This window comes from Anopheles nili, chromosome 2, assembly GCF_943737925.1.
Source record: "Anopheles nili chromosome 2, idAnoNiliSN_F5_01, whole genome shotgun sequence".
Taxonomy (NCBI): Eukaryota; Metazoa; Arthropoda; class Insecta; order Diptera; family Culicidae; genus Anopheles; species Anopheles nili.
The window spans coordinates 9,025,726-9,086,673 of NC_071291.1; the positions used below are offsets into that span (position 1 = coordinate 9,025,726).

Genomic DNA, 60,948 nt, shown 5'->3' on the forward strand with positions numbered 1-60,948 from the left:
ACGTGGTCAAAACCGTGATGATGGATCGTGTTTATACTGTCGGATCGGGCTTTTCTGTCGCGCTTCTTGTGTTTGTGGTTGCGCACAAAACGATCGCGTCCCCGAGGCGTCGCGAAATCCCTTAATGCTTATTTACGGTTGGTTTTCACGCGCCACTCCACACCCTATCAGTCTACTTCTGCGGTAGAGTAGTTCGTGAAAATTTATGGGAAACAACTCAAATCACGGAGGAACGAGAGAGGGACGTTTAGCTGCGGCCGTGTGGCAGGCGGCTTATCCTGCGGATCACCTATTAAGCCCCTGCCACGGTGGCGTGCGCTTTCCGTTTCGACGAACGCTCAAAGGATTCCCGTGCGCCGGGGGCCCTACGGGTGTTCCGCTCGTCAATGCCGTAAGGCTATCGATAAATCATCCCCTAGTGGCGCGAGGATGCGGTTGTGGCCGCGTGTCCGCGCCAGGCAGAAGCCGATGCTTCTGATTCGATTAATTTTGAATGGATTTAATGAGTATCATTCTACCGGAACGTGAATTCATTAGGAATTAATGTGTTTTCCATTAACGTTTGTAGAAGGGCCAAAAGCTCAGTCCGGGTGGTTCCGGTGGGACTATGGTTCGTAGGATTTCGGCTTCCTGTTGCCAGCGCGAAAGCTCCCATTCCAAGGGACAAAAAATAGAGGTATCGATGAAACTAAACACCCGGACGCGGACGTCCTCCCGTTGAGATCGTGCGCCATATAGCGAACATTAATTAATCAAGTGTTTGTGTCCTTTTTTTTTGTTTTCCATTCCTCGTGTGCCGCCCACGGAGCAGGGGCACCCGGAAAATAGAAATACTGCTGATGGTATTGCTTTTATGCACGAAACGTGCCCGCATCATAATCATTGCCGAGGCGACCGTGTGCCGGTAGGTTGTCTGGGATGCGCGTCCGTTGCCAGGCGAACTAGCTACTAACAGCACTTGCTCTCGCATCGCACCATAATGGTGGGGCGTGCATTTGAATTCATTAGTATTTGGTGAATTAATTGGTATCGGAGATTGAGCCATAGAAACGCGGAAGGGAAATCGATTGCGCGCCTACACGGTTATTAGTGACGCACGGGATGCTTATCGATTGAGTTGATCTAATTACTTGATTCCTTGTCCCATTCGAGGGTTTCGATCAAGTAAAAAAACATGGCGCCCTCTAGCGGACGCTAGCACGAGGTACAGATCACTTGACAGATGCTCCAAGGATGCTTGTCAAGTGTAAGGCGTTTTTTGCCCATCGTCAGTATAACAATGGTGACGTTGGTAAGCAAATAAACTTGAATTCAATGTGAAAATGAAGATCTTTCTTTTGCTTTTCGTATGATTGACGAAACAAATGAGGTTCAAGGTGTGGTTTGGTTGAACTCCACATCATCTTCGTCATTATCTCGACGATGGAAACCCGAGGACTTTTATCTATCACACGGCGAACCAATGAATGCCGGAACCCCCGCTAGCTGTTGCTGTCGAATTTCGTCCCAAAATAAAAGTTTCGACCTAAAGATGCCACAGAGAGCTGAGATCTTGGGTGGCCAGTCACGCCGCATCGATTATGTCATTAATGCCATATCAAAGAAAAGATAGCAACCCACCCTGCTGCGCCATGTTGCTTCTCTGGCTCCTTGGGCTCAAGTGCGCTTTCTTCTCTGGTAATCTCGCAAAGCTGCTTTCGCTGCTTAAATAGTAGTCAAATTAGAAAAGCGGTCGGACGAGAAAATCTGCTTCATCCGAAGATGAAGAGGCTCCACGTTGGGTTCTCCATCAGACGCCCCACAATCTCTGGGTGCTAGCATCGTCCCGGCGTAGAGGAAGAAGGTGTCAGTGTTCTATCATCCAATCTCGGCATCTCTCGCAGCGGCGATTTCCCTTTCACGCGGTTGGCCAACGAGCGTTGGGGAGCCGTTGGTGGCTTAAATTGCTCCGCTATGATGTGGATTGCTGCAGTGTGCTACTGCCTGGTCTATACTGATACCCTGGTAGCGTGGGTAGCGCTTCTACTCCCCATTCGGAAGCCCTTTCGGGCAAGCTCTCAAATCTCAAGTGCTAGGAAACACCCTAACGAGCTGCTATTGTTTCACGTGAAAAAAGAGAATCCTTTCCAGCAGGGCTTGGTTTCAGATCCGGATCCTCAGTCCTCAGATCTCCCCGCGAACCGTCCGTAGTGCGCCCACCGTGTCCAATATAATCGCTATGCTCCATCTCCGCTTTTCCGCCATCGTGTTCACCCGCTTCCCATAGATGAAACGCCAAAGCCCCGAGCTCTCTAATGGGTGGATGAGGGAAATTTTCCCATCATTATCGTCATCGACTTTCGTCATGGCCTTCCTTCGAGTGGTTCTCTGGTGGTAGCCCGAGAGTTTCCATCATCCTCGGGGGTTGTGCGGGGCCTGGCTCCCGGCACCACCACATTCTCTTTGCCGCTTGCACGCAGTTCGGGAACATCGTGGTGGTGGGTTGTCGCAAGAAAAATACCACCGCCGGGCGTGAGTTTCCACCCGGCCAAGCATTGGGCGATGCTTAATCCTTGTCCTCCGCTGCCGCCGGTGCCACAACGATACCTTCCAGCGCCCGCCGTGGTCGTCGGAGGATGGGTGGATTATGTATAAATATTGATGCATGCCGCACGCTCGCCGTGCTTCTTCGCGCCAGCCCTCAAAAGGACACCACCCAGGGAGGGTGGGTGTTGTGTGCTCCCAAGTACAGGAGCATTCCTTTTTTTCCCGACGCGTCTATCGTCGTCGCTGTTGGCGGCATCCTTCGAGCTGTGCGCATGTGCCTTTCGCGCGTCGTGCCGGCTCGCAGTGCGCAGCCGTGTGTCAACATGACGGAAGCCCAGCTCTTTCGGAGGGGGTATTTCGAGACCATGAATCGGAAATGCTCTCGACTGTTGTTTCGCGGTGCGGCCAGGTTCTTTTATTCAAACCCCTGGCAGTGCCCGCGTGTGGAAGAATGTCACTGGCGTAATTCCGCTGCTCAGTGTGTGTCCTGGCGTTTTCGAGGCATGGATTCATAATTTTTCCGCATGCAAGGGCTCGACGAAACAGGCTCTCAGGCAGGCGACACTCGTGCTTGGGACCGGAACAATACGCCCATTTTCTTTTCCATCAGCGCCGCAGTAGTTGCATTGAACACAAGGTTTCGTGCGGGCAAAAAAAAAACATCTCATCTTTCGCCATTCATCTGTGAATCTGTTCACCGGGATGAGAATACATTAATGTTTCACTACAACACCCCCCGCGTGGTGACCGGAACAGAGAGAACAAGCTCGTAATGTGCTGACGGTTTGTCAACCGCCGTTTCTCGGGATCTGCAACCGCTCGTAATGTAAACAAATGGGCATTTTCTCTCTCGCTTTTTCTTTATTTGTGGAAGAAGAAAAATCGGAAACATCATCATATATCCGATTGTGCATTGCCAAAGGATCGTTTCAGGGTGGAGTTGGTTTGGTATTTCTGTACAGAGGAAAACACTCACCGGGAGTTTGTTCCCTCTGTAGAGCGGTCCATAAATGAGTCAATGGCTTATTGTGCTGCCGGTACCTTACGTTTCAATGCGTAAAATTGAAAGACATATTTTTCGAAGCAACGGCCCAATGGAGCAACGTAAACCGACCAAGACTCGCTCTGTATTGTGTGCTGGGCGGCTGTTTATTTACGCCCTTCTTGTGTTGATAAACATTTCCGCAAGCGGGGGTGAGGCTTGCTTTAAGAACCTGGGAGTGTTTCCACGTTTCCAACGCCCGTACGGCATTCACGCACGCACGAATGTCTCCTATCGCGTGCTGCTATCTCTTAGTGTGTTTCTGTACTACGCTACGCTGCTGTACACCTTTTTTAGTCTTGCGTGTGCGTGCGCGATGGAAGGTAAATATCGCATCCAATCGATTCAGGAAACCGGCAACGATAAGGATAACTATCGGTCTTTGGATAAAGAAGGCAAAAGCTCTCTCCTTTTTTCCTTGGTTAAGTGTTTCGTTCCCCCACGTCACGCGTACACTCTCAGAAACGGCCGTTGTGTGAACTGGGAAAAATGGGGTTGCTGGAAAAGTGTAGCTTTCAGAGTGTTACTGGTATGAAGGAAAAGTGTAAGGAAAACCATGCTCCAGAGAGAAGAAGGCCGTGTCATGTTGTGCCATGGGGAGATCCCCATGTGCCTGTCAGTTGCCTCCGTCCACCGATCTGTGCGGTCTGCACAGATCCTCTCGGGTTTCTCCCGTGGGCCGATGGCTCGCTCTCGCGCCCAGCCATGCCTGGGACAGCCTTACATCTCTACCGTGCTCTTGCGTAACACTAGCGGCGCATTTTCTAGGGCGACCCGCCCGGTCTGTTTAGACGCGCATTCCACGTGAAATCGAAAGTCGCGGCGGCATCGGTTGCGCGCGAACTCCTGTACACAACGGAAAGCAAACAATAAGCTCTAGTAACACACACACACAATCTCTCACGCTTGATGTACACAAGCACACACACACACGCCCGGTTTCTCTCTCTCTCTCTTTGGAAAACCTTTTCGACTTTCAAAGCACAGGCTGGCAACGATGGTTGCCAGTCTAGTGAAAGCACACGGCTACGAAACACACCTCTCGAGGGAAGGACCTGAGAAAGAACGAACCCCCGTGCCCGTGGTGTGTTGGAGGGCGTGATGACGGGATTTAGTTGGCTTCTGCGCCATCGGGGACTGCCGTGGTACAGTTTGCTGTTTTTTTTTTCTATTTCGCCGGTGCGGTGTGGCATACGTGATTTACTGTTTTACTATGATTAAAATTTCTGCTTTCTTATGCTCCCTATTTTTCTTTCTTCCATGCGACGCGCGGCCCCGCGGATGATTTATGGTACATATCAACCCAATTTCCCATCGGAAAACAGCAGAAAGACGACGCGTGAGAAGAAGTGAGAGCAGCAATCGCCACCGGGTGAAGCTTTCGGAGTGTGTGTGGGCGTTCTCGCACGGGCTGGTTCGTGGAAAGCGTATCCTTTCCGAACTTTAATCAGTTTGCCGTTGTGTGCATGTGCGGCGTTGTGTATCCTCTCGCGCTCGCGGTTCTCCACCAGTGCTGGTGGTAGTAGTGATAGTGTCGATTGTTTACACAGCAAAGGCATACGCACAGTGGCACGGCGTTGACCCAGACACCACCGTGCAGCATTCGTACACCGGTGGTTTGAATGGGGAACCATCTGGTTGTACCACAATCCTTTAGGGTTTGGTCTCATCGCGATCCTCAAACGTGTTTTGTTTTGTTTTTGACAGGAGTTGATGTTTTTTTTTCTTCTTCTGCGGAAGCCAATTAGCACAAAGCATTAGACAGTGTACGTAATTTCGTCCCTGGTATGTGAAAAAGTAGAGTGTTGAACGATATTAAGTGTGTGAACGCGAGCTTCTTGCGTTCCGTGTGAAGTGTGCATTCGTAAAAACAATACATCTGTCAAAAAGAAAATAAACGTAAATGCGTGCGATATAGTAAACGTCAAACGTTTAGCAGAGAGGGGTATGGTGGTGATAAGCAAACGGCAACCAGTTCCGGTGAAATTCCGGCAAGTGTAAACGCAAGAAGTTGGGCGCCGCGTTTTCCCATCAACCGAAAGTCCGGTGTTGAACAAAATGGTGTAAAACGTGCGATGTTGCTAGCTTCTGCTCTCCTGGTGGCACGACACATTCCAAGCGAGCTCTGAATATCGAGCGTAGTAGGCGACGGTGACGGTAGGCACAAGCAAACGACGTTCGTATTCACATCTTGGTGTGTGCTGGGCGACAGAAGCTAAGGCGGAACAGTAGCACCTCTCTGGCTCCGGAAGCAGATTGAGGAAGAAACAAAAGAGTGTGGGGATCCGGTAATTCATCACAACAAAACCATATACCAGAAGAAGAACCGGCAGAATACAACGACACCGTCGACGGCAGCGATGATGAATCCAAACCATTCCGGTGCGTCCCGGCGGCCGTATTCACGGGGTGCCGTGCCGCGTAACCGCTCCCGGATGCCGTTTTCGCCCCATCCGCACCATTCCAACCGGAACCATGGCGGCCACAACCAGTCCTGGTACAATAAGGACATGGAGAACAGCTTTAACTACGGGTAAGTTGGTTCGTCGTCCAGTTTTGCTTCGATTCCGCTTGCCTCAATAGTTTACAAGGAAAGTTTGAGAGCGGTTTTGGTCGGGGTCATCCTTCACGCCCCGGGCGTTGTGATGCACCCTTGGGAGCAAGAAACTCTTAGCTAGTGGTAGGCGCAAACTAAAACGAAAAAAAGAATAATGCATCGTATAGCAATGCAACGCACTCTCATCACCGATAAGGCTTCATATCGCCATGGATTAGGCTACCGGTAGGGCGGTAAATACGAAAAGGAAACGGTACCAAACGCGCTCGAGTTGACTCGGGAAGTTGTATATGTCCTATGAATCCTGAAGCAATTTTCCTCTCGTTTCTATCACATCCTGCATGGAACACACCCCATAGTGCATTTCAATGTGCTGAATCCTGATTAGTTTCTTTCGAATCGTAGTCATTGATTGTACTAATTCCTAACGCTTTCTACTCAAGATTCGAGCAGCCTAGCCTGTTCGAATGGATTCTAGCAGATGAATAGGAACCCCCATATGCTCCCTTTTTTTCAGCCAGACAAACTCTGTTTTTAAAAGTCCTGTTTAATTGCGAATTTCTGGAATATTTAATTTGGTAATTGTGTACAATTATTGCTAGCAGGTTCCTTTGGTTTTGGTATTTTTTTTGTCACTTGTAACTTGCATGATCCTTTTCTATATGAATGTATTCTATTATATATGCGTACTTCCATTGGCTAGATGATGTATCCGCAATGGATTCAAGCCTTTAGCTTCCCTTTAGCAACGTTTCTAAAAGATTCTTCTGCTGTGGCTGGCACAGCTACTCACGCGTAGGTACCGCTTCCTTTTCGGTGTGGTGGAATTTGAAATCGACTCAAACGAAAATGAAACGGCTTTGACGTGTTTCATTACGCGCTTTGAATCGATTGCACATGCATCCAAAGATCGCATCCGGTTCAGGTTTTTGCTAGGGTTGAAGCAACACACAGGAGCGAGGGATTTGTAGTGTGGTAAATGTGTTTAATCAAAAAAAAACTCTTCATACCTGCAACTGTCCTCCCTCATATTGAATTGCATCGTACACAGACCGCTGTCTCGTCTGTCCCTCTTACTACTCGTAAAGATACTTTGTACAATGACGAAAGTTGCTGCCCACTATATTACTACTACCACCATTACTGCAACGCATATTTTTTCGTTTCTTTTTACTTATTGTAATCGCTGCTAGCTGTTAAAGTGATGGTTATTTGGTATATTTGTTTGGTTAGATTTTATTCTCACAACTCCTTTAACTAATGCTGCTGCCGCATTGTCCGGTGAATGAATAAAATGTCTGAATTTGCTGCAACTTTATCGGTTAGTTCCATGGGTTCATGATTTTTTCCGTCTCTTATATGCGCTTCACTGTATGGAAACATCAATCAAAAAGCAAATATTTGTCGTTCTTGTCTTGTTACTCATCCACGTCCCCACCCTAGCCGTTGGTGCTGTAGAGCGCCCTAGTTCCTTCCGTTTATGTTGATTGCAAAGTGACAATATGTTGAATGCCATTTAGCTTTGGAATGTTTCCAACACACCGCAGAATGATTAAATCTTGATTGAATCTTTCGCTAAATAAACCCATTTTATGTTGTTTAAGATTTCTGTTGGATTGATGTTACTGAACGAATCAAGAGGAAAGTGTAACAAATTGAGTAAAATATAAGGTCAAACTATCCAGCAGAAACCTTGTTTCCTAACAATCGACAATAAGTGCCGATGTCCTACTTTTTTTTTTTATTTCTCCACCGATTAATACCCAATACACACACCGTATCCGCATCCTTCATGTACCATGTGCAGCACGTGCAATTTCCGTTTAGTGATTGCCTTAGAGAATGAATTATGGTATATTTCTATCAAGTGCCAGAATTACACTAACTGTTGTTTGTAAGACCGGTGTATGATACCCTTAGAGTTCTTTTCGGATTCTTTTTTTATGTTGGGGATTTACATGTTTTGGTGATTAGTTCCGGTGAGCATAAAGATGCGTTGCTTGAGTTGCGTAGGAATTAACTTGTATCATCAACAATTTATTATTGATCTCTAGCTCGAATGTTCCCGTGCTTTGGACATATTTAGTGGCCATTCTATGTTGCCACACACTAACCTTTGCCGCCTAGAGCTGGAACAAAATATAGCCAGCTGTGGCCCATGTTTTCATTTATTAGTTTACTCTATTTTACACCCACTCACTCACACGTAAACACACACTTTTACGAATATTTTTATTGTTGCAAAACTAAACCAAACAATATGATGGATATTGAGGTTGAAGAGTGCCATTTGTGATATAAACTCCTTGTCTGTTGCACATTCCATTAGAGGCTTTAGCTAACGTAACGTTATGTTTCGAAACAAGTGTGTTACGTTTCCTATACATTTTTATTTTTAGAACACTTCTCTACCTCTAATAATAAATCGTAATTGGTATTTGTTGTGCTCGTTCGTTTCGTTTAGTATACTGTTCTGGTTTAATGTTTTATGCTCTCATTAAATGACCCGAGTTTCTGTTTCGAAGTGCGCTTGTTCGGCTACCTTTCTTTCTTTTCTCTGTGAGTTTGGTTCTGCAAATGAATAGTTTCTATTTATTGTTTGTTTTTTTTTTTGTTTTGTGTTTTCGTTTTGTGTCAAAATGTGAACATAAAAACAATAAAAAAAATCACTTCACGGTATTACTAAAATATTGTTAATCATTGATGCTGTAATATAGTTGAATCCTAAGGAAAGCTTGATTTTGAACAAATTATTTTACTATATTGAACTAGCTGCCGTTATCCTGGCTATTGCAGTAGCAATACATTCTTTTTTTCCAAGTTCCATGAATACCCAGTGAATGTCGATAAAAACCATGTATATGTTTGCAGCTTAACCGTTTCACAGCTCACATCGTATGGAAACATCGAGTAAAAGAATTTAAATGTGACACTGAAACGCTAAACCGAACAGCAAATACTGTAACGCTCTACCATATGGCCGTATATTTCTTCTATTTTCATTCCTATATCTTGCTCTATATAACTTTTCTTTCTTTATCTTTAACATTCTCTCTACCTCTCTGTACGTTACACACATGCTCATGTGCAAGCGATTCCATGTATTTTTATATCACAAATAGCTTTTTGATTAATACTTTACCGCGATCGTATTCCAGAGTTTCCGTTGTGGTTTCCTGTACGACATAACAGTTTCTTCTCCATGTAGAGCAGTAAAAGGTGTATCGTGTTACGTTTATATAAATGCAATGAGAAAAAAAAAACAATACATAAGCTTACCGTAATTGTAATTGTAAATTATTTCATTTTAATTAATACATAATTGTTTTTGATTTTTTCTTCCGCATGCTTTTTGTCCTTTGTGGTAAATTTATTGCAATATGAAACTGAACTGAAACTGAACCAAACCAAATGATGTATACAACCCCCACCATCTCCACCACCATCACCATCCCGTAAACTGCTGCAAACTGCCGTACTACTTCTTCTAATACTGTGATTACTAACTCTGCTGCTTCACCCACGAAATCCACACTCTCACCTGTGTGCCACCAAAACGACATACAACCGAACCCAACGCATTGTTGAACGGCAAATCCGACTGTTACTGCTGCTTCCGAATCCTTTCCCACAAATCCCTCGGTATCCTGCTCCCGCTACTGTGCATTTACTCTTCTTTGTATGTGTGTGTATGTTACGTATCACCTATGCTATCATTCTCTTACCTACCCGTATATTGGGCGTACCTGTATAATCTAAATGACTTATATCCTGTACAATATCACTGGCATTTTATTCGTGATTGTTTTTTTTTTATCGTATTATGCAAACCCACATGTACCATTTTCGGTGAAAACCGTAATGCCAAACCGAACACTGTGTGGTTCCCACCTAACCATATTCCGACCCTGCTTCATATGGTGCGCGATAACACACGTCATATCACTCACACATTCGTTCCATCACCTGGTCCTGTTCCGGTTCCTTCTTCCCCAACTGGCTGCCTGCCCTTTCCGCTAATGCAGTGACAATAACAACGGAACTAGCCCCAAAGAAACGTCCTTCACCTACTCGTCCAAGTCCCCACCGGTGCAGTTGCATTCCCCTCCCGTAGCGGGTCGCCCAGCGGCGGCGGCCATTCTCATGCCTTACGGTGCCGCTGATGATGGTAGTATTAATAATAGATCTCAACAAATTCTTAGAGCCGGCCCGAGCCACATTGACCGGCACAGGATCAATATGGGCAATAGTACCATGCAGGATCGCAACCGGCACACGATGAGCGCGTCCTCGATCGATCGCCATTCGGTGAGTGTGGAAAATTCTGACTTTGCCTGGCCATCATATGACATTTCTAAATGTGTTTCTCCTTCGTTGCAGAATCACTACGAAGGACCGTCGAATTCGTCGCGCGGCTCGGATCTGCACGGTGGAGACGCCCGGTCGTTACTGTCGATAGACTCGATTCGGAACAGCCGCGACAATGGTGGCCGGGATCGCTTCAGCCCGCACTACCATCTAGGTGGAAACGGCGGCAACAACGGACACCTGGCGGGCAACGGTGGCATTGGTGGTAACGGAAATGGTGGTAGCTCCGCCAGCGGTGCCAGCGGAAATGCCAATCAGACGCCCTCGCCGCCCTACTGCCCTGTGGATGGGGTTGGTGGCAACGGAGGCATCAAGTCGGATAGTCCTTCGCGTAAGCGGCGCCGCGTATCGTCCCGACTACCGAGTCAGTCACCGCCCGCAGCAATTTGGGAGCATCGTCGATCGCCACGGAACGGCGCTCCGATGATGTCGTTGATGGGTGCCAACGGAAATGGGGGTGTGAATGGTGGTGGAAACGGTGGCAACGGTGGCGGTGGTGCTTCCTTGGGCAGCGGTCTTAACTCACATCACGCGATGAACGGACATCACAATCTGTCGCTGCAGCAACAGCAACCACAGTCATCGCAAAGCTCGCCTCAGCAGCAACAGCAGCAGCAGCAGCAGCAGCAGCAACAGCAGCAGCAATTGCCACAACAGCTGTTGCATCGAGAGCATGCTCAGCATCATCATCACCATCAGTTGCATCATCATCACCACGCGCAACAGCAGCAGCCATACCCGAACGGTGGTGGGTCTCATCTGCATCCGAGCACAAGCGGTGGACTGGCGGCGGCCGTCATTTCCCAGCTGCAATCACACGCACACCATCCGCAGGGAAGTCCACCCATTCGTCGACCACGCTTCCATCGTGACCAGCAGCAACAGCCACCCCAGCAGCAACAGCAGCAACCTCAGCAGCAACAACGCCCCTGGGAATCCCTCACGCAGGTGTTCCAACAGGCACCGACCGCTCAGGCTCAGCACCAGCACGCGGCCTCTTCACTGATGGTCGATATCAATCAGGTGCCGGTTAGCCTGCCCATTGGTCCGCACCACGAGCAGTTGTGGACGTATTCACCTGGACCGCACATTTCGATCTGTTCCGGACATCCAGCAGCACCTCATTTACCGCCTTGTCAGGTACAGTTGCTGTGGTCTCAGAAGCCCTATAAGACCCGAACTCCTAGACAGTGGTAGAACAACATTGACTAACAACCATCGTTCACTCTCTTGCCATTCCAGGTGCATGGGGTGTATTCTCAGCCGTTTGCGCAAACGTGTGGTATTGGTGGACATTTTGGTGGGTTTGCATCCACCGCTGGACCGGCATTGGCCGTGCCGCATCCCCCACCACATCAAGCTCACTACCAGCACCCACATCTGGCGCAACAGGTGAGCATCCTCTGTTTGATGCTTGTTTTGCACTTACCCTATCAAGTGATCTTAATAGGCTGTTGGTTGGAGGTTTTGTGTGAAGCAGTATTGCTGACTTGTGATCATCTATAACTAATGTATTGAATTGTTTCACCACACTTTCAGCGTACCGATGGTCTATCGCTGGATGGTCTGGAGCACGCGGGAGCGTCGCCCCTGCATCTGTCACCGCTGACAACGCACGCACATCATCTGCACGGTGCATCGCCACAGATGACGCAGCTGACCGCGGCGGCTCAACCGATCTATATCTCCACCGAGGTAAGTGCCGTGGGGAGTGAGGTGTCCCGTACGGGTGTCACACCCGCTGCAACACTGATCCCACTGATCGCGAACGTCCCGCAGGGTCGCAATTACGAGATACTGCACCGGACAGTTCGCCGTGCGATCACGGCACCGCGGCGCAACTTTGCCCGCTTCCATTGGCCAGGTCCGCCACCGCCACCACCACCTCCGCCTCCGCCGGCACACCATCAGCATCATCATCCGGGGCATCATCCGGCACACCATCATCGGGCGCACGCGGCTCCACCACCGGCCCCGTTGCAAGCCCATCCGCAACCACTAGGACACCCGCAGCCGGCTCACGTGACTTTGTCGGCCACGACGTCTGCCTACTCGGGCATCCTGCTGAACTTCCTGTAAGTGTGCAACTGGCGAGCAGTTGCTCAGCCAATCACCACCGCACCCTGATAGCATTCGCGAACACTAACCAAAACCAGACCCGTGCGGTGTCCTTTCAGAGCAATGTTCCCGCTATCCACGTACGGGCCGCCGGACCTCAACTCGCCGGACTCGAACGAGACGGAGAACTACGAGGCACTGCTTAGTCTGGCTGAAAGGCTCGGCGAGGCGAAACCACGTGGCCTGGCCCGGCCAGAAATCGATCAGTTGCCGAGTTATAAGTTCAACGCAGAAACGCATACCGGTAAGCACGATGAACGAAGCGCCTCTCTTGTTCCCAGCTCATCCTTATGTACGTGTCCTTTTTTAGGCGATCAAACCTCGTGCGTGGTCTGCATGTGCGACTTTGAGGCACGCCAAATTCTCCGTGTGCTGCCGTGTTCACACGAATTCCACGCCAAATGCGTTGACAAATGGCTACGGGTAAGTACGGTCTTTTGGGTATAATTTTAAGCTCCCGGGGTTAGAGTGGCTCTGTGCAGGGTGTGTGTGTGTGTGCTTCACCACAGGTGAATTGTGATTGAAGAGTTTCTTAACCTCCTTTTGCAGTCGAATCGCACATGCCCAATTTGTCGTGGTAACGCCTCCGAGTACTTCGAAAGCAGTGAGGAGCAGTAATCGTAGCGTTATGTGTGTGTTTGTGGTGTTCCCGCAGCCTGCCACAGGAGAGGCGTTGTCATCCAGAAGGTTTGTTGGCGACTGCGGTCGAGGTTTGGGTCTGTTTATGGATGTTTTAGCTGCCTGCTTCCTGGTACAGCAAATCAACAAAACATATAAATATATATAGTCATCGCAGTAGAAGACATATATAGTCATCGTCCTCAGAGCGATACTGCAAGGTGTTTACATTTGTTTCATAGCATTATTCATTGAATCCAAAGCTTGTTGGTTATGGAAAAAAGTACAGCAAGTAATGCCGTTCCATACTAACTACTATGCGCTAAGGTTGTGTACTGTGTCACGCTTTTACTGTATACGTTTTTGTTGTTCCAAATTGTACTCTTTGGCCCAGTCGAAAGAATTATCGATAGCAGAATAGTAGATGCTTATGTTTTGAAGTAGTTTCAAAAATCGATTTTCATGTGTGCCCGTCTAAAAGGAATATATATTGTTTAGTTCTGTTCATACGTGCACGCTCGGGCTATCATTTGAGGAGTGATTTAGGATGATATTTGTTTAAATTCGATATTAGATCGCCGAATTAATTCGCTGCTTTACACTTTCCGCCAAAGGGAAAGAAGCATTACGACGTCCAAGGGCCAGTAACAATCGCTTATTGCTAAAAAATGGCACCATACACTATGCCAACCACAAAAAGAAAGTACTATAAACAAAAAAAAAATATTTAAAAAAACGATAGAAATCGAATGGCTAAGTGTAGCTATTTCGCAACCACCCAAGAGCAATAATTCGAAAACAACAAACACAGTAACCAGCTCAGTCAACGTATACAACAATGTTTTCATAGGCCATAATAAGTAGAGATGCGAAGCGAAGTAATTACCATGAAATAAGAATAGAATTACAAATGCAGTAACATTTTCACGAATCGTTTATACATCTGCTTTATTCCAAACAGTTCAGAAGCACATGATGGCGATGCGCTTGATTTGATCACAAAAGATGAAAAAGAAGTAAATCTTTTGTAGCCTATCAAAGAACTACAACTAATTGCTATGCCTTCCAGCTTGTTCTATGCGATTTAGCTGTTTTTTCTAATTGTTTCATATTTAGTCGGGTTTTGTTTCGGGTTTTTGGCGTAGCTGTTGTGTTGTCAACATTTCATTTTTTTACTCCAATCAAGGCTATTATGAATTAATTCGTTTACCATAAACTCGTATTGAATGTAAAAGTATACCTAACTATCTGTTTATCTGATCGAAAAAGAATAGTATGCAGCGACAACAAGCAGTTCGTGTGCCATGTGTGACTCGAGGATTCATAATTTGACCTAGAAGCATCCATTATCAATATGTGTAGCCAATTGTGTGCTTGGTTGTGTGTTTGTATCGAGATACTGAGCTGTGCAGTACGGCTTTGTTAGTGATATTCAAATCAATATAACCTCAAGCACAACAATCTCGAACCCCTCACTGGAAACAGAAAGAGGCGATAGGGTTTGGTTGTACTCTAATGTACTTGTCGTGATGCTATCTAAACGAACGAAATTGTGCCTCCTCCGAGCGCATGGGTAATGAATCGTACCACCAACGCCATAATATACACAATTGGGTATAAGTAACTATTTACGAGCCACATGAACATTGATTTTTTCGTTTTAATATGCCAACACATCTCGTAAAGTTAATTTTCAATCACAGTTACCTTAAGATTGGTTTGCAACTATAGCATTTTATTGTTTTGCGTTAAAAATGGCTGCTGGCTACAGCTGTTATGACTACCAAATGTTTAAATATGTTCTAAAATGATAGAAGTAATTCAACGTAAGCTAGTTATTAGTGTTTAGGTTTCGTTTATTGTTTCTAATCTACCCCATCTATTGCTAGCAGACAACGTGCTTCATCATCGTTATCCGTGTGCACTTCACACTATGTATGGATTGTCTTTTTGCTTATATTGCTCATGCATAACCATAGTAGCACGCATATCAGGGTTTAGCAAAGAACTGAATATTAAAAATCATTCCATTCGGTATGTTAAGGAAGTTGGAGTTCATTAATTGGAATTGATTTGCGACATGCTTCCAATCGTCTCATTCATTTAATGGTGTTGTAGTTTCCTTTTCGAAGCCTAGTACTGTCAATGCATTTCAAAATTGCTGTGGTAATTCCTGTTTTATTCATGCACTACACAACTATACAGGCTAGGTAAAGTCGATGTTTAGTTGGCCAATAAATTCTAAACCAGACAAAGTAAACTTCAGTTTCAGTTAAAGAACTCGCGTTTATTTTTTGTTCAATTATGTGTCTACGCGAAGAAAATTTTGACACAACAAAGCTAACAATCGGTTTAATTAGTTCCTTTAACTTTTATTTCTCCCTTTGCGCTTTATGATCTCGAATGAATAATGTGTGTGTATGTTTTTTAATCATTGACAATATTTTTTTTCTATGTAACGTTTAAGCCCGACGATAAAAATCGCGCGGTTGTTCAAGCACGTATAAAGCAAATAAACCACCAATACAAACCTCAGCATGGTGGTGGGTTTTGCAGTTTTTTTATATTGCTTTTTCCATATTCTTAAATGCCATGCAGCTTTATTTTAATGTAAGCTCATTTGAACTAGTTAAAATAAATTTAGATTTTTCCTTACTCGCTCGATACATACTATGGTTTCTAAGGAATCGATTTTATTTGTCTTGTTTTGTCCTTATAACAAGCATCTTTTGCGTAGATAATTGATAAAATTTAACCATCATAAGGGGAAATCATACGTTTCGGCAACGCATATCCCAACTGTATCCACGTATAACATTGGTGTTGGCTGTATTGATAAACAACTCCATTAACGAACGTTAGGGGAAAAAAATCGAACAAATGACCAAATTTTAATCCGATGCAAGTAAAAGAAAAAAGAATGACGTACAATCGTGTTTTTCGTTAGATAATGCAGCTCCCACATCAAATCGTGACAAGATTCTCTTCATGTTCACGCACTACGGTAGATTTTAATTATTTTATTGTTGTTTCTTAACGAACGCAAAACGAACAAAAATGCAAAACCTATTGAATGTGATTTTGGTACAATATTAGCTTAGTGGTACGATAAATCGGGCCGTTTGTATGTATGTATGTGCATGAGTGGCAAAAAAGAGGAGCGTAAAAGTCCAACGTAAAAAAAAATCACCCGTCATACAGAATGTCGGAAAATTGTAAAATTGTAGAACGCGAAGGAGTGAAAAAATGAGTACTTTCTATAACCAACAATAAACGCAGTAGATCGGAAGCGTGGAAGGATCTAATGACATCCTTGCCAGTTATCATTAAGGAGATAAGAACATTTTTAAAAAGGGATCAATGGATAGATTTAAAGAGAATCACGCTTATGCGCGCTTGTGATGGTTTTCGTAATTTTATCGGTTTATAGATTTATTTCGCAATTTTCTATGCTCCTGTTGGTCAGTCTAGCGAAACAGTTCTTGTGTTAGTTTTATAATATTGGCTTTTTGAATGAGAGTATTTTTCGGACAATATGTAAAACCTAACTGCATTTTACGATGGCACAAATTCTACTGCTAGTAACACTGTTGTTGTAAAACTCAATCTCATCCCCACTATCGAAAACACACTGCACGCTATGTTGTAATATTGCCTATACCAGAACTGCCGAATGTATGATGCGTGAATGAATGGATGAACGTGATGTGAACGATGACAGGGATGAATGTGCGTGTACCGGTGTAGAATGCATGTGGATATTATTAACAATAACGACAAAAAAAACGTTTAAGTAAACAAAGTAACAGCAAAGCATTATTGTGTGCCCCTCCTATATTCTGGACTGATCTTTATATATATACATATGATTAAAAAGGTACATATAAAGGTATATACAAAGCGATAACGCAGTAGTAAAAAAGAAGAAAAAAAAGATGGAAAGTAACACTAGCTGAGGCGTGAGAAGAATATGCATGAAACCATATATCGATCCCTTTGCCCCGCGAAACATTCCACAGTATTGTCACACTAACCCTTTGAAGCCAAATAGCGAAAAATGCATGTGAAATTATATTACACCAAATAAAGGATTAAACACAACAACAAAAAAACGAATTAACTATGGGCAGGAAAGGAAATGATTAACAAATCGAGTAAATGCACTACCATCTGTGAATGGCACCTTATTACAAGCGAAATAATACTAATAATAAAGAATAGTATAAATGCAAAGTGCACGCGCGCCATTTTGCTGTAGAGTGTGTAGAGTGACGACTTTTAGTGGTTTCCATGTTGAATGATAAAAAATGGTTAAAAAAAACAAAAAAAAAACAAATCAAACAAAGTACATCCGCCCTGTTCAGAATAGTCCATAAAGCGAAGCCTCTTGTTGATGCAACAAAGCGATAAAATGAAAAAAGAGATAACAATACACACACATACACTGAAATCCTTTACCATCGGCGTCCTTGATTGCTCCCAATACCTAGTATCTTCCTTACATTTTAGCGATGTTCACTATTTAGTAGAGTGCAGCGAAAGTAAAACAAACGATGCGCAAAGCCAACCAATCTAGCGTCAACAATAAAACATTTCAATGTGGTGAGAGAAGGCGCCGATGGGAAACCATACACCCGCAAAAATCGAAAATAGTAATCGAAACATTACACTAAGCTAATAGGTGTGGCTAGCGTATTGTAAAAAGAAAAAAAAAACACAAATACTCATCTTTCAGAGTATGAAATTTCAGAAATTCCACACACATTCACACACGTATAAACACACTTAAAAATGCATTTCGCTGCTGCTAGATGTGATAAACTTTAATGAAATAACAAAACAGCACATTAACATATAGTTTAGGGGAGTAATACAGTTGTCCAAGAGAGTGTGTTGCTAAAAAACAATAAAACTAAATAAACCTCCAAATGCAAATCTCGTTCTCGTTAACCTTCTATACTATGCGTACTTGGAGCTGACCAGTAACGTTCAAGCTTAGCCAGCTAAACGGTATAATAGCTTCACTCGTTCATTATTCACCGCCCGTTTTTCACGCATTAGAAGCGTCTATTAACGTTTGTTTCTACTCTTTCCTCTTCATGCACGAGTGAATTTGATCTGCTAAAGCATAGGCAGGTTAATATGCTATTCGTTTATTGACGCTTACTTGCCGAAATTTTATGCACTGGAATAATTCGAGCAATATATACACCCTATTTGCGTCCGAATATTCAAACACACATGCTTCCATCCAACGTCTCGGATCTCGATCGAAGATGAGTGTATGCTCGATTGATTCAACGCTTCATAGCGAAAATAATAGTACCAGATTGTGTTAAATAAACTTGGCACGATTGACTTTAAAATGAAGCAAACCAAGGGATTTAGACATACATCGACCTTAGTGAGAAACCACTGAAGAATTCATAAAACCAGTACGGGCTTTTGATTCAAACTATTGCTTCCTGACACTCTGGGGAAAACAAAAAGTGTGAATTCTGTTCAATCAGTTACAAGGGTGGTGCACTATGTTGCAATCATCGTATGCTCATTCATCGTAGCGCATTGAAGAGTAAGGGAAACAAGTGACGAAATGCAATTAAAGAGTATAGGCTAGATGTGTGTATATAATAACCTCGTTTGAGCAATAGTGACAATTTGCAGCATTTACATTTGCTAGTACGCGCATGTGAAGACACGGTAACGGGATGGATGTTTGTTGAACAATTGTTGAAGGATATCATCACTTTTGTATGCCGTAGCATCGTGTGTGCAGATAATGAAAAACACGTGCAAAATAATGACTCCATCAGCTAGCGTGCAAAATTGCCAATATCAAGATCTATTTCGTAGCACATAGCAGCTTCAACTGAGACCATACGATACCATGGTGTGACCTGGCATGAATCGCATTTCCAGCATGCACTATGAATGAAGGGCATGATAAGCTGTAATAGAAAAGAACAAAATCACACCGATAACCACTGCAAATGGAACTCACTCGAAACACATACGAATGCATAATCTGATCTAGTAACACTGTAATATATATTTTGGGTGTGCCTTTTTATACATTGTACAATTTTGAATGTGGCCACGTAATTGTATTTTAAATTTGATGAAATGAAAACAAAAGCAACAAAAAAAAAAGAACATTAATATCAAAAGTATGCAACTAGATTTGTCTTGTATCGTTTTATTCTTCCGTTTGAACGATTGTTGGACTTGCTGTTTCTCATCCTTTATCTATATGCGTCTGTTTTCCGTTCCTATTACTCCTGTTGCTGTCTGTGTATTGTTCTTGATATTAAAATATCTGTTTGATTATTACCCTTTTTCTCATACGTTTTCGGTCTTGATGCTGTTCTTTCCTTGGCTTGTTTCCATGATTAGGACTAAGAAGCTATAGTATGATTTGACATCTACATATATTTGTGTTTCGTTTAATCACATGGGTTTTATCAAATTTAAGCTACCATAAACGCAGCGTTTGTTTTACTGTAAGTAGGATTCTTGTTAATAGCTTTCCTATTAGTTTTTTTTCTTTTAATTTTTACGTTTATGTCACCATAGCATTCGAAGCGGCATATTTTGCTCCTATTGAAATGTATCGCATCCTTTTGCTAGAGTCTTACTGCAATTTCACCGTCTTCAATAGCCCTACAATGTGTACAATAATATAATGCAATATAATTATCGGTGTAAAGAGTGTATTGCCATGTTTATGAGCGCTTCATTAATCTAGCTTTATTGTTTCTAGCTTTGGTTGGTTTTCTTATTTTGTTCAATTTGTATTTTTTCACGTGTTCCAGTGGAAACAAAAGTTATTATTTATAGCGAATGCAGCGTGCTCGTGTTCAAAAGGACGAAGTCACAGCACTTATGTTGCTTCAGCTCCGTTCGAAACGAAAATCCCATTCGCCCACCGATAAAGCGAAAGTTCACCTCCTGCTAGAGATTGTTGTTGTTGTTGCTTTGGTTGATTCTGTCTTTCTACTATAGCTCTGAGACGTACATCGGTCCATCATGACCACAGCGTTATCGCTTTTATAGTTGATCATACGTCACCGATTGAAAATATAGTCAATGATAATTTCTGTTTTAAATCACCTATCCAGACATGCCCACCCGAAAGTCCCTTTAATTTTATCATCCTATATTATATGCGTTATGAAAATAAAAATATATGTATCTACTATCATTGATATTGCTACTAACACTAGGTGTTCGGTGCGTTTTGTATTCACCTTTGCATTCATACTATACATAACCGTATATGTACGTGTAGATTTTGTTGTCGCAAGCTTCACTGTTTGGGATTGTTTCTCGTTTTATCACCAATCGACATCCTAGTATGTTGAAACAGGTTCTTTTATTCGGTTTCTTTGTCTCGCTTGAACTGGGCTTGCGTGTAGCATTTCATTTATTACACTCATTAGCGCACCTGTTCGTTTGTACCAGGAGAGCGTAACCCCGCTGGTCGCTATAAAAGTGAAAATACAACATGTAACACCCGTAGATGAAAGTGTCGTGTTAGGGCAAAATGTGAATGTAAAAATGTAGCTCGTACTGGTTGAACCCATTTTTCGCGCTATCTTAAACGGCCATCGAGGCGGGTAACGCTGACTTGCCTATCGGCGCAGTCTAAGTACAGGGAATTCAAGCGCTTTGCTTAAATGGCAGGGATATGTGTTGTCCTCACTGCAACATCATAGGAACAGGGAGAAGCATCCCGATTATAAATCAGGACATGTATGTATAAAACGTGTCTGGAGCCATGTATAGCTCGACACAATCATTAGAAGCAGCTTGCATTTAGGAGGCAAATGTTAGAGGAAAAAATCATGCAACACAAACGTTGGAACCTTGGAGAAAAATCGTCCTACCTTTCGGAGTCTGCGCTAGGTGTGGCGTGTGGATGAGGCACATATTTAACGAATATTTTTTCACTACAGACAAAACATTAAGCAAGAGTTTGGTTAGACATTAGCGAGAAAAAAGAACCGATCTGAAACGTGCACGCAACGGGGAAGAATATCTAGCTGATATCGGGAGTCAGACCAACTCGATGCAAGCAAATCATTTATTCGTTTATTCTTTTCACTAACGGTTTGAATTAATAAAGATGCGTATAATTGTGAATCAGTCGGGTTTGTTTTATGCATGATGTTGGTAAGTTTATTTACTTCGAAACAATTTGGTCGAAGATAAATTCAATTTTGGTTTTAAATGAAAGAAATTTGAAAATCTAAAAAAAAAGTAAATGGTTTACGAAAATCGAACACATTTTTAAATCAGCATCGTGCATGCAGCAAGCTGTTTGAATTTATTGTAGAGATAATCGAACAATTCAAAAAGTCCAAGGAAACCGATTATTGCTCCATCCCATGGGGTAGCCTAGAACCGATCGATCAACTGTAGTATGTGTGCTTGCTCTTGTTCGCGCCAATCGCTATCACTAGCGTCGCCAAGATTGCCGGCGTACTCGCGCATAACGTTTCGGATCATTTTCATTGAGCCGTTGTGGAGATTTAGTATTTTCAATACGCGCTGCTTCACCACGTCGGTACAACTTATCTCTAGGATCACGTAATCGACCAGTTGCAATGTGAAGAGACCTCCCGACAGCCGCTTCACGTACACTACGTCATCATCCTGTTCGCTATCCTCGTTCGCGCGCTGGAGACGAAAAAAAAAATGGATATGTGAAATGGTGAAAAAAATGCGATTGAGCTACAAAAGTAGTACCAACCATCTGCTGATCAATTTCTCGATCCATTATTTCCACCTTATCCAAATACTTCCGGTGCAGCTCCATCAACCTTTCTACTTTTTCATAATCGTTCTCGGTGAATTTGGACAGCAAACGTTGCCGCTGGGAGCCTTTGCAGTTGCGCAGCATGCTGGCAATGATTGACACAATGTGTTCTTCGTGCTCGTCCGTGCTGAGCAGTCGCTTCTTGTTCCGCTTGGGCGTTTTCATGAACAGTGGAAAGATCGTACGTAGGCCTAGTATGTCGACGAACTTATTGCAGTTATCGCGCCCATCCGGACCAGACATTGCATGATCCAACACCTTCAAAGAGCCGTTGCGAGACAGTTTCTTCTCGCGGAGCATCAAATTCATCAGCTGCAAGCCTTCACCTTTGAGAAACTTTTCACGGTTCTCCTTAGCCATCAGCGCCGAGCAGAGGCTGTTGAACAGATTCTCCATGAACTCCTGTTCCTCGGCCGAATTTGGATCGTGTCGCTTGTAGGCGGCTAGCTGTTGTAGTAGCACATCGATTCCATCGATAGTCCCCAGTGTGATACGATTTTCATTCGTATCTTGGAGCAGAATCGACAGTATTTCGCTGCAGTACAGCTTGTTGGCGTCGAACGGCATTTTTGCCCGAAGACGCTTTAATATCCACTGCAGAAGGCCCTGTTCCGCCACTTCCTGAGCGATGTCGGATTTGATTTCGATCAAATTTTCAAATATAGCCAGCGTATTGTGCACGCCGTCGGATTCCTCTTTCATCGTTTCATCTAGGCGCTCTAGGTTTTGAACCAGCAAACCGGCCGCTTGCTGTTTCCGTAATGCCTCTATAAGAGTCTCCGCACCATCAAGGCTCTCGTGCAGTATGTCCACGTCGGTTAGCTCCTGCACCAGGTCCACCACCGCCACACTGATGTCTGAGTTTTGATGTGAGAGCAGCTCCAACAAGCTGGACACACCGTTCAGCTCCACCAGCAACGGGTACAGATCGGGCACGGTTGCGACCGCGTGCAGTTCCTGAATGGCGTCGTTCAGTTCAATTTCACTCTCCATGAACTTTTCCGCATTGTCCGGGAACTTAATGCGCATTTCTTGGTTCTTCAAGACTCGTTTCTCGAACAGTAGCAGCATCTTTTTCAATCCACCCTCGTCTAACACCTCGCCGTCCGGCTCTTCGGTTTCGACAAATTTCAGTATGTTTAATCGTTCCTCCTCACTGATTTGAGGTTCTTTTGCAGGCAGCACCGGAGCTTCTTGGACATCTTGCTCCATCCGGCGAACCTTCTGTGATCTCCCGCGGGATGGCGGCTCCGGTGAATCATCGTCATCGTCGTCTCGATTATCGTGTTCAAAATCGGATGGTCTCTTGGGTGTTTGCTCGGGCTGGAGAAAACAAAAGTGTTGTGTACCAGGTACGTAAAGAAAGTATATGTAACTCGAATAACAATTTAGAATTGCTTCTTTACCTTGAATGATAACAGTTCGCCTACGTCCATAGTTTAATTAATGTTTGTAATTTGCAGTTTAATTTTGGTAGTGTCTTGGGTAATTTGGCACCGCGTAATCTGTCTTCACTCCACTAATAACTTAATAATCGATTTTCTAGAAGCGATACTTTCTAAATAATTCAATCACACACCACTGATTTTTTGTTTATTAAAATAACGAAGACTTTAAATTGTTTAATACAAGCATCATTTCGTGCTTATGCTAACGCCTGTGCTACGAGATAAAATCGTAAACAAAATCTCGTTTTGACAAAGCTCAAATTGAAAGTGGTAAATATGCATAGTGTTTATAACCCTAGATTGACAAATGCAGTTTAAAAATCACACTGAACATAGACAACAAATATTTATAAGTACTCGTTGTTCTTTGATAAGCATCTCACCCTGTTGTTTTATCATTGCCATCAAATCAAAATGAAATATATATTAAAATAATAAAGTGAAACCATTGAATTACCCACGTGTTGATGGAAGCGGAAAATGAATTCCATTCGATAACAACAGGGCCCAATGTAATTAGCACAAGAAATTTATCGGAGCTTCGATTATCCGTGTACTAATTCGGTGTGTCGCAGTTGATTCAATAGTAGTTTTAGTACTTTCGTGAAATAGTAACTATGTTTAGGTTAATTCAAAATGAAAATGTTATTTTTGGATGGTGTTGAGTAAAAGATCGATAGCACATGTTTAAAATTGTGTACTTTTTATTTCCTATACACAACATTTACATTTAACAAAGCATTATATATCTCATATATTTTCTCCAGTTTGTTGCTTTTATTCCTTGATCTTTTCTTATGTCTGTTTTTTTACTTCACTCTCCCTTGATGCTGTATACAGGGGCTTTTGCAATCGGCTGATTCAATTTCTTTCCATTAGTAATATTCTTAGAAGGATTCAATTAATGAATTAATAAATTCAAATATATGCTATAGTGACGATCATCTGCACCGCTGACTGAGGCGCTCCTCATGAGTCCTAGGACTGTATTTTGCTAAGGATATCTCATGAGCGAGTTGAGTTTTATTATTGTTTCTAGCTTTTCATCCTAACTTCCCATTGCCTGCGGCCTTGGAGCTAGCTGCTAGGGTTCTGCTTGCACGTTAACGCGTTATAATTGGCCATTTTCTACTTGTTCTAGTACTGAATATTCAAACTAACCATCTAACAATGGTGTGTTCCGCATGACTCCTTATCTTTATGGTTTCGATTTGCTCAAACCTGCGGCAGGCAAACATGTGGGGAAAACAGCTTTCAGAGCCCCCGGCTCGTATTTGGCGCGGTAACATGGACTATACTTTGAGTAATTAGAATTAATTTATTTTGCGATGTAAACCAAATTGATAAATTTATGGTAATTAGATACTTATTTATTTCATAGTTTGTTACGGCTTTAGGGAGCTTTTATCATAAACGTTTCTGAATTCGTTGCTGATTTGATGATTATGCTTGATGGCATGCTCGCACATCGTTTCCGGAACAAATGGAAAGTATAAGACAGTAGTACAATTGAGTGAGTAAACGATTCAAATATGGCGGAGTAACCGTGTAAGTAGCCTTCTATTCTGCTTAAGTGCTTTACATATCGACGACCATCTGTCACGAACGGTTGTCCAGTGCTGGAGAGCTTACATATACTGTCTTGCTCGTGTCTATTTGAATGGGAAAAAATCGTAGCCCGTACTTTTCTCTTGTGTTGCATTGTGCACATAGCCTTTCGAAGGCAGAACCTTGCGCAGCCTTTGCTCTGTGGAATGCAATTGATTAGTTTGTTTGTTTTTTGGTTTGTAGATTTTTTTTGAGTGTCGATTTGCAAATTACCACCACTCTACTATGCTATGTTATACCGCTAATAGAAGCTTAACTGTAAGGATCTGAACGTTACTCAGCTGACTGTTCGTACAAACATGGGTTTCATTTAGAAGAGAATACTTTAATGTTCCACCTCTGCTAGGTAATGATTAATCGCTACATCTCATAGGGTGCAACTACGAAGATTGTGATTGTTTCGTACCTTAACGCAAGGAGCTCATCCTTCCCTGGCTTCTACAGCTAGCGGCTCTAGAATCGAGAAAGCACTGATTCTGGGTACAATCTTAACGTACGACATTAGGCCTACTACTTAGTTGTGGTTTACTTTGAGTCTAAACTTCCAACATAACTACGTACATAGCGGTTGATTTGTGTTGTTGATTTTCATTTGGAAGATTAACGCGAAAGCAATGTTTGTGTTCTAGTGGTGTTTTACATTCAATTAAGGTATAATTGAAAGAAACACAATTATAGTCATATATTACGCCTAACCTGCAACCCCCATAAAAGCTGGAATTTCAACGTGTTAATAGAATGATTGAAAGAAGATGCCCCCTATATATAGTACGCTAAAACCAGCCTCTGCATGCCCTTCTTGATGCCGTGCTATGACGATCTTGTTCGATTAAACGGCGATTAGTGGCTTGATTTTTGCTTTCATCGCTTACGTTCTATTCGTTGAGCATGATCAATGAAATATAGGCTGTCTATAATAAGCGAAATCCAATAGCTGCTATCACTTATCCAAGTTTGAACATTTTTAACGATACACCTCAGACACATCGTACACAGTACACTATCCCTCGGTTATCGGTCCATCGTAGTACACTCTCTTTCCTAATGATTGAGCTAATAGTTGGTAAAAATATTTTACGCCTTGGTCTTACATATCAACATCGAGCACGAGATTGTACCGGGTTACTCGAAGTGTGGCACGCTTTCCCACGTTATACTACGCTGGCATATGGCTAGACGCGTTCACTTCTCAATTTTTGATTAGTACTTTTTTATGATTACTACCCTGCTACTACTGCTGCTGTCGCCCCTGCTTCTAAACGTGCACAGATTTTTGTCCTCGCATTTGAAGAAGAGCTAGCAACGACCGGTTGAACAAATAGCTGAATAAAGAATACTACGCTGATCATAACGCCGAACGATTGTTCTTTAAGCTAGCGGAAATGGCATCTAACCTATGGTTGAAGACGTTTGCTAATATCGGTAATGTAATTGCGTCTCCTCACAGTATTCTTCCATGACGGCTACACCATTGATTATATTTTCTACTATCTGCTCAGTGTTTTGGTTTTCATTTGTTTCAATGACTTATTTTACCACAATTTCTCTACCTTCTTCACATATGTGTCACCAATGTTGACATTATAATAAAAATATACACTTCATAAAATGGTCGTAAACTCTAAGCTTAAATGATATGTATTATGAACATTACATTACTTTTCCCTACGCAACTGATCCGCACCATCGGGGCGGTTATACCGATTCGCATGATTACTTCTGCGTCCATGGTATCGTTTATCCTTTAGCCAATTGATTCTTGTGGTCAGTAAGCGACAGTGATTATGCTCCGGCGTAGTCAGTTACAGAATAATAAATATGAAAAAAAAAAGCAAAAGCACATACCGAACAGCGAATGGTCGATGATTGGAATTATTTCGTGAATTGTTTACTATGCACTTAGAACCGTTGACGATCACTCGATTCGTGGGAAGTGGCTGCGTACGTATCAATACGAGTTTGACATTGTTGACAGACACTCTAAAGTAGTAGCGTCATTGTCAAAGCAAAGTAACATGCGATAATTTTTGCGCGAGTTTTACGTGAAATTACGGTCCAAAAACGTTATATTGTGTGTGAATTACGATGAGTCTAATCCATCGAATTTCAAAACCTGATCGGAAATTGTATAGAAGTTTGTCACGCGTGAAAACATGTCCGTAGTGGAACAAACAAGCCGAGTGTGTGAAAACAAGCCGAGAAAATAAGTTGTTCTGTATGTTTGGATATTGATGATCAAAAGTTTCGTGCAGTGTGAATTAGCTCCTGAGAGATCCAAGAAAAAGCAAACCCAACATGATCACGGGCCTGACTCGGTCGAACGGCGGTAAGTTTGCGTTTTGTTGACCCTGCAGCAGTAGTGTATCGTATTGTTCTGCATCCAAACAACTGCTACCTGTACGACTTTTCTGCACTAACTGTTCAATTTGTCGTTTGTACTTGTTTTAAAAGCAAAAGTTAATTGCTTTACAATTTTCTTCTTGTTTAACTGCGTCTGATGATCGGGATTAATCATCGATAGATGATATTTCGCGTGCGGTTCTGGTTTTTCTAAAGGTAGACTAAGATCGCTACCGGGATTAGTGATTGGCAGACGACGACGCTCGATCACGAGCGGTTCCGGTTTCTCTTGGAGCAGGCCAAACCTGCTAAGCGGTTGTAGCGCCTTAGAAGTATATAAGATTAAGATCGCTTATCGGTTCTAGTCGCTGACTATGATGTCAGTTACTGTATCTCAATCATCTTCCGCCAACCACAGGGCATGGTAGCATAAAGGGAATGACTACGCCGGAGGCCTGACTACTACACTGCCACTTCCAACAAGCTGGCCTCTTGTTTACTGGTTAAACGGCATCAAGAGCTTTTTTTAGGGATTTATGTTTGTATGCTCTAACCAACCATGGGGCACTTACTTATACTGTCTATGGCTCACATGAAGGATATCGCTCTGGGTGTCCTTAGCAGCAACTTCGGCTATGTCTAAGAGTTAGGTTCGCTAACGTGTTTTTTCACCCGCTTATCGCTTGCTTTATCAGCAAACGTGTGCACTATCTGTCCGTTTCACATACATGTATTTGTTCAATTTTTTTAGATTTTACTTCTGTTATCATTTGAAAATTGGTCCATTTTCAACGTGAACTATTGGCTCATCGTGTTTCGGTTTTGAGTGTGGGGAAATTATTCCTACTACGAAGTGAAAGTACGCGAGGGATTTTAATTTTTCTTTTTGGCATTGCACCGAAATCTAAATAGAGTGGGATAGTTCACTAAACCACTCGAAAAATGGGTTCGTTCTTTGATTCTCACAAAACATAGGGGCCTCGCGTTGCTACAGGAGAAAATATGAGTCATACCGACAAGTTTGCGAAGGTTTTTGTTTCTTTTTCGGATTCTAATATTGTTCTTTTTTCGACGGTACAGAACTTGCCACAAGGGTGCTTTGCACCATGTGGGGCTAACAATGCACGCAAGGATATCTCGCATATTGTACGATTACTAGAGATGATCACGATCACGATGAGCATCATGTGTGCGAAATGTAGTGATGTTCGCCTCTCTTCACTCGGTGTGTACACTTGCTTGTGCATGGATCTGCGCTTGTGTAGTGACTCAGGGCACGTGTGCAGGATGCATCCGTGCATTATTTCATTACTATTATTATTACTATTTCTGCCATGCTTGTCGACGATTGCTTGCCGCCCAGCTGTGTGAGACAACCGAGTGAAACGTTTACTTTCAATGAAATCATCACAATTATGCGCGTTAAGAGCGTTTGTTTTGTTTTTTTTTGTTTGTTCTGTTATATGCTATAATAATTATTGTTGTAACTGCTTCTGTGCTTCGATCTTTGCAATGTGTGTTACTCTTACGACATTAGCCCATTCATATTTGCGTGAGTTTGGGTGTGTACATGGCTACATAATTGTACAGCGATAACCGTACTCATTTTACATCAAATTCCCGCACTAGAGGTCGCGACGACGACAGGCTTAAAGGGTGCTATGATTTGTTTTTCCGTTTCTTCGTGCGTCCCTTCAGGGTCAGCAATATCGATCGACAACCGACGTACGTACTGCAAAATCACGGAAGTGTCCCGCGACTCAAGGGAAATTTTACATCTGAATAAACGTACATTTCTTGTCTTCATTCATCTGATCTTTACTTAAAATGTGTGCAATATTGGCAAAGAAAACGGTACATCTAAACGTCGCAGCCTAAGCACAGTCGTAATTTAAATAGTTTGATTACTTCACCACAGTCGACACGATTGTTGTTGCCTAGTACCACCTCATGAAGTGCTGTCATTTTTGTTACTGTACCACTGTCATGTGGTTTATTTTATCTGCCTGCTTTGTGATACATTTTTACACTCTCTTCGTGATGCCTGCTGAGCATATCAAGCGTTCTATCGTCATTTGTTGACTAGTCTTTTTTGTTGTTCGTTTATTTCGCTGTTTATGCTTTTAATCGGCTATTAATACCCTTTCATTTATTCATTTGAAATATCTTTCTTCCTAAAAGGAATGGAACGAGGTTGAAATTGGATTTGTTTTATTTATCGTGTTTGTTGTTGATGTTGTTCTATTTTTATCGCTTCTTTCTTCGCAATGAAAAAAATTTCAGAAGTTGTTTTTATTGGATGCACTTTTGTTATTTAACATTAACTTCACTTGGGTGATATCAGCTTCCGTTCTCTGCTTTGTGTGTACGTGTTTGTTGTTATCCTGAAGTTTCATTCAACAGTCATACTCAAAACTGCTAGCTCTGGGGATGCTCTCTCATGACCGTTTTCCCCGGTCCTAGCCTTGCGCCCGTAACGGCTCAGCTTAACACTATTCGATCTTGGTTTGTTTATCATTAGATTGCAACAGCATTACAAGTTATGATATGTTTTCGGTTTTATAATTTTTTTCCACTCATTCTAATGAGAATGTCGGCTTTTTTTTGAGTTGATTGGTTTGCTTCTTCGCTAGGTTTGGTATTCAATTGGGTTGTATTGATTAGTTCTCTAACCTTACGTTTCTTCTCTGTAGTGGCGCAACTGTAGCCTTTTTGAGATTCTTCACACTCGATTCGCTTACATCTTGAAGATGTTCTGCTCGCTGTTTGGGCAATTATATTTATTCATGCCTTTTTTTTTGTTCGCCTGATCTCGCTTTTTGCTGCTGCCTCACCATGTGCATTGAACGTACGAATAGAAAATATACTTACGCTCCTTTTTGTATTTTGCTCTACAGTTTGTCTTACATGAGGGGAAATATGTTGTCCCCGGGTTGCTCTACACTACATCGTCTCAGCTCTAACGCCTTCTTCGTTACAATTAATTGATTGTTGATAGTATTTGTGGGTTGTCGTAGGTGTAGTGCCTAGGTGTATATTGTGTTTTTGATTTTATACCTTTTTTTAGCTTTCTTCCAATTTTGTGGGAATATAAAGTTACGAAGATTGTTTGTTGTTGGTTTGGTATTATCAATCCGAATTGGTATGTTATGGAATTTATTTAGCTTTTTATTTAAAGGAGTTTCAATGTAAGCAAGTAATACAATTTTTGTAGCTGTTACTGCATACATAAACGCAATCCTGTAGGGCTCAAGAACCATAGTACACGAATAGTACACTAACAGCATCGTTCTCTTGAAACATTAAACAAAGTGTTCGAACGAGAAAAGAAATTGAAATAGTTTTGTGGAACATTTGAAACATTATTACTCTAAAGCCTGTCTTTCGCATTCCAGAATTCCAGCAGGTATTGAATCACGCCACGGATAATCGAAAAAACAAGAATATAGATTATAGGGAGAGAGTCTGCATTTGACCCAGAAGAAACAAATAGCTACGTTTATAGCATATAGTTAAACATTTTGTCTAGATTATTGTTCCGGTGTGTTGGCTAGTGATGCAGCCGTGCAGATGGCACGATCGTAGATCCCGCTACAAATGGCGCCGCTGCAGTGTGCTTTTGGGTAGCAAATGTATGTGTGTATGTAGCAAATGTATGCGTGTGTGTGTTTGTGTGTTGAGAAGCGTGTTTAGGCAACACGCACGTGTGTGTGTGTGTGTGTGTGTGTGTGTGTGTGTGTGTGTGTGTGGTCTCCGAAGCTCCGATTAGCTCTCCGAAGCTTAACCCCCCTTAATTAGGTAAAGCTAAGGAGGAGCGTTCTTTGAGACGTTTCACCACCGCACTGTCCACTAACGCTGTACTACTATGTTGCGATTAAATTATTTCGGGGCTCCGGTTTGAAGGTGTATGAGTATCTGTTTTCTTTTGTTTAGTATTGGGTTTTATTAGTTTCTTTAATTATCGTAAGAAGGAGTGTTGTGGTTTATTAGGTTGGTTGTTCTAATTTAATGCTCATTCGCGGCTGCTGTCCATTGTTTATCTCTAACGCTACGTACGACTCCCATTACTGCTCCTTTTTCTTTCCTTTTCTTTCCCCTCTTCGTTGATATCCATGCATTTTGCGCGCCCTGTCACCATCTCTGCTCACGCTTGCGCTTTCCACGTTCTCCATCAATGCACGTGTGTGGCTGTACCGGGGGGAGCTCGCGAGTATGCCGTTTGCTCCGAGGAAAGGAGAACAGTGGAGGGGGTATATTTGATAGGAAAAATTTGTTCCTCACTATCTTAAAGCTTAAACGAACTAGGCCATGGGCGGGTAGTAATTATTGTATGAATTTGACCGCGACCGACACCATCGACGCCACTATCAGCACAATCAGGTCAGGTCGGTAAAAAAATGCGCTACTTTCGCACGGTTCACTCGGCGGTGCTTGCACTTGTAGGTTAGCTGCGAAAGGGAGAAAAGCAATGGGTGTTAGTGGCTGGGTTAGTAGCGCGGCATTGGGTGGTGTGTGTGTGTGTGTGTGGGGGGGGGGGGGGGTGTGTGAAAGCGCATGCTACTCACAGGTAGCTGCAACTAGCTGGGGTAGGTATTTCTTCCAGAAGGCACACTGCCTCAACCGCGGGCCCCGTCCAACGAAGGACGTGTTGAGACCCAGCTCCAGATAGTGCCGACCGTGGGCGGTGTGCTTGGGCCACTCCGGGAACTCGCTGCTGGCCGTGCTAGGGTTGGGGTTGCTGTGGGTAAAAACAGGACGCGTACAGGTGTTTAGCATCACACGGAACGTCGGGGCTGTGCTGCACAAGCGCCTTCATGCAGAACTTACCCCGTTTTGGCAAAGTTCGACCAGTATCGCATCATCTTGCGGCTGAAGTCCTTCTCGTCCTCGGTGTAGCCGAGACTCGGGTTAAGCGGTTCCCCGAACACGTAGTTGATCTCGTCACCGTGCATGACGCCCGTCCAACGCGGCCAGGGATTGCCTTTGCTCCGGTGCGTGTAGAGGTACATGTAGACGTTGTTGCCCTCCTCGGCGTACCGCTGGGCGAACTCGTTCACGTTGCACGTGAAGTGGTAGTCGCCCACCATCTTGTCTAACGCGTCCCGGTTGCTGTTCGGGTTATCCGGCTCGGTCCAGTCGGTGTACTCGAACACGATAGCCTGCCGGGCGGCTCCGTTCACGTACGGGTTGAGCTCACGGACGGCCTGCAGGAACTCCTCGCGTGACACCGTGACGCCTTCCTCCTTGCGCAGCAGCTCCGTCAGGTAGTAGATGATGAAGTAGTAACCCTCCTCCGTGTTGCTACCGGTCAGGATGTCCGTCTTTTTGAAGCGTCCACTTGCGAGCGATCGTTGCGGTGTTTCGTCCAGGAACGCACCGTCCACCACTGGCACGAAGGGAAACTCGCAAATTCCGAGCGTTCCCCACTCGTTGTTGACCAGAACGTGTGGGTCCTTGCCGCGCAGGCATTCGATCGATTCGCTCAGATTGCTAGGCTCGTGTGGGCACCCAACGGCTTCCGCAAGTCGCAGAGCCCTACAGCAGACAGGAGATAGCAGAGCAATCGCATTTGAATTGGAGGCTAGCGCTAGCGCTTCGCAGCATCCTCGTACTCACCTCAGTGTTCCTTCCTCGCGGGAAACGAGCGCCCACGGTGCCGTCGGTGAGCCACTCTGCAGGATGGCCCTCTGGAACAGGTCCCGGGAAAGCGCAGATAGCAGATGCATCGATACGGACACCGCTCCGGCACTCTCACCGAACAACGTGACGCGCTGTGGATCACCTCCGAACTTGCGAATGTTATCCCGGACCCAGCTGTGGAAATGGGGATACGCTGGGGATGAAGATGACTCTATAAACCCGAGGGCTTTCTAATGGCTACCTACCGTAGAGCAAGGTTCTGATCGAACAAACCCGCATTGCCAGGAGCCTCCGGTGTGCCGAGGTAGAGAAAACCCAAACTCGCCACGCGGTACTGCAGCGACACAACGATCACGTTCTCCTCCGACGCAAGCGCCCGGTGATCGTACACGTCGAGTGTGGCCGTGCCGGAGTAGAACCCACCACCGAAGATCCACAGCATGACAGCGGCATTCTTCGGTCTCGGACGTGGCGCCACCACGTTGATGTACAGACAATCCTCCGAGAGGGGTGTGTTCGGGTTCCACATGGTCGCGCCCGGGAAATCCCCAAACACGGTGTCCACGATCTGTACGCAGCTGTTCGGTGGTGTGGTAGCGTTCAACACCCCAGTCCACTTGTCGATTGGCCGGGGATGACGGAATCGCAACGCACCGACCGGTGGCTGCGCGTAAGGGATACCGAGCCAGGCGTCCACCTTTTTGCCACTGGGCGCCTCCACCGTAATGCCCCGGATGCGGCCCTTGTCCGTGTTGATCACAAGCGGATCATTATCGTTGGCATCTGCCCGTGGGGGGTGGGGCGAATAAAAAAGGAATCCGAACGTGTCTGCTCAGTAAGGGACGGGCTTGTTAGGGACGAACAGCAATACTTACCCGCGTTCGATTCGCGCCTCGTTAGACCGCGCCGCCGCGGCGTGGCTCCGCTGTGGACATGCTCACGTTCGAGCGTGCCCAACTCGGGATCTATAATTCGTACGGACTCACCGTGACCTATATATGGTGTAAAAAATGCATCTGAAAAATTGGAACCACAAAATACACACAGAACATGTCAAAAGAAAACCAACGACAACAACAACCAAGGAAATTCAATCTATCGCAACAATGCGCATTCATTTGGCGGCGGCGGTGGTAGTGGTGGTTGTGGTGATGGTGGTGATGATGGTGGCGATGGTGGCAGTGGTGGCGTCGGCGGAGGCGGCGGCAGCATCACGATCGCCACCCGTCGGTAATAGGACAAACAAAATTCTTCACCGTAGTCCGGAGTCAGGTCAAGTACAGTGGATATTTGTGCGTCGTGGAAAATTGAATTAAGCAATGTCTCTGGTCTCGCTGGAAAAATGCTTTCCATACGTTGGTTTCATGGAGGCAATCCGTGGGAAAATATTTTCGATCTTTTTACACACGCAAAGATGCGTGGATCCTTGCTTGGGAAATAAGTCTTTGGTAGTGTCGGAGTCGTGTATGTGCATGGTGTCTTGTAATAGGTCTGGTTTCGCTAATGCATCGCCGCCTGTGACACGCACGCACGCCCACTTCTGGTTCGGGTGATCATTCGTAGCGGAAGAAGTAGTAATGGAACAAGACGACGACGAGGGATAAAAATACGAAGAAGAATAAAAAAAGAGACGTGAAAAATTCGCTCTCTCTCCGTCTCGCTTGAAACTTGTAACATTTGCTTGCTAGCTTAATGAATAGGAAACAAAAAAAAGATATTACATCCAGATCAGGACATTGAAAGCGTTCCCGCTAGGGGGTGCCTTTGCAGTGCATGTGCGCTGTGTGCATGGTCTTGCGTTTCACTAGAAACAGCAAACGTGTACAATAATGCTTTTCGTTCGGTACCGAACGTGTGCAGTGCATGTGCCTGGTTCTAGAGGTGCATGTATTGTATGTGCCATAGTGATTCGTTGGAAAATATGGTTGCAGAATATCTTACCATCAGATTGGATCATCAACAAGGAGAATACTGAGAGAATGGGATTTACTTGGAGCATTGAAGCAGCTGATATCAGCGCGTGTATTGAACGCTAATTGTGCTAAGTTATCCTTTGTCGAATTGTGTGACCGTGTGTGAGGGATGTGAATGTTCAAAATAGTTCTGGGCAATTTGTTTGACAAGGTCCTTGCTCATAATGAGGATCTCAGATCACTCAATAGGATGTTTGTTTTACGAAACAACGAGGTAAAAGGGGCTGTTATTTTTTTTTAGAAACTGTGGGTCATAGAGACGCGCCTGCCAGCGATTGTCGTTACCAAGATTTCGATTTCCTGTTGTTCATGCAAACAGAACAAGTACAAAGCTGTGATAAATGAACTAAAATGCTCTAAAAAGTAGAAGTAGATGTCACGATTTCAAACTCGTGCTATTCATCACTTCTACGATGAAATAATAAAAGAAAAAAAATAATAATATTAATAACCAATCACGCAACAACCTCGAAACGCTACTTTCATAACTTAAAAAAGGATCTGCAACAGAAGTATAACTACGATACAAACAACGCACAACCTCTACCACACTCTACAAGTTCAGAATAAAAAAAATACGCACACATACACACACATTTACTTAGAAGTAAAGAACAGGAAGATAAATTCAAGTTTGGGTATTAAAGAGGGTAGAAAAACTGTGAGAAAAAGGGTGCTAGTAAATCACACAGAAAGAGCGTAATCAAAAGGGAAACGGACAAAGTAAGCCAGTGGTGGAAGAATGGTAAGAAAATAATCAACGGATTGAGAGTTGCCCTCGTTCTCAGTCTCCTTCTCCCGTTGCAGTGTCGTGTTCTTCGCCACCAACGCGACCCCGAGCCAACCGGTTTCCGGTTGCGAGAAAAAGAGACTGGGAACGCGAACGCAAGAGCACCGGAAACACTGGCACCCACGCGCGTGTGGACGTGGTCAGAGTTGGTGATAAATTTCGGGCTCCATCCAACCGACCTGCGTCTTTGCTGAGGGCGATCCGTGCGACGTCCTCCTCGGCAGACGCTGAAGCTCCGGCAGCTGTAGCAGCCGACATCCCACCGGCAGCTCCGGACTGGGCGGATGATGCGAGACCGGCACCGGCGGCCGACAGCTGATGCGTTCCGAGGGCGGCGCCATTGTTGAGATCGTGATGCCGCCCGTGAACCACCGCGAAGGGTAGCAGCAGTAGCGCGATGGCGCACAGAGCCAGTGGGGCCACCCGTCGTCCTAACCGTAGCCGGCCCATCAGGATCCCGCGGATCTCCATCCGTTCGTGGTGGAGCTGAAAGCTGAGCTGGAAGAGTAATGAAAGCGGTGGATTAGTGCGCGCGGTTTTGGCTCGACACTTTTTCGCAAGCAGCTGTTGAAGGCCGCAGGAGGCTTCTTGCTGCTGGCGAGAGCTACGTGAGAGGGGGTGTGCGAAAAAAGGATCAAATCTAGAAATCCACATCAGCGCGCGGTTTTATCCGCTTCCGGGGTACGCGGTTGCCAGAAGCTGACGAAATTGTGAAACTCCGTTCTTGAATGCCCGGGTTTACGGTTTACTTTGGCTTCGCTTCGCTCGAGCCGACGCTTGCCTCGGTGGTGGAATTTTAATATTCATAGTCAATCGAGCGGTTCCGACGGAAATGGAAACGGTACGATTGTGTGCCGGCGCGCTGGTAAATCGTTCGGACGGTGATGATAGTAATTACAAAACGGGGATTAGACTTTGATTTCGACCGGCAGCTCGGCTACTCGTTTAGATTCCAAAATGGTGGCACCCGTGACCCGGTGGAAGCCTACGGTCGCCGAGGGTTCGCCCTCGGAAACCGGCGCCAAGCAGAATGTGAAATTTAGCTCCCTCCCCGGCATGCGGAAGTGCGTCCATTATTTGGCAATCCTCTACCCGCGTCTGAAAGCGCGCCGTATCCTTCTACGTCGTTCGGACGGCTTGGTAGAAAAATGCTAATTTTACGCTCGATTGCCCCTCGATGACACCTGCGTTCGGGCATTTTCTTCCCATTTGCTCGCCGGTATGCGTGGCGCGTGTACAAATCGTGCCCTTTGTTGAACTAAATAAGCGTTGCGACTCCCAGCTCCAGATGGGACAGAACCGTTGGGAAGTAGTTGGTATTCTACCTACGCGGTGTTTTGTGTCCCTGGTTATATGCCTTCAACATGATTAAATATAAGCATGAGACTGTTAAATAAGGATCTGGTCTATTTCATCGGTGTTACAACAACCGGATGTGCCGGAAAGTACACCGTGAACGGTTGTTTTGCATTACTTATTATAGAATCCTTTTGTTTTTTGTTTTTGCTCAGTACTCCTTTAGTAAATGAGTTTTTAAGTAGATACGCAGATCAGGTTTTGCCTTGAATTTCAAACCTGTGTTTTGGGGCGGGATATAATAAATTCCAGAAAATGAAAAAAAAAAACGTTACCTGCGTGCGTGCGAGCATGTGTAGTGGTAGAGTTTATGAAGTCAATTTGACGAAACAAAATACATCCCCGATGGTTTTCGTTTATCGGCACGGACCACTGTGGCAGCGGACGAGAGGTTTCGAAATTCGAAATATCCGTTCCCGACAACAACTGTCTCCGTTTTTTTTTGCCCTTCCGAGGCGCTATCCCAGCTTCTCGGGACGGAAGAGAAAACCCAGCAAAATTTCGTGCTACTGCATAATCATTGACCGCCGGTCCGGCCGAACAGGAAAAAGGGTAAAGTCATCATTATTAAGGGATCTTCGTTGGGCGGCTACTTTGAACGAGAAATACGCCGAGCGAAAGGCGAGGCCACCGTGCACCCGGAAGGGTTCCAATTTATTGACCATAATTCTTACCCGCCTCACACTGCGGCTTTACGATCGGAAATGGTCAGACGACAGTAACATGCCGCCGGCGGCCGTTTCCTGTTTACCCAAGCCGAATTATTCCAGCCCATGTTTGCGGAGCATCGTCTTGACAAATTTCAGGCGTGGACCTTCGGCTCGTTCCGCTACGCTCGTGTGTGCGGGCGCAGGTTGCAAGTAAACGAGGCTGGTTTGCTGGTTTTGTTTTCGTTTAATTAAATTCCTTTTACAGCGTCCCCTGTTTGCCCTCACGTGCCAGGTACACGGAACACGGAAGTATGGGATGCTGGGAAAATGCTCGAGCTCAAGCACAGGATCTTTTGGGGCCACTAATCTTGATCCTTGGATCAGTGTCAACTATTGGCACGTGCCGAACGCCATCCCCACGTAGATTTTCGTAAGTACGCGAACTGGGTCTTTGTCTCGCGCTCGTACTGGAAAATTGAATCCTTCGTGGCACATTGGATCTTTCAATCCTTTCGGTCGCAGCGCAATTTTGGGAAAACATAATACCAACACCGGAAGCACTAGCGCAAAGATCTTGCTATGTATTTTCCGTTTTTTCTTGGTGTTTTTATCCCAGGATATCGTTCGGTAGTGATGACTATGAAAGCGTATGGTCGGCTTCGAGCCCTCGCGAAATCCGAGGCAACAGGGTTGAAAGTTTATTTAATTAACGCTTTTGCTCGCTGTAACGTCAATTTTCATCCATATTTTATGATGCTTTCATTTTCGCCCGTTCCCCTTTCGCCAGAATCAACCAAGGAAGATCAGCTTAGCTGAGGCAAGCAGCCTTAAAAGAGAATAATGTAGCGTTCATTTACTCGAAGTACATCATCAGTTCTCTTTATCGCGCAGTCCTGGCGACGGCGGCATTGCAACTAAGATTTTATGCCACCTGCTGGACTGTTAACACGTTCCAAATGAATCCGCCAGAGGTGTGGAAGTCGTTCGGAAGGCGACCCAATTTCCACCTGGGTTTAATATTGGGGGGATGTCGTATGCTCGTCACACCCCAAACATCGAAACAAATGTGACGGCTAATTGAAAACGGAAACGGCTTCGTTATACATCTTGTCTCTCTGCGAAAACTGCGACCACACGCACATATCCGTGATCATCGTGACGTCAAAGAGCCCTTCTCAACGCTGTCGGTGGTTCGATCACACCCACCGTGGGTTTTGCAGCAACGGTCCCAAACCGAGATACGGGTGTCTGGACGGCTAAGGTGTACGACGGTCTGTGTGTGTGTGTGTTCCTTGGGAACGAGACCGTCCGCAACGGAGCAGAATCACTCCGACACTCAATTATAAGGACTGATAAATATTTCATGCTTCGCTGTCACAGCATCGCAACGTCACCCGGATCACCATCGCTAACCATTACTCCACGGGAAGATGGCTGGACGAAGTGTGGAAAGTATCCGTGGCGGGGTGTGGAGAGGGCTGATTATCAGCATGTTTCATCAATAATTCATGCTTCTAATAGATAAAAATAGCTGCACCATTTGCGTCCCCGATGCCGGCCCGTGCGGCACCAGGCGGCTCCATCTGGCGGGAACATTTAGCGGGAAAACGGGACGGTCCTCTTTTAGTGATGGACTATGACTTTCGTTGGTGAAGTTCGATGTACTACATAAAAAAAAGCGTCAACCTGATGTGGTAGTGGTAGTGCATCGTTTTTCCCCCTACCATTTTCCTCAAAACCATGAACGGAAAACGATGAGTGCTCATTGATGGCTAGGAATTATTTTTATTTTTGCGCGCTTTTACTACAAATAATGCATGCATATACCCCGATCGGAAATGTACGTATTTTGTTCTGTTCATCCTTGAGTGAAATTATTTTTTTTTGAACAAAATTTAATGGATAATCCATGAGTGAATCGAAAGGACTGAGTAAATTGTTATAATGATGCCGATAACTAATACCATGACGTGTTAACCAGATATTGTGGCGTTTGCTTAAAAGCACGCATCACTCGCCTTTGGCTGTCACATTTCGTCTATTTATTGCAACTCGGCTCACCAGTCTCGTGTTTAAGAGTGTTGCAGGGAGATTTTATACGATTCCAGTTCCGTCAACGACATCTGTCAGGTTCCGCTAACACCATCCGAGCGATAATTGAAGTTCGTTAGCGTATCAATCATTCATACTTATGAATCAGTAAATGATACGGTGCTTGCTACTAATTGATGAACGTGCATTGCAATCAATGCGAATTATGCTCCACGCACGATCATTCAATCGTTCGCAGCATCGCAAAACGCATGAGTAGCACTCAAACGACGAGCAGCGGAGGGAGTGTCACAGTGCGCTTTGGGTATGAGCTTCCGGTCGGCCACGCCACGGTCAAATCCGATTAAATCCGCACGTCACCGGTTCACTATTCGGTGGTGGATTATTGAGCCTTACGACTGTTACGCCCACCGTATCCCGTCGGGTGGTAGCCGACGATCAAACCGATCACTCTCACTGCCACTCAAATGCCATTTAATTAGTTTAACGAAGCACCGAGCGGAGATTATTCCACCGAAGTGGGCAGTTAGTTATTAATGCATAATGATGGCGGCCCGATTAGTGTGCCCACCGTACAGCCTCCGCTAGCAGGGCCGAAGCGGCTGTTCGCCTATAATGATCCACTAATAGACAATGGTTGATAACGCATTCCGGAAAGCGGGGATGGAAAGGCTATAAGTAGGATCCCAGGTCGTTCACTTGGAGTGTTTGTTTTGGTGAAACACCGTACGTGTTTGTGTGTGTTATCGTGTCGTTTTATTTTTATTTCGCTTGCCGTTGTTTTTGTGCCATTTCGTAAGAGACTGGCAGAACAATCCAAATTTGAAGCGGATACTGTTCGCAAAAGTTGTTCACGAAACTGCGGGTCATGTCCGCTTCGACATTGATTCTCGAAATTAGCGTCCAGCATGGATGGGCTGTGCGAAGTCGCTGGGGTTTGAGAACAGAGGCGTGAGAACCAAACTGGCTGTCCAGTTTCGATGACGCCCTTGGACATGGTTCAAGTTGCTGTGTTCAAAGTTTGAGAACCATGCTAACAACGGTTTCTTGTTTCTACTTGTAGCCAGCATGTTGTCGACACGTCGAAAGCCTTGAGAAGAAGTTGTATCGTTCGCTCTGACAAGGCATATGGCAAGGCTGCTTAGAAAATGAAGCTCGCTGTATGGGAACTCGCCTTGTGTTGGTGCAGATTGTCATATAGTGACCGATGATTTATAGTACTAGAGGTTTTTTCATTTCACGCAAAATATAATTTTATCAATCCCTCCAGCATATCGTTATTTGTTTCCTTGATGCAATAAGATAAAGCAAACTATCGTGAGCTATTTCCTCGGTTTGTGTATGTTCTCGCTTTTGCGTACCAGCTTCGGGTTTCTTTCGCAACGGAGCGTAATGCGAAAACGTCATCCTCAGGGACGTTTTTTGATACGTAGAATAAACCGGTGGGCATTTGGTATAATTTTTCCATAAAGGCGTTATTTGATAAACGTTCTTAAATTGGCATGAACACTGGAGAATGTACAATTTCTAAGCGCAGCGCTAATGGATCTGTTGTACCGAGCAGAAGACGCTCGTGCCATTATGTGTTCGTTTGAGTTTATTTAAGATCATCACACGGGCGTACAGGATGTGAGCATTAAGAAGCAATTCAAAATATTAATGCAACTAGCACGAATGATCTTTTTTTGAAATGCTTTACGCAATAAGTAGTTTTTTCTTCTCCTGTACAGCATTGGCTGCTCACCGTCCACTATAGTGATGTGAATAAATGTTTGTTCAAAAAATACCATTTAATGTTGAGATGAATTGACAATAATTGGTTCTTAACACATTTTGGACTGTCAAACGATGATCACTATACGCAAAAGGGGTCTACGGGAACCGCAAGGCCGGTGTTAGTTTTTTAACAGAATCAGTCACGCGTGAGCAAATCGTTCGACATGGGAGCATATTTAACATGATGCATGATCCACAAAGACCGTCACAAACCGGCTCCACACCATCAGTTGTATTTTGATTCAACCGTAACCTGTTTTAGTGGGGGCACATGGTAATCGTACGGTTGGTGAGCTCACGGAATAACATGACAACCAGCTGTTCGTTGATTTGCTATGATTATTAGATTAAGATTTACGATCTTCCATCGCTTTCTTCCGGGCATTTGTTCTCTACCGATAGGGCTTACGTCAATTGGTAGATAATGCGGGCCTCCGCTCGCATGCTATCGAGAGGGTTTACGTACGTTCGTTCGTGTTGTTGAACCCCTGGCATACTGCATGTACGTGCCCCAGATCAGACTCACAAAACGTACAGAACTTACCTTAGACAACCACGCGAAGCTGCGACAGTGAAGCTCTGCAGATGTCGTAATGTGTGTTGGATAATTTTGGGATAAATATTCGTTGCGACGTGCAACGGCAATACTGCCGGCCGTCGAATGGTAGTACTTGTGCTAATTTTAAGCCGCAAACGCGGATCACTTTCACGATCACGATCACCCACCGTTGTCTGCAGATGTGTCGGCTGGGCCCGTTCTGACAGTTCTGACTGACAGTGGGCTAATGCGGTCACTCATCAAGATTCGCATCACGATCGGGCTATCTCGCGGTTTGAGCGGATGGACTTTGTTATGTGTGCCTGATGCTATTTACTGTCGGTGGGATTAGCGGTATGGGTATTGGCTGTTCTTGTCCAAGCTGGTATTTGTGATGGTATTCAGCCTACCCTTGCATAGTGATAAGCCGCAATTGTATAGCTCGTCACCATTTCGTGATCGTAACGCTTCTGTTTTGCATCATTCGACGAACGAATAGCTCGTTTTACAAGGGTGTTTATTGTTGGTGTTATACTTCTTGTAAATAAATATTCTCGCTATATGGCTGGTATAAAAGATACCTTCACGAATTAACGAGCTTTTGGGGCATGCTAATAAATCGGAGCTTTCTACCTGCCACTTTCCACAATTGCTACTCTATCCTTCTCTTTCGTGCTGTGGTACCAAAACAAAGGTACCATTCCATTACTGTTCCGTTTCATCAACGTCAGCGGACGTGTAACTGAATTTGGACCTGATTGTAATTACAGATGCCTGTCACCATCGAGCCAGCCGCTGGAACCGGGCTCCTGTCTGTCCGCGCTTCCGGTGGCAATGGTTCCGCTAGGCAGCGAATTCATTTAACTCATTATCATTCAAAACGAGAACTGATTATTTAACTAAATCAGCGACGATTGATGATTTAGTTATCTCAAAACACGGCAGTGAGAGTCATCAGGAAGAAACATCACCTGTTTCTTTGACGTGATAGACTCCACGATTCGCGATAGGCTCAAATTTTTTTTCATATCCGTACGCATTGCTGCGTGCTCTTCTCAAACCTAGCAAAATTTGCAATCCAAACCACCAGAATAATTTCTAACCGAAAGTATCACCCGGAAAAGGGTCATTTGTGATGGTTTCCGGTGCCAGTTCGGGCATAGTAAATGTGTCAGGATACAACGCACGCTCTCTGCCATCGATTGATACTGACGTACCTACCTCCTTTGCTAAGTGATGTCGTCAACGTTCAAGGGAAAGACATACTTCCTTCTTTAACGTGTCGTGCCACGGTCCTGTTGAGCCTTTTGTGCGGTTTTGTTGGGCGTGAGACAATGGGCAACCTCTAAAGGAGCCACCGGCCGATGGTTGCTTGTGGCTTTGGGCGTAACGTTGTCCACCATTTCCCACCGTGCCCGGTCAGATGAGCAGTCCTTCTCTGTGGCTATAGACTACCGACGAGGAGGACCTGCAGTGGACCTTTTCTCGGTTGAAAAGTTTTACACGTCCAGGTGGCGTCGCCTTTTGCTAGGAGCTGGTTGCGAACTACATACACGTACACACACGCACTCTCCAGCTATTACCCATCACTTTACCATTTTCTCTCGCTCTCTCTCTCTCTCTCTCTCTCCGCTACATAATTTGAATGTGAAATCATCAATTAACAAAATGAAATTTAATTTCGAACCTCTCGCTCTCACACAACACCTAGCCAGACGGGTTGACTCGTACTATGGGATGTCGCCGATCGAGTTAGTACTCAGTTGGCACCTGTCCGACCTTCGTTTGGCAACCAGTGCGAGCCTTCGTCCTTTGCTCAGCGCCGGCATCGTTCTAATTCAACCGGCCATCGCGAACAAACCTTCCACCTTCCCGACGGATTGCATTTGTGCGAGAAACCAGAACCCTTGTGTGTCCCCGAGGTCCTTCATGTCCATGCAAGTCTCCGCGCGAGGTGGCATCACACCAAAGCCCACCCATCAGGCACACGTACGCCTATCGGAGGAGCAATGAATGTGTCGTTCCAGGTCGGCAATGTGGTCCTGCGTTGGAGTCTTCCGCACCCAAAGATGCCGTTTGTTAATTGCATCAATTAAATTTGATAGATTTTCATATAACGACCTTAGCTGACTTCTGCTGGTCCCGGTATAATTAAAATACGGCCATCGTTCGAACGCGAGCCCGATTGGACGTGTCCTGGTCAAGTCAAGCTTTTATGCATGAGCAGGAAGGTGAATTTGATAGTGCTCCCGGTTCTAATCCACCACGAGCTCACCGAGAGCCCAGTCGCTTGTCGATAGGTGTAGACACACGTTGACAAGCTGCACCAGGGTGTCGTAGTTTCTTTAATATGCCCACTACCAGCACGATTCTTTTGTGTGCCGGCAGTGGTGAAATGAGTGAGATATGTCGCTCCTGTTAGCCGTTCGTGGCTCGTCCCTGGCCGGAAGTAGAGGAGGAAAGCAAATTGAAAGGGTGCCTTCTTTCGATGCTTAACATCCCGATTGGAGATGTTTTATTTCAATCGTGCTTTCTCTTTGAGTGGTTCGGTTTTAATGAGAGTAATCATCATCCTATGGAACATACCACCCCTTTGGGTGTTGGGTGGCAGTTAGTATCAATAGAGGTGAATTATTTACGTTACATTAAGTACGCCACCATTTCCATAGCAATTCCCAGCAAGCCGGCCTGTTGGCCTGTCAGAGCCCAGTAGAGTATCTCTGGCATTCGAGGATAGTGTGGCGTGATCCGAGCCGTTGTGTTTCAATAAAAGCAAGGTCGGTTGTTGAGGTCCGTCATACTTTGAGCATGACAAAACGGGAGCCACGAGCGACGTTGTCATTGCGAGCGTAAAGAGAATCAAAGAAATTTGATATTGCTGAACAGCACAACCTCATCGTGATGAATAGACATCATTCAATGTCATTGTAATTTCATAACAAACTGCAACATATTGAAGAAGGAAATTTCTTTATAGACTGGAACATTTCGAAACAATATTACTCGCAGTAATCCCTGCTCTCGAGAGACATGTTAATGTTCTGTTAGTTAATACTATGTAAACTTTTGACGTAAATGAGATATTTGATGTGATAAATTTCAAATTTTAGCACACGTTTTAAAGTCCGTTTTTTACATTTCGCCTGCAAAGATACATCAGTGCTTTATCATTGTACTGCGCTTTATCTATTGTACTTTACCACGTACACTTTTTTGCAATTCAATTTCCTGTGTCGACATTAAATATTGAACAGCTCTTGTCTGTTGTACGCGTTCCGAAGGTATATGGGATTTTTTTACTGTTTACTCACATTGCCTCGTCCAAGGATAGAATATCGATTTAATTAATATTCTGTCTAGTTTTTTTTTGTATTTCCATCTCTTTCCGGACACAGCTCAAACCAATCGTGACCAGCCCTAGGTTGAACGAAGCGAAAGCAATGTGTATGAGCATGTTTTCGACATGTTATTTGTATCCTTCGTTTTAAGCTGTACCGGGAATGCATTAATTAATTTTCACATCCCGTTGGCAGGTCGTTTTTCGTAAGCTCATCGATAAGTATCGCCAGTTTCGTCGCGTTCATGTCACATACAGCGTACGTAACTGAATCCGTTCGATAGCACGTTGATAAATATCACTGTTCCGTGTTTCGTTTTTTGCTCCTGTTTAACGGAACTTGTCGATGCAGTTTGAAAGGACGAAATGACGAGCGTCGAAATGTAATATGTAATGAAGTGCGGCCGTCAATAGCAGCACCACTATGCTGGATATCGTCAGGCGCAGGATTAGCGATCGTCGATGGTGCTGCTGGAGAAATTATGACATATATCAATTCGACAAGCTCACTCCGATTTACCCTTGGTCGTCGGCACGTTCCGAAAACGTACAAGCAGAATGGTTTCATTTCATTTCTGCGCCATAACGAAATCCCGGAAGAAACCATGCTTTCGAGAAGAAACCATGTTCATCGACACAGTAGCATGTCGACTTTCATGGTATTGATTTTAGATCAGTGTCAGAACTTTCACCATTGATCTCAGATCAATGGACGTTGGTTTTCTTTAGAAATAAAAACTCCCACAACATTGCGTGGTAATCCAGCAGAAGATTAGATATTTTTTGTGGTGAAAATCCTGTCTCAAAGATGGTCTAGATATTTTTGTGTGCTGTGAGGTGCGCGTTAGTTTATTTTCGTTCCAACTGGCGGCACGCCTTGTATGCGGCCAGTGCAAAACTGTAATGATAACAATGTGGCCCAGTAAAACGAATCTGACAGACCTGGTTTGTGGTCTATCCGTTTCACGCGACTTTAGCTAATGAGTGTGATTGTTGGCTAGCATGGTAGAAATTTGCCGCAACTGAGAAGACGAAGCTCATTTTTTTCCGCTGTGTATTGCATGGACTCTGAGTATAAAATGCCCTCCCTTATTGAAGCGGAAAATCTTACAGGAGAAACCAGTAAACTGTACTGGATGTGGCAAAACACAATGTTAAATCCTACTCCGTTTCCAGCGTTAGTCCGGCACACATATCAACAAAAAAAAACCGACGAGAAAGAGACAAACGAAACCAAATATCATTCTTCATTTATGCTCCATTTTATGCATTATGTAGCGTGGCAGAGCTGCTGATGGATGGAAGGAAGGCAACACTTGGCCAAGAGAAGGCAAATATACACATACACACACGCACATAAGCATACACAACAATGGCCGTGGCTGCACAAAGCCGCCGTGTGGCCGTTGAATTATGGCAAAGGATTGTTTTTCCTGGGCTTGGCCGCATGGTTGCTTGAAAAATGTAGATGGGAGGTTTTCATGTTTTTCCTCTTTGCACAAAGCTCCCACCCCAGAAGCTCCCCGAGCTTTTGCCGTGTTTGACATTTACCTCCCAGAGTCCTGCGAAGGCCGAAAGAGAGACAGCACTTCCGAGTTTCCACTGGTTCGCTGGCGTTGTAAAAACATGTGCAGACAGCGCGAGGGGCAGCTCGTGAAGCAAGCTTGTTTGACATTAACGAATTGTGCTTCGTTGGAGGAAAAAATGAAAAGGGTCAACATACACACACACACACACACGCACATACACATTCAGGACATTGTTGATAGCAGTGCGACCGTTTGACAAAAGTGGGTTGACTTGTGTTTGCGTCGTACTCGCGATTGCAATTTACTTCCAGTAGTAGGCCATGGTGTATAAGCAACGGTATGCTTCAATTTGAAACATAAACTTATCATCCCGTAATTATCATGTTCCATATGTGGTGGATTTGAATCACGTTTAAGTTAGAGCTTTTCGAAATCAAAAGCAAACTACACGCTTTGCACTTATACCGATTTATGCATTTCTTGTCCGGAAGCTATTATTCCTTTTGGCCATTTCCGTCACATCGCAGCAGAATGCTGATTCATCCGTGACACTTCCTTGTGATAAATTATGCACCCAAAAACGTGTGTGTTGAGCGATCGTCGCCAAAAGGCGCATCCGCACGCCTGTCTCAGGCGTTGTTGATCCATGCACACGAATACCGTGCAGCTTTTGCGCGCGGAAATCCACCCTGTCACCCGGCGCAAGGAAACAATGCTTCAAACGGCTCCACCAGACGGGAAAGGACTCACATCAAAGCGGTACCACGTGCAATCGCGCATAATCAAACGCTCCACCACTTCCTAACGGCCGCCTGGGAAGTGACGCTGTGGAATGCTGCTTATTTTTGCACAAACAGCTAGCTGTCGTCGTCCTTCGACCCGTTGGGAACTGCACAACAAGGACGCTCTATGGGACGAACACACACACACACATACACCGAGCATGCAGCGGATAGTGATCCTTGCAATTTACTTGCAAATACGCACCAGAAATCGATTCTCGGCAGCACTTGCCCATTCCGTATGGGTGGGCCTTTTTATTTGTCTATCTTGCCTTTATGACCCACATCGGTGTCCCAATGGCAGCGTTGGTTGCCAGTGGTATGTGTGGTGTTACTTAACTAAATAAATAAATAAAAAAAGAAACCCGTCATGCGGAACGCGACACGGCATACCGAATGTAATGCTACGAACGCGTGTCGCATTCGCCTCACAAACGACACGCGCCTCATACAGACACGCGCGAAGGATATGCCCGGGGAGAAGAACACACATTGCTTGAAGCTTCGTTCGCGCGTGTACGGTTTTGTGTGCCCGCGCCCGCCATAATGAAAACAATAATAAAATGGCAAAATAATAAAAGGACGCACAAACGGTTGGCAATAAAAGTTGTGTCGTTTTCATGCGTGTTGCGGAATTAAAATCTCTTCCCATTCCGCCTCGCCCAGTTCATCCCGTGCTGTCAGCGATTGGGGAACTGTTTGGGGTTGAAATTCATTCCTTTCCGCCCCAAAAACAACCCCTCAGCTCAGCAGCGCAACCCTTCGTGTGCCGGGGAAGTGGTGATGGTGATGGTTGTTGTTTTCTTTTTGAATTTTCCGCTTACATTTTACATGTATGCAGGCGTGTCCGTGTGTGTGTGTGTGTTTGTCGGGCCACCAAAGGACGATGGGACGATGGCGCCAGCTTGCTTTCAGCTGTGGTGTCCCCAAAAAACGCGCATTCAGTGGAATCTCGCATCGTGTTGTCCCGAAGATCGGGAAACCGTCGACGATGATGATTATGTTTCCGGAGTGTATCGGAGGCTCGCTTGTTTTTGTGTCTTTTTTTTCAAATTTACTCCCACTCTCTGCTCGGTTTTGGACTCGATTCTCGATGTCACCGGCACGGGGTTAACGGTACCGCATCATCCTCACGTTGGATTTCGAGAGGACGTGTTTGAAGTTGGCAGCAACCGAGAGCGCCAGCGAATCTGTCCCCCTCAAAAGGGGATCAAAGAAAAATTAGATTTCCTGTCGACGAACTTGGTTGTGTGCTGATTTTTCTGGAGCCCTTTTGGTGTTGCTGTGGTGTTTTCACGTGTCGTGTTTCTGTGTTTTCCTTTTGCTACGTCATAGCTCGTTGCTTGTCGAGAGAAGCGGGATTAAAGCTTTTCCTCAACAGACAAACAACATAGACAAATCCCTGAATAGTATTGTTCGATACTACTTTCTTCCAATAGTATTCGACATTCATACACATTCACGTAATATTTGGTAACTACTTACAATTGAATTATAATTTGTACACTGCATAGTCGTCATGGTTGACCCTCATCAAGCAAAATCATTGCACTAATGTAGATTCGAACAGCACAAACACACAGCGTTTGTGCTGCTAATTTGCGCTGCTTCAGTGCTGCTGCCAACCAGTGAGTGCGCTCTCTAAGCTCATCGATATCAAAATGTGAACCGTTCAGAGTACGAAACTAGGTCATTGGATTAGCCTCTGGAACAACGAACGATCAGAGGTCCTGCTTGTCGGCCGAATGGCCAGACAAGCGTGACAAGCGAACAAAGCATTCGGGCAAACATTCCCATCACGGGTTCTGGCCCCGATCGGACATCTGCCAGGGATCTGCTCGACGAACTTTTCCTAATTTCTTTCCGGTCGTCCCCGAACAACTCACAGCCGCTATTGCGATTTCTGTCCCATGCTGCCGTTCACTCCCATTTATGCATCGTGTGCTGCAGTTGCATTCTCCCTCACCCACCCACCGTTTGGGTGGGTGTGAGGTAGACGGGGGGGGGGGGGGGGGGGGGGGGATGCGGCACTGTTTGTCATTTATGCAAATGAATGCCGATGATAGGAAGAATAAATACATCCTGCATTAGGCAGCGCGCAAGGTACGCAAAAGCCGTGAGCCTCCTCGGGGCTTTAAGCCGTGGTTCCGATCTAGGGCACACCTGGCGTCCTCTGAACGTTTTTGGGGCTCTCTCTCTCTCTCTCTGTGCCCACTCGGTTGTTGGGTTCTTCGTCTGCATGCCATTCGCCCGGTGGCATGCCGGAGCGTAGTTCGAGCGCACAACAGCGCTAATAGCTGGTCGAGCGAAATTCGACGTACCCAAGCTCGCAGCACACGCCAGCACACGGACGGATATTCTTGTTTTCTCGTCCACTTCCACCGGAAGCACTCTTCTTCTTCTTCTTCACCCATCACAAGCCTACCGAGCCTAGGCAAGGGCATGACGTCAACGGGTAGCGCCCCAGCGATGCTTTTGCCGCTGCAGTGCAATTGCATCTGTCGGCAGAAGGTTACGCCGCGGAACTGATTATACCGGTCGGTTCTCGCTGTTGGCCTCGTGCCAGCGAAAGCCTGCCGCTTCCCAGCGGAGCTATTTTCGTGCTGGTTGCGTTTGCATTTCCGAGGTCGCGCTTTACGTGGGCGCCAAGCGCTTGTTTAGCTCCCGCTTGAGCGGTGTCGTTGGCGGATGATGAAGCACATGCTGTGGTTGCGTCCCCGTTGAGCCTGGTGGAGGATCACCTGTGGATTCCCGTACGGGCGATTCCCGCAACGAAACGAAATGAGTTGTTGTCGGTACAACTGGTGAGATTGAAAAACGTATGGAAAATATCACATCCTACATGGCTTAGGGATTCGCGCGCTTAGCTCCTTCTACTGCACCGAGAGCGGTGTCTTTGAGGGCTTAATGTGTTTGAATGGGCACAATCTGGTGGACGTTTTTTGCCAAAAGGCTTAATTGCGGGTATTAAGAACGAGAAATGTATGATTAAGTATACCTCTCGAGAGAGCTAAAAATAACAAATCACCTGGAGCTGTCTCGAGGGTGTTTTTAAGGGCTAAGCGGACGGTCACCCTCCTAGTGTAAGGATATTTCTAATGAGCGTTGCGATGCTGCTGGCTGGTATGAATTTACTTTGTATAAAAATGATGCTTCTAATTCAAATGTCCGTCCCAGCGGCTTTCCAAAGGACATTCAGGATAAATTTGTACTACAAAAGAGCAATACATTTACTAACTTTACTCTCCTACTTATTGGCTTAAAAATCTACCAGATTCGTTTTTCGATGGAATGTTACATTTTTCGAATGATCTTGCGTACGATCGGGAAATACCACCGTTGTATCGTTCAAGTCTTCGCACGTTCGCATATACTACCTTATGAAATATGCAGCTGGTGCGAACTGTTCGGACACGTACCACACCTCAGATCCTGCCGTTCCGGCCAATACTCTCGCACTCTCCGTGCCAGCGCTTCCGATCGTTTCGCTTTGGAAGAAGCCGTTTTGCTTTGTTTTCTTTAGCGAGTTGATTATCCTGCGAGGGACCATAAATTTCCTGCAGCAAACCCGTTTCTCCACACACACACCCTCCGCAATGGACAGTGGCACCATAGCGTCGACATTCTGCCGCATCATCGGAACGTGGAAAAAGGCACCCCCAAGAAGTGTTGCGGCGCAAACCGGGAGAGTTGAAGTCGGCAATGGTAGCAAGCCGGTTTGGTGGCTTCTGCCGAGCACACACTCTACTACAGCGGCTGCTGGGAACCTACTGGTTACAGCCACACCACGAGAGTCAGTATTTACTATGGGTGGGATAAAAAATGATGCTGGCTGAAATATTGATTTACTGCAGAGTTTTTCCTTCGCACGTGCGACCAGCGAGAGGTGCGGAGTTTCTTGATAAGCTCGTCAGAGGAATAAGAAGCCAAAGATGAATGAGTGAAGAGAAAAACCAGCTTCAACCGAACAGTGGTTGCCAGTTCGCACGTCACAGAAGGTGACCTAAAGCAAGCGTTGCCTTTTTGGTGGCTGAATCGAGGTTGTGCTTTAATTTTTTCGAACGCTTTCGAATTTTCCCTTTGTCAGCGAGCGTGAAAAGCTTGCTCTTTTGGGGGAATGTTCGGTAAGACTTTCGTCCGTTTGCGAGAATCTCGTGCGTCACTGTACAAAGCTGTTTCGTGAGCAACGCCATGCCAAGCCCCCATCCGGTTAGGGGCAGTGAGGTTTTTGCTCGTAAAAGTGTTCCCTTAGTTTTGGTACCCCCAGCTATCATTCTGTCCCACTTCTTCTATCTTTCTTTTCTCTCTATCTCTGTTATACAAACACACACACAGATTTTCTTCCATTAAACTTCTCGGCCAAATTAACATCCGAATGCACATCGTCACTCTGGGCCGTTATAAGTCATCCGGCAAACGAGAAAACATTCCCCATTTGCGTTTCGTTTTTCGCCGGGGATCCATTTTTCGCCAAATAAGTTCTTTTAAGACGGCTCGTACGCTTCGTCCGTTTTTTTCTTCTTTCTTTCTATATCGTTCGCACCATCTTCCTTCTCACCGTGGCCGAGAGTGACCGAACGACCGGTTCGAGAGGTGTATGCAATGCCCGTGCAAGGTCCTTGGCCGCTCCGAAAGCACCAACGCCACGTGACTGCGTGAGTTTGTTATGATTATTTTTTCCACCTCCTGCAGCGTTGTTCCGCCTCGCAGGAGACTCACCTTCCCTCGGGGTGGAACGAGCCTGGAGCACGTCTTAATTGAGCTTTCGGTAATTAGGAACCGGGACGGTTGCTCCCGGCAGTCGGTAAATTCGGTAGGTCAACTGGGTCCAACGAGATGCGTAATGAAACGAGGCAGCTCCGGAGAGCGGACAAGGGGCACCGAATAGGAAGCCGTCTTCACTTCCAATTATTTTTGTAGCCTTTCGAGGCAACTTTTCCAACGATTCTACCCCCCTGGGGGGGTGGTGAAAACGGTACCATCGGAACTCGGAGGATGCTGTACGCGCTAGTACCTTTAAACAGAAAGGTAGAGTGAGATTTGGGAGTGGGAAACCAAAAAAAAAATAGATGAAACGTACGCTTCTTCCAGGACTTCCGCTTGAGGTGATGCGGAAAATTCCCTGCGGCAGGTACGCACGATGAGGGAAAACTTGATTTGCGCTAGCCCGGCGTTCCGAGCCAGTGGAAATCACTACTTCCAATTATATTTGCGACAGTCCGGGATCTGACTGGAACCTTTCTCGGGTCGATCCTGTCCACGCCAGCACCAGCGCGAGGTGGTTGACCTTCGGGTGGCGCAGTACCCTGCAGATTCTAGTTTTTTCCGTTGCTTTCCTGCATCAACAGCCACTGAACAGCCTGCTGCAAACGCATCGAACCGTGTGGAACAAAGTTTAAAATAATAACACCCGCGAGTTAATGACCCACCCAGAGAGGAACGGTAAACTTTCGTTTATTGATTTTGAACAAAGAAAAAACTCCCTCACGCTTCGGGACGCAGCAGGTTGGTTTTTCCAACCGCCTTCGTGCGGGCTTGTTTTTATTTTAATGCTTGCTTGCGCGGAAAACTTCATCCATTCGGTGGTGTTAATATTTAAACAGATCATCAAGAAGTTGCACCAATCGAATGCTCTTCCTTCTCCCGTTACTTAAACGAAACCGTGTGCTCCGCCGGTAGTAGAAAAAGACTTGTATTACGCGCAATAACGGTCGATTGTCAGTCGAGAACGGTAAGGGTTCGTAGGTATGTTTTATTATTGCCGCCTCACTGCTGCACTCGCCAACAAGAAGGATCGCGGTTGCGGGTGTTGTGCATGTTTGCGTTTCTTTGCCCGGAACGCACACAACGGTTCTGTTCTGGCCGTTACCGTCGTTACCGCCGTTTTTTTATTGTTTCGCTCCGTTTTTAATTGATACCGTGGGAGCTAAATTTCGCATGACGCTGCGGAAGGACCTGCGTTCCAACACCAACAAAAAGCATCCTCCCCGCCAGCCTTCGCTTGCCGATCGCTCTCCAATAAACAGTCAACCGTAACGAGGCTGGCATATCAAGTGGCGGATGGTAAAGCTTTAAAATCAACCCTGCGCGCACACAAAAGCGATGAAAAGAGGCGAAAAAACGCGCTCCGGAACGGTGGTGTCTTGGCCCGATGAAGCCCCGGGGGGTGGTGGAACGAGGATTGGGCATTAATTTTTTATAACAAAATTTATATCATCTTTTACGACGCGCACACACACACACCACTCTCCTTCTGGTGTTGTTTCAGTGGCCCTCCTGCATTTCCCATTTTTCCTCCGACAACTTTACCACGGTTTCATCCCAGCAGGAGTCACAGAAACAGCGGAAAAGCTCGCTCGCTCAAGTTTCGAAGCTTTTCATCCAACGCGAGGGAGGAACGCGAGTGAGCTACCGGTTCAAGGTGGGTTGGCGTGGTGTGACAAACAGAAGAAAAAAAATCGTATCCTCTCCCCTGGTATTGAAAGTTTGCCGTTGCTTTTTAATTCGGTTTCGCTTCGCTCGGTGCCATTCTGCTAGTGATAATGATCTGCCACGGAAACAACCACCGTGTCGGGTAAGGGTGGGTTTGGGCGGCCAAAGTAGGGCGGGGTGCGATGGTTTTATGTTTATGCTGCATAACGATCCGGGTGGCCAACGAATGAAGGGACACGAAGATGCGCGTGGAGCAGAAGCAGCAGTAGTTAGCGACTGTAAGAGGGAACGCCGCGGAAACCGTGAAAGTGAGACAGACAAAGTTTAACCTAGATTTCTGCCCCTGCGGCTCCTGCGGTTTCCGTTTCTGTTCTAGCAAGCGAGGCTGTTTTTTGTGCCCTCGCTTTCCCTTTTTTTCACCCATTTTCCCGTGATGGGGCATGGGGAATTTTCTCTCTCTCTCTCTCTCTCTCTCTTTCCTCTCTTGCCTACGATTTTTGCGTTATTCTTTTTTTGTTTTATGCGATTTTTTCTCTCCTTTTCTGCAGCATGCTTTTAGCTCGTTTACGTTGCCACCGGGTTCTTGTTTGTTCTGTATCGTGTGCGCTAAATAGCAACGCCCCGGGTTCGGGTGGGATGGGCAAGTGAGTGGAAGCGTTTGAGGGAAGTGCGAAACATGTCCGTTGTTAATTTATTTCCTTTCCATACGGGCGCAACGTTCTCGCAACGCGCTGAGCTGCGTTGTTGCAAAATATTTTTAGACACCCATTGTCATTCGATATAATTAATCTTTTCTTTTCCATTTTTGTTTTGCAGCACCGTGCAGTTTCCACGACGCGCTTCGACCCTTAAGGTAGGTGATTTATGCTAGGCTTGTGCGTAAATTAAAGTTTCATGTGCTGGCGTTCTCGCTATATGAAAACATTGCTTATCATCGCCTCTGAACACTGTTAAATACGATCTGTTATTGAATATATGAATTGCAGAAACACTTTTTTCATCATTTACCACTTGAAACACTTGCTTAGACTATTAACCAGCTTGTGGAAATTTCACCACACAATCCACTTGCTGATATTGTCATGTATCTTTTATTGTTCTATTCCAAGGTCGCTAAGCAGTTGTATTGCGTTATGAGTAGTAAATGACCTATAGCATCAAAGGCAGATTATTATTGGCAAAAAGACGTACTCTGTCGTCCGTGAAGCCCATGGATAACAACAAAAAGCATGGTGTGAAAGTGCCATCATTAAAAATAATCGTCAATTTCGCAAGTTTCATGTGTTCTTGTGCGCGGCCGTAATGAATTTTATCCCAACTAACCTAATACTATTAATTTGCTTTGTTTGGCGCCTCGATTCTATTAATTCTCACTTTCTCTCTCCACCTTTTTCGCCTACGAATGGGACAACTTTTCGGTGCGGAAAGTCATTTATTACCAAGTGTAGAGAGCGAGTCGCGGGTCAACGGTGCGAGTATGGTTCAATTACTGAAATTTCTTTTAATTCACATCCAATCTCCTTCATCCTTAACGTACTTTCGCCTGGCGCTTTTCGCTCAAAGCTGACCATGGCTAGATGTTTGGTGTGCGCTTGTGTGGCTCACTAAATCGAATTTATTTGCTTTCCCACCCGAGGGAGGGCGACCACAGTGGCCAACAAAATCGACCCGGAAGGCAATCGCCGCGGTGTTCATTTACTCTCACCACCTTTCGCAAGACGACGCAAGTCAGCTTAGCGGCTACCACGAACTGGCCTGGTGCTGTGGAGGGAGGTTAAATTACCGAAAAAACTCGCCAATATTGTAAGTGATTACGTGCTCGGTAACGCCGGATGGGTGGAAAACTAATTGCTACGAGGCGATAAAACACCCAAAGCCGCCGCTGCCGCTGCTTGTTGCAGCAGTTCGAGAGCGGCTCATCGTTTGGTGTGAACTTTTCGTGAGAGGAGTGCCGAAGGGTTTTTGCGGTAAAGGAGGAACTGCTTTCCATCGCTACCCGGCCACAACCCGTGGCCCTTCCGAGACGATCGTCCTTGGATACAGCGGGTAATGCTGGTTTTAATTACGGTCGGTTGGTCAGCCAAGCCTTCCGAAAGCTGCAAATGGACGGTCTGTCAGGGTGTGTATGTGTGTATGTGTGTGTGAGCGAGGTAAAGAGAGGGCATGAAATGGTTCTCGGTGTTGACCTTCAGCTCCAATGGGTAGCCAGTGGTGCAGCCGTGCGAGCATGACCAGCTGTGGCCAGTGCACGGACGAATTGGGCGCTCTTTGGGGGATCTTTATGGCAGCCGCGTGGAAAATTGGTGAGCGCGCGCGCACATGAGGCAGCCACCGGCGGAAATGGTCGTCCCTAACGAACTATTAAGGTTAATGTTCCGGGGGCTGCTATATCGATCGGATGTGTCGGAGACGAGCCCCCGTCTCGCTACCGGAGCGCGGCGTTCGTTCGGATTTGAGTAATTTCGTTTCGGTTATTTATTTATAACAAACTGAACAACTTCATTAATGCCGCTTCCGAAAATGGGAGCGAGAAAAATCAACCGTATAAAAACCGGAAGGCATTAGCGGAATGGGTCGAGTTGGGGTATGGCTGAAGGAGCCAGAACCGCTGGTAAAGAAAGCAGTAATTAGTAGGGGGCCCTGAAAATATTTGATCGCAATCGGTCAACAGTCACCAGTCTCGACAAGCAGCAGGTGTGAAAGCGGGTTGGCTACTTGTTAGTCCGCCGAACCGTGAGCCTTATTTTGCGTGATTTGCTTCATTGTTTAAACATTATCGTGCATAGAAGTGGAAGGTAGAAAAATTTTCGGCCTCAATTATGATGTTTCTATTGCATGCTTTCACCAGAAGGAGCCTGCAACAATGGGCTTTATAAATAACGCTCAAACTAGTTCTCCTAAGCGTATGCGTGCAATCGCGTAATTGGTGCGTGAAGAATGAGTTGTGAATAGTGGAATAAATGGGATTTCCAAGGCAACTGACAAATATGATTCATTCACAAAGTTCAGAATATAAAGTCTAAAATAAACGCCACATGTCAAAACTCCAAGCTTGACGAATCAATCACGCGACTGCAGGAATTTTTTCCCCTCAGAGCTTTCAGGAGCTTTTTTGCTTCTGTATCGCCTTGTTGTTCACATACGCATGACACAGTTCTCAACAGCTAATTATGCTATTGCTCCTATACAGCCCTATCAGCTCCTATACAGCATGAAGGAGGGGAAAATCGAGCGATAATTGTTTCTCGTTTGTACGCCATAGCGAACCATTAACAGGGCGGGCAGCCGTTTCGTTTTTTGTCCACGTTAATTACGCAATGCAGCTAACGACGGGAGTAAAATGGAAAATATCACTTTTTTTTACTGTCATCATGGGGCATGTGTCTCCGGGCCGTCCGGGTAATGCATCTTGCAGTGCTGCGAAGTTGTGCGGATAGCGTGCTGCGATGCAATTTGCAGGCTTTGCTCGATATTTTCCACCTCGGCAAGAATAAGCCAGCCCGTAACAACAGCCCCATCGGGGAGGTTAAGGAATGGTTCAAGGATGCTAAACTACATATTAACACCTCTCTTTCGCTCGCTTTTCAGCGTCGTTGTGGCAAATGCTAGCGTATCGCTGCTGACAAGGTGCTCAATGTAGCTGGCCATGCCCTCTCAGTTTATTTCGCCTGTCTAAAATGGTACCCCTCGTGTGCGGCAAACGTAGCAAACTGCAGACTTTGACGGGGTAATCGCACCGGGAAAACGTGCCATACGCCATGACCTTCGCCTGTTTGGAATTATTTAGATGTTTTTTTTTTCGGCGTATCCAGGAATTGGCGGAACGGCGCATAGTGACAGCAGTTTCCCGTGCGGCACCATGCGCCTCCATCAGCTGTTGGTGACGTTGGTGCATGTGTGATTGGTGCTGTTATTATTTTTCGTCGTTGTCTTTACAATGTTTGTTACCCGGTTTAATGTTGTGTAAACTCATTTTCGCCTTCAATGGCATACATTGTGTGGTTTGTGTACTTTCCCATAATATTTACCCAACATTTGTTTGCTTTTCTGTTCCCACATCATTGGAAATCGTGTTCCCGCACCTGGTAGCGGGAAAAGGTTGTACAGAGTCGTGAAAATATTTATCGCTGACCCTCGCTATCAACCAGATCCACACTACGGGTTCCTTCTCTCTGCCATGCGGTCGATTAAAATTTATTGTGACATGTAATTGCAATTATAAATGTTTTCATTATGGAAATTTGTGCACCGACAACAAAAGCCGCATCGGAAATGACGTCGTCTCCCAGCTGCCGGTGGTGGTGCAGTGCGGACACTACCCGAATGAAACAAATTGTCATGTAAATGCAGTAATTTAAAAGCAATCGCCCTGCCACGCCTGCCGTGTACGGAAAGGGCGTTCAATTATGAAAAATTTCGAATCGTATAGTTTTTTTTTCTCTGGTGTTCCTTTTTGTCATCGAACACGAAGTTGAATCGATCCAGCGAAAGGATGCACCCGGATCGTGGAATAACGCGATTCCCATCGATCGATACGACACTCTATGCTTGCACCAGGATGGGAGTAGAATGGGTGGCAATGCCGCGATTGCCGCGGGCTGGCGAACATGTGTCGCATTTAATTAAGCTGTACTGGCGTGGCAAATTAAAATAAATAACCATACCCTTTTTTTTTGTTGCTGTGCGTGCAGACACACGTGTGAAACTGTGCCCCCTTGGCACAGCTGGCGTTGGCATGGGAACTTAATTGAGTTTGGTGAGGGCTTACAAAACGAATGGTAAAACAATCACCACAAATGGGTAGAGCAATGCGCATAGAAAACGGATAACAATATTTGTTGAAACACACTGTGCAAGCGCAGCGATGCTTACAATCAGTACTATGCCTTTAAATCTTGGAAATCGCAGGTTTTAAACGTTTTGTACCTTTTGCATCTATTGGGATACATTGTTTCATAGACAAATAAAGGTGATGAATTGGTATGGAATTTGCAGTTAACAGCATTGTTTGGCAGGCTGCACGTTTACCTTCAATTAAACTACTTACAACGACTAAAAGACTGCACTTTCAAAGTGTTGCAAGAGAAAATCCCAAACCGGCATACAACCTCATGCACAACGAAACGGGGCAATCGAATATGCGATCGTAAAATGCATCGCGCTTATTCGGCATTCACCAAGGTAGCACCGTATTCACCGTCCGAAGTCATGCCTCTTTTGCAAGTACATGTCCTTAGGAATGCTTGTGTGTCCCTTTCCCCTACAAACCTCCACCAAGAATGGTTCTGTTTCGACCCAAAACAATTGTCATCGTGCGCCTTGTTGCAGGTATCCACTGCAACTACGCCGCAGCAGCAGCAGCAGCACCCGTTGGCATCGAGAAAAATAAGGGCGGCCATTGCTTGACCTCGAACTGCACCAGTCGAATGTTGCATATAAATCACCGATTAAAGAAGTTCCGCAGGGGGGAGCGGGAGTGCTCGAAACATGGCAAGAAAATAAAACGGAACGTGCAACCGTTTTTCGGGGTCGGTTCTTGTTTCGTTGCCGCGGACCGAACTTTGTACTGGCTTTTGTTTCTCGTCTGAAGAGACGCTGCACTCCTGCAACGGAGCTCGTTTTGCGGGCCAAGGTTAGCGTTCGGTAGTTTAACCTGCCGGTAGCAATAAAGCCAGGAGGCGAGATGACGTGGTGGCAAACTGTGCTTAGCATAAAATCCTGGGCAAGTTCTCCAACCTGCTCAATCCCGAGGAGTGTTCGAATTGTGTTTTTTTTATTCTTTTTTGAGGTTCTCTGAAACCTGCTCTTCAAACCCATTCGCTGAGCCTTCGCTATCGCGGAATTGGTTTTCAAACATGAACCATTGTGGTGGCAACAAAGAAAAGCTACATATAAATAGATTCCTCTAGCGTGTGCCCTGGATGCGAATGTCACGTCCGAGACGCAACGGCTTGGGTGATTTCTGTGTTTTTTTGCTACACTTTTTATACAGCAAATGCAAAGCTGCACAATTCCGAGCAAAATGCACGGCGTACTTGTGCATAATTTTGAGATATAAATCGATCTACCATTGTCGAATGAAACGAGAGAATGACACGATGGTGGAAAAATTTGCTAAATCCTGGAACACATTTGAATAGGTGCAAAATGGGATGGTTATGTAAAATGGAAAGAGGTTTTTTTGTTAGCTTTTACACTTGATTCTTACGTCAAGGCGAATCAAAAGGATTGTTCTAGTTGTCGTCTTTGACACGGTTGACATGCTCGCTAATGCTACCCAGGACCGTCAGAACGTACACCACTCCATGTTACACAAAACGCACACGTATCCGTTCGACCTCGTTCGTTGCGACTTTAATTGCGTCTAATTGTGGCAGTTTGCAAAAACGAGCGTACACCTCACAGTTTGTCTTACCCACTGAGCCCACCAATGAGGTGGGCTTTCCGCTTGGACTATCCTTTGCTTCGTTCCTGATGAAGGAAAGCAGGCTCTTAACGCGCCCACCAACGGCCCTAACAACAATCATTATCCCTCTTGTTGTGCGCCGAGTTGAACAACGGCTAATGACACACTTGAAAGTTTCGTGTAGCATTCATCTCGAGATTTTTTTTTCTCTCTTAAACCCATCCGTTCGATTGTCTTTCGTAAG

The 60,948-nt window shown here is 45.2% G+C and overlaps 3 protein-coding genes across 3 annotated transcripts; 1 reads left to right on the top strand and 2 right to left on the bottom strand.

The window, feature by feature from the left end:
- Positions 1-5,928: 5,928 nt before the first annotated feature.
- On the top strand, positions 5,929-13,324 carry LOC128731056 (putative uncharacterized protein DDB_G0291608). The gene is made up of 8 exons (XM_053824151.1): positions 5,929-6,101; positions 10,151-10,433; positions 10,506-11,633; positions 11,736-11,885; positions 12,033-12,568; positions 12,650-12,855; positions 12,922-13,034; positions 13,161-13,324. Exons 1-8 carry the CDS (start codon positions 5,929-5,931, stop codon positions 13,227-13,229), a joined length of 2,658 nt encoding a protein of 885 aa, XP_053680126.1. The 3' UTR covers positions 13,230-13,324.
- Positions 13,325-21,612: 8,288 nt separating this feature from the next.
- Positions 21,613-23,483, bottom strand: LOC128720474 (beta-catenin-like protein 1). The gene is made up of 3 exons (XM_053814144.1): positions 23,454-23,483; positions 21,967-23,370; positions 21,613-21,896 (listed from the first exon to the last, which is right to left on the bottom strand). Exons 1-3 carry the CDS (start codon positions 23,481-23,483, stop codon positions 21,627-21,629), a joined length of 1,704 nt encoding a protein of 567 aa, XP_053670119.1. The 3' UTR covers positions 21,613-21,626.
- A 5,730-nt stretch (positions 23,484-29,213) lies between these two features.
- LOC128721888 (acetylcholinesterase) lies at positions 29,214-36,317 on the bottom strand. Its single transcript, XM_053815689.1, has 7 exons — positions 36,026-36,317; positions 33,959-34,099; positions 33,329-33,866; positions 33,060-33,257; positions 32,271-32,978; positions 32,009-32,181; positions 29,214-31,891 (listed from the first exon to the last, which is right to left on the bottom strand). The coding sequence occupies exons 1-7, from the start codon at positions 36,315-36,317 to the stop codon at positions 31,767-31,769; spliced, it is 2,175 nt and encodes a 724-aa protein (XP_053671664.1). The 3' UTR covers positions 29,214-31,766.
- Positions 36,318-60,948: the final 24,631 nt, after the last annotated feature.

What these genes read in the sequence shown, in the direction of transcription:
- LOC128720474 (XM_053814144.1), bottom strand. Translation starts at nt 23,483, where the DNA reads ATGGACGTAGGCGAACTGTTATCATTCAAG. An exon ending in GCGAACTGTTATCATTCAAG is followed by an intron (nt 23,371 to 23,453) that starts GTAAAGAAGCAA and finishes TGTTTTCTCCAG; the next exon opens with CCCGAGCAAACACCCAAGAG. An exon ending in AGATGGTTGGTACTACTTTT is followed by an intron (nt 21,897 to 21,966) that starts GTAGCTCAATCG and finishes CGCGCGAACGAG; the next exon opens with GATAGCGAACAGGATGATGA.
- LOC128731056 (XM_053824151.1), top strand. Translation starts at nt 5,929, where the DNA reads ATGATGAATCCAAACCATTCCGGTGCGTCCCGGCGGCCGTATTCACGG. An exon ending in CTCATTTACCGCCTTGTCAG is followed by an intron (nt 11,634 to 11,735) that starts GTACAGTTGCTG and finishes TTGCCATTCCAG; the next exon opens with GTGCATGGGGTGTATTCTCA. An exon ending in GCGTTGACAAATGGCTACGG is followed by an intron (nt 13,035 to 13,160) that starts GTAAGTACGGTC and finishes CTCCTTTTGCAG; the next exon opens with TCGAATCGCACATGCCCAAT.
- LOC128721888 (XM_053815689.1), bottom strand. Translation starts at nt 36,317, where the DNA reads ATGGAGATCCGCGGGATCCTGATGGGCCGGCTACGGTTAGGACGACGG. An exon ending in CGCCCTCAGCAAAGACGCAG is followed by an intron (nt 34,100 to 36,025) that starts GTCGGTTGGATG and finishes CCAATTTTTCAG; the next exon opens with ATGCATTTTTTACACCATAT. An exon ending in GATCAGAACCTTGCTCTACG is followed by an intron (nt 33,258 to 33,328) that starts GTAGGTAGCCAT and finishes CCATTTCCACAG; the next exon opens with CTGGGTCCGGGATAACATTC.